General features: G+C 36.5%; 1 long non-coding RNA gene across 3 annotated transcripts; it reads left to right on the top strand.

Moving 5' to 3' along the window:
• Positions 1-20956: 20956 nt before the first annotated feature.
• On the top strand, positions 20957-39563 carry LOC106878534 (uncharacterized). Of its 3 annotated transcripts, none has more exons than XR_016241176.1 (6): positions 20957-21472; positions 24040-24254; positions 24368-24606; positions 24745-24862; positions 33151-33362; positions 39309-39563. It is a non-coding gene; the product is annotated as an uncharacterized LOC106878534 (long non-coding RNA). The 3 variants fall into 3 exon arrangements; XR_016241175.1 differs by having other exon boundaries at positions 20957-23940; XR_008263647.2 differs by lacking the exon at positions 24040-24254 and having other exon boundaries at positions 20957-23940.
• Positions 39564-69336: the final 29773 nt, after the last annotated feature.

The following is a 69336-nucleotide window of genomic DNA, read 5'->3' as shown; positions in this document are numbered from 1 at the left end:
GAGCAAAAGACCAACAACACTCCTTGTAACACCAAAGATGAACTGAAGGAAAGACTTGTGGCAGCATTCACCAACTTTAGCAAAGACACCACCCAGAAGAGTTGCAAGAGATTCCAAAGTCGTGTAGAGGCCGTGGTTGAAGCCAATGGCGATTTAATTGAATAAATTTACTCTTTAGTATTTCAAGTTATTTTTATATAATTTTGGTAAATATATCTGTTAAAATGAAATGTTAGTTTTATTTTCATTTTAGCATAATTTAGACAAAAGTTTATTCACCGCACCCTGTATATACATATGAAGAGAAAACAAATGCCATTTAAAATTTACACTGTTTTAGTCTAGCCTTCTTTGAATTGATGTATCCAAGTTCTAGGCACATGTATGTATATATGTATGATGAGCTCCTTTCAATTCCTGTCTCCAAAATCTACACACACATGCACACATACACAAGGCTTTGGTTGGCCCAAGGACAAAGTAGAAAACAATGGCTTAAAGTACAGCACAGTAGAACTGAACCTGAGACTACATGATTGAAAATAACCTTCTTAACTACACAGTCATATCTGCGATCTCTATGCCTCTGCTTCCATTTTGTATAATACTTCAATACGCTCTGCTTTTACTTCAAATCTTACTAATTTTAATGAAATACGCATCAGAAATTAAAAATTCACAAGTAAATTAACATTCAATAATTGAATAATCACACATTTATTGTGTGTCTCTCTCTATAAAGATCAAACATAATGATAATGGCGTAATTATTACTTATGCATTGAAGGGCCATAGCAGAGAATAAACTTTCAGTAACAAGTCATTTCTTGGTCATAACAGTCTTTCGTACCTTTCAGAAAGACGTGAATGTCATTTAATTTCTATTTCTCTTCCCATATAAATTGTTCAGAATTGAGAGCTCAGTCATAAATGCAGAAAATAAAAGTATCACAGACATGAGAAAAGATCATAAATAAAGCTGTAAACTCAAAGAGCTGTTGATGCAACAAATGCTTAAAATTGGGAAGAACAAGAGACAATTATATTTCCATCAACGAACACTCTGTCAGTTATGACGATGGGTGTTGCAGATGATCCAGTAAACAGAACAGCCAAATTGTGAAATCAAGATGCAAGTGACTGAGTATCCCACAACCAAGGGTACCCTTAACCTTATAGTTAAGGAGATTCAGCATGATACAGAGTGCGACAAGTCTGCTCCTTTCAAATACAACTCACTTTTGCCAGCTGAACTGACTAGAGTTACATAAAATAAAGCGTCTTTCTCAAGGATACAACGCACCCACTAGGAATCGAACTCTCAATCTTATGACCACAAGCCAAATGCTAATAACCACTAAGCCACATGCATTCACTGTCTCTATTAAATCACACGAAAGCTTGCTTACCAACCACATGGTTCCGAGTTTAGTCCCAATGCGTGGCACCTTGGGCAAGTGTCTTCTACTATAGCCTCAGGCCGACCAAAGCCTTGTGAGTGGATTTGGTAGACGGAAACTGAAAGAAGTCCGTCGTATATATATATATATATATATATATATATATATATAAAATATGTATGTGTGTGTATATGTTTGTTCTCCATCCCCGACCACCGCTTGACAACCGATGCTGGTGCATTTACGTCCCCGCAACTTAGCGGTTTGGCAAAAGAGACTGATAGAATAAATACTAGGCTTACAAAGAATAAGTCCTGGAATCGATTTGCTCGACCAAAGGCGGTGCTCCAGCATGGCCACAAGTCAAATGACTGAAACAAGTAAAAGAATAAAAGAATATATATATATATATATATATATATATATATATATATATATATATATATATATATATATATATATGTATGATGGATTCTCTTTTTGTGAATAACAAATGATGGTTCAGAAAAATGAAGCATTGATCATGTTCTACAAACACAAACGTGTCTCTTGAGGTCCGCTGGTGCCTCATGCCACAAAACCACAATGAAAGATAAGGTTCCCATTTAGAGGAGCAGCGTTTGGCCAACGTGCCTTCAGGCTTGCATGAAGTTGGGAGGCCACTCTTGAGCATTCAAAGACAAACTAAAAGGCCATCTGAAGCAATGCAACATTCCCTTTTTCTTTCTGGGAAAACTAAGCATCAGAACGTAGGACATGGCTCCAGTCCTGCCACTCCTCAGTTCAAACATATGTATAAATAAATATATGTATTGTGAGAATTTACAAAAAGACAAAAGATGACGGGTATGTAAATAACAAACAGATGTATTAGTTTAATGCTCAGGAAGTGAGAAAATCTTTTACATTTCGAGCCTACGCTCTTCGACAGAAAGGAACACAGAAATAAACAGCAAGAGAAAATAGAAAAAGGTTTAGTAGCTAACAATCTATCATATATATATGTGTATATATATGTGTGTGGGGGGGGTGTTATATGAATGTATGTATGTATGTATTTATGTACATGTGTGTATGTAGGTGAGTATGTGTTTGCGATCATCTTGCTCGGATAAAGGTGAAGGTTAGGATGGGTGTCCACCTACAGAAAACTTGTCTCAGTAATTTCTGTTTAACCCATGCAAGCATGGAAACGGGAACTTTAAATAGTATGGGTGGTGATGATGATGACAATGACAGCGATTACAAGACTTGCTTTAAGTAAGTGTTTATTAAAACTAATATTTCGTTTCAGAAATTAAATGAATTTTCCGAAAGGAAAAATAAAATTGTATACAAGGAGGATATATGAAACGAAATATCTATATATTCAATATTACATACCATATTTTTCTTTTACTGGAGTTTTATTCGTTAAAGAGGAAAAAATAAAATGATGTTTATCTGCTGAACAATGAGAAGGAAAAACTGTCTTCTTGGAAGAAAGCAGAAAGTGTACATATTTCATATATTTTGAAGAATTAAAAATAAAATTCTATCACAACGTGTAGTGGATAAGTGAAACTGAAAACTAATTGAATTCTAGTTTTAGAAAAAAAAACGGTTGGGAGAAAATAATCTACAATAATATTATTCAAAGTCTTTCTTGAAAAGCAATCAAAAAATATTTGGATGTAAAAATAATGGAACTATAGAATAAAAGCACATGTGTGTGTATGTGTGTATATTATTTCTTCTGGCACGACACCTTTTAACATAGTTTTCAGGGGAAGTTCAGCAGAACAGAGAATGTGACAAGGGCTGGCCCTCTGAAGTACAAGAACAACTCGTTTTTGCCAACTGATTGGACTGGAGTTACATGAAATGAAGTATCTTGCTCAAAGAGGCAACGCACCTCTGAGAATTGAAGTCACGACCTTAATGCTCATGAGCTAAATGCACTATCTGCTAACCACACACTTAGTTTGAAGATAAAGAGGCAAGTCTGAGAGAAATGTTCTTTACTAGGTGATTTGATAATGATTTTAGGGTGGTTGGATTGTTAACGTATATACTGATTGTTTTTTTGCCAATGCTTTTGGGTTGGTTGAATTGTTTATTGAATGGTTTCATTTATAATGTTGAGGTCGTTGGGTTGTGTATCTATATACTAAATTCTTAACTCTGCTTCATCGTACCTTTCCTGATTAAATTAACGTTTTTGGTTTTGTTTTATTTTTGTTATGTTTCTCATATTTATATCATCGTGGCGCTCCGTTGGTGACGACGACGAGGGTTCCAGTTGATCTGATCAACGGAACAAACTGCTCGTGAAATAAACATGCAAGTGGCTGAGCACTCCACAGACACGTGTACCCTAAACGTAGTTCTCGGGGAGATTCAGCGTAACACAGTATGTGACAAGGCTGGCCGTTTGAATTACAGGCACAAAAGAAACAGGAAGAAAGAGTGAGAGGAAGTTGTGAAGGGGTATAGCAGAGTTCGCCACTAGCCCCTGCCGGAGAATCGTGGGGCTTTAGGTGTTTTTGCTCAATAAACACTCACAACGCCCGGTCTGGGAATCGAATCCGCAAATCCGCTTCCCTATCCATTGTGCCATTACGCCTCTACATTTATAGAACACAAAAATTAAATTACGAGAAAACCAGCACTATAACACCCCATTTACGTTGACGTAATTTCTATAAAATATAATTTTATAAACCATCTTTTCACCTCCCACACATGACAAAAACAAATACAAAGAAATACTTTTACTTGGAACAAACCATTGTGAAGAGACAGAGGGAGAATAAGACATATTTTTTGTCGTTTTAAAGTTTTATTAAATTAAGATGTTCTTCTCTATATTTTAGATGAGTGAAATTATTGTTTCGTTGATACTTCGTTCAAAATTCTAAAATTCAAATTTTGTATTTTGCACAAAAACTTGTGGCATTTTATTTCCTAAACGTTAAGATGAGAGGTTAAGAACATTTTTTGCTGTTTTAAATGTGAATCTTGAATCTTTCGGTGTTGAATGCGATAACAGTTTTTGCTTTAAATAAACAAAAGAAAAGACAAAATATTTGTGTTAGTGGTGATTGCATTGTTTTTACTTTTTATGAGGGGTCTAATGCTTAAGATACATGGATTTAATTTTTTTTCTTCTAAACATGTAGATTATATGTAAATCAATATAAACAATAAAGTAACATGTGGTGAAAATTTCTTGTTAATAATGATGGCTTTCGTGAAGGTACGAGAAAGAGGTAACGTTTAAAAATAAATGGATCTTTATTTGTTTCTGTTGCTTTTAGAAAAAGCTTCCTCATCATTTTGAATTGAATGGTTAAAAAAAATTGTAATACGATAACATGTGGGAAAATCCGGAAAAAAGACGGAAAATTTTGATTTATGCATGACAGCATTTCCATAGGTTCACCAAAATTACTACTGATAATTGTTTGTAATATTGGATCCATCGAGAAAAAATACTAGGATAAAGCTGAGTGTATGAATATTTAATGAGTGCTGTTTGTGACGCAATCATAAAAGCTATAAAGAAATTCAATACAAGTTAGTCGTTTTACCATTTCGATGTGTTTAATAATTGTGAGCAAACTCTATGAGTATCGTACAGTTCGTCACCATATCACACGTATTTCGGCCATTTCATTTCTTTGACAGAATTAAAAAAACACAGAGTATTTAAACAGCGTAAGGTACTCGAGTTACGCAATAAAAGTAAATGATGTCAGGTTATATTAAATATGTTATTAATTATTACATCATAAGAGAAATATTAGAAAAGAATAATAGCTTGGCATTATATTCCAGTATCAAAGCGAAAAAGGATTACATTTCCGCATGACAATATTTCCTTGGTTGGCAATTTTAAACGGAAATGTCTAAAATGGCGGAAAAACAATTTAAGAATTTATAATAGTTTGTCTCAAATTTATAGGAGACTAGCAGTGGTATTGCATTGCATAAGACTAACACATGCATTATATATACAAATTATATATGTACACACACACACACACACACACACACACACACACACATATATTTATGTAAATGTGTGTGTGTGTGTGTGTGTGTGTGTGTGTGTGTGTGTGTGTGTGTTAGTGTTATGGCTTTTTCACAATCTAATAATCCTATACTGTAATTCGATGAATAATTTTATAAAGATCAAGAAACTGACATTTATTTTGCTCTATTTGAAAACAACATCACCCCCAACCTAAGACAGTGATCACCACTTTTGACCCAAATTCTAGCAGGGTTCATAACGCCAGCTCAAGTTTCTACCAAACTTGGTGTGCTGACTCAATGCAATGCAGAAATAGTATATCTGAAATTTCATCTTTCTAGTTGAAGTAGTTTCGGAGGTATGGGCTTTTAAAACCATAATCACTAGGTGGCACTAGCTCCACATTTCAGTATTTCCGCTGCCTACATCCTTGTAAATGCAAGAGAGATGTGGAATAAAAGTGTATTTATACATTTTAAAGATTACTGAATTGAAATTGCTCTATGCAAAGGTTCAAAACTAGGCTGTTTTAAGACAGAAGCCACTACAAGCATTCGATAACATACAGAATTAAAAACAATACATATTTTAACTTTATTGGTTTATTTCCAATTTTAACTGTATAAGAGAAAGGGTGCTGAATGTTGGCAAACTATTAAACATAAAGAATTAATGTTTTGTTAGATAAAATAAATTGAAGCATACGTTTCTCCTTTTTACAGACATCATAAAGATCTTGGAGGCACTTCATTGCCCGTTCTGCATTCTGATTTGTTCTGGGAATTTCCAGTTTTGATGGTTCTCGGCTCCATAAGGTTTTTACAGAGTTCAATGCTTTTTTATGAACTTGCAGGCTACCACATAACTTCTGATAATCATGTGCATTGAACATTTGGTCAGTAAACCAAAAATCTGCCCAGCTGTAAGAGATGAATCAACAAACACTGAGAAGCAAAGCTCTATTCTCTGGTAGAAGAATAAATGCCAAAAGAGTTAGTATTGCTTGAGAATTCCATCTTGCCTTATTTAAGTTGGATCTTTTTGAAACTTTACGGTTTCTTTTATATAATATATACATATATACACACACATATATAAATGTATATCTGTCTATGTATGTAGATGGGTTGACAGATGATTCTTGAAATGAACCTAAATATACATCGTAAGTAATTTAGAGACTAATATTGTGTTAATAAATATTGGCTGCATGGCAGTGAGCTGGCAGAAACGTTAGCACGCCAGGTGAATGATTAGCGGTATTTTGTCTGTCTTTACGTTCTGAGTTCAAATTCCGCCGAGGTCGACTTTGCTTTTCATCCGTTCGGGGTCGATTAAATAAGTACCAGTTACGCACTGGGGTCGATGTAATCTACGTAATTCCTTTGTCTGTCCTTGTTTGTCCCCTCTATGATTAGCCCCCTGTGGGCAATAAAAAAATAAATATTGTGTTGAGAAATATCGACTGCAAGCAGTGAGCTGGCAGAAACGTTAGAACACCAGGCGAAATGCTTAGTGATATTTCGTTTGTCTTTATGTTCTGAGTTCAAATTCTGCCAAGGTCATCTTCGCCATTAATCATTTCGGGGTCGATAAACTAAGAACCAGTAAAACACTGCGGTCGATGTTATCGACTAGTCCCCTCCCCCAAAATTTCAAGGCCTTGTCCCTTCAATAGAAAGAATTATTATTTCATGTATTATCATCAAGATTTAGTATCCCGTTATCTCTTTACTTGCAGACTTCCGCCAATGCCGTGCTTTATATTTCATATTTTAAATGATGTACTGACAACCTTTTTGCTTTTACAATTACTGTAACGTCTTCTTTTATTTTTTATTGTCCAGTGTTTCATTTTTCTATTTATTATCTTATGCATTAGGGGTTTTTGTAGTATTTTTATATGTTAAATCAGCGAGCTGGCAGAAACGTTAGCCAACAGGAAAAATGCTTAGCTGTATTTCATGTTTTTACATTCTGAGTTCAAATTCCGCCGAGGTCAACTCTGCCTTTCATCCTTTCGGAGACGATAAATTAAGCAGCAGTTGCATACTGGGGTCGACCTAAGCGACTGTCCCCGCCCTAAAAAATTTCAGGCCTTGTGCCCAGAGTAGAAAAGAATATATATCGGCTGTGGATATAAAAATGTTGTCTTATTCATGACTGTTTGGTTGAAGTGATGGAAGAAAATCTACAATCACATAATACAAAAAAAAATGTTACGATAGTGTCAGGCATCCATTTGATCCAGTTTTCAAACAACAGAAATTATCAGTCATTTTCCCTTCAATATGTTATTCATTCCTCAACTCTTTTAACTTTACTATGCTAGAGAGAAGAAGAAGAAGAAGAAGAAGAAGAGAGAGACAGAAAAAGATGAGAGATAGAAAGATAAAAGAGATTAAAGAGACACAGATAGAAAAACAAAAACATTTTGACGTCACACAAATATACAGTTGTCAACATCATTAATTCGTTATTCCAACTCTTTCTATCTATGTCTAGCTTTGCATATGCATCTCTCATCTATCTGAAGCTATTATTCTATTACTTCAGGGAGAAAGAGGAGGAGAGAGGTAGAGGCATAGAAAGATTAAAGAGAGACAGGGTAAATAAGAAAGCTATTTTGACGTCACACAAATATATTAGTCACCATCCTCAGTGCTTTATTCGTTATTCCACAGCAGTGCTGGATATAACCATTAAGTAAAATAAACATGTGTTTATGGCATCAAGGGAAAGATGGGGCACCACAGAAATGGTAAATGGTTTACAGCACAAAAGAAATCGCTTTAACATGCTAAAATAATATTTGAAATGGTTTATATGATCGGAGATATAATTTCAAAGTGTTTATGGTGTCATGGCCAGGATGTGTTGAAAGACTTGGCAATTATAAAAACAAAAATGAGAAAACTTTACGAATATAAATAATACGGAAGTATACAAAAATAAGCATCATTTTCTATCGTACATTTGGTTTTGTTTCATTTTGAAGAATAAAAAAATATTCTATGGTTAATTATTGTTTATATTTTGAATTACATATATATAAGGGGGTCACAAGATCTTGTGTTTAGGACCTCTGAGGGTCTTAATTGAGCCCTGTTCCTCTGTATTTGCAAGTTACTTGGCAACCTCACTAGAGATGGTGTCACATGAAAAGCACTCAGTACACTCTGTAATATAGTTGGTGTTAGGAAAGACATCTAAGTGTAGAAACCAAGACAAAACCGACTCTAGGACCTGATACAGCCCTGCGTCAAACTATCCAACAAATGCCAGCATAGAAAATGGACGTTACACAATGATGACGATGACGACAATAATCATATGTATACAAGTTTTCTTTGCAAGTCACTTCAATGTGCTTAGCATTATCATTTTTCAGTTCTATATTTAAGAGATGAGGAATTATATACTTTCATCATCATAATCATCCTTTAACGTCCGCTTTCCATGCTAGCATGGGTTGGACGATGTGACTGAGGACTGGTGAACCAGATGGCTACACCAGGCTCCAATCTGATTTGGCAGAGTTTTTACAGCTGGATGCACTTCCTAACGCCAACCACTCCGAGAGTGTAGTGGGTGCTTTTACGTGCCACCGGCACGAGGGCCAGTCAGGCGGTCCTGGCAACGGCCACACTCAAAATGGTGTATTTTACGTGCCACCTGCACAGGAGCCAGTCCAGCGGCACTGGCAACGACCTCGCTCGAATGTCTTTTCACGTGCCACCGGCACAAGTGCCATTATTTACATTATTTACATTTGACAGATGAGGACAAATATCCGTCAAATGTAAATAATGTCAAATATTATCAGTTTTGTTTTTAACAATCAATGAATGTACTAAATTTTGAGCATACTAAATTTTGATGCTGTTCTAAGTTTGAACCATCGTTTGAGCTTACTTTACCCAATAAAACTCACCTTATTTACACATTTAGAGAGAAAGTTTATATTACTTTGTGCATCCACATCTCTTTCCCAAATAAACAATCACTCGCAAATAGATATACACAAACACAGTTACCGTTCGCCTGATCAAAGAGGTTATTCGTTGCGAATTTTCTTCCTGCATATCGCTGATTTATAAGCAAAAAATGGGCGGATGTCAGCATTGGGTGGCACAAACAAGTTGGAATTTCTCTGTCTTGACGAGGATTTTTCAGATTTTTATATCACGGGACCCTTGGAGATGATGGGTAGCATTTTTTGTAGCAAAAATAAATTTTCGAAACACGATTTTTTTAACACCCCAGCCGAGACCGATTTTGGTCGATTTTGCACAATCCACTTAAAAATGATGCGAGAAACATTTTTGCTAAAAATATTTTATTTTTATTTTTTCAACCCCATATTTATGAATTTCTTTCTTAACAATACATATGGCCTTTTTTTTAAATAACCTTTTTCCATTACTACACAATTAAAAGTGTTTTGAGGGCTGAGGAATATTAAGCAAAGAAACAAAAAAGCTATCAAATGGTCGTGAGATGTTCTAAAAACAACTAAATCACTCTTAATTTTTTCTAGGGTTGTTCTGCATCAGTAAGATTTATATAGTAAAAGATTTATATATAAAAGATTTGTAAACCTGGTGAAGTCTTTTAGTCATATATGGGGCACGATGGCCCACTCTAGCAACGAGTTATTATTGTTGGAGACATATCCAGGTGTAGGCGGTTGGTCCGAGATTTTTTGAAGAAATTTGTCCGGTGAACATTTGAATTTTATAGGATCCATTTCCGTTTTGAAGTATTTTGGTATGGTATTAAAGAGAGCTGGACCAGTTGAAATAAAGTAATGTTGCTATGTGTACCAATTTCGATTTTTGTAGTGGGCGGATAGCACGGGGGGGCTAAGTCTTGGATGGATTTTAAAATTTGAAGCCAGCATCATTTGTGCAATATTGATGGAATATTTCCCCAAGAGTGAATTTGGTAGACGGAAGCTCTGTGTGTATGTATGTGTAAGTCTGTACACGCATGTGTACTTATGTGTGTGTATGTATATGTGTAAATCTGTATGTGCATGAGTGTGTACATGTGTAAGTCTGTAGGTGCATGTTTGTCCTCATCATCGCTTAGCAATCAGTATGTATGTAAGTATGTATGTGTGCGTGTATGTCTGTACGTGTATGTATTTATGTACGTGTACGCATGTGTGTGTAACTGTATGTCTCTCTGTGTATGTTATGTATCCCCGTGTAAATGTATGCCTCTATGTGTATGTTATGTATCCCTGTATCTTCATATCAACATATTTTTTAAACCAACGTACGCATTAAATATATTTTCCCCTTAATATTTATTATTAATATGATTAGTTGTTATCCATTATCTTTAATATGATAGAGTACCAAATTATATCGTTAGTTTTTTTTTGATATTTGTAATGTCTACACCTAATATACTATTAATTTAATTAACGTAATTGAATGTAATTTTGTCTTACTTTTGCTTTATTTTATTCTGTTCGGTCTGTAAATTTGTTTGTCTATGTCTATAGATAATGTTTCATTTTTTTTTTGTTGTTATTTATGATTATGGGTGTATGAACTGAAATATGTATGTATACGCAGAGAGAAATATATATACAAACACAAATATATGTATGTACGTATGTATATATATATATATATATATATATATATATATATATATATATATATATATATATATATACACACACATACAGATATATATGTGTATGTGTGTGTGTGTGTGTATTTATATATATATGTGTGTGTGTACATATATATATGTATATATATATATATATATGTATACATATATATATATGTATACATATATATATATATGTATACATATATATATATATGTATACATATATATATATATATATGTATACATATATATATATATGTATACATATATATATATATCTATATATATATATATATATATATATATATATATATATGTATATGTATATATATATATATATATATATATATATATATATATATATATATATATATATATATATATATATATATATATATATATATATATATATATGGATGGATGTATGTTGACCATCTGATGAATCTGTATGTTTTTAATGATTTTTTATTTTAATTTTTACAGTTTAGTTTTATGGCTGATATTTAATTGCATAATTTATAAGATTATCCACATTCATTTCTGTTACCTTCTACACGAGGAAATATTTCATAGAATTTAGACACTGGCGTGGCTGTGTGGTGAGAATCTTGCTTCCCAACCACATGGTTCTGGATTCAGTCCTACTTCGTAGCACTTTGCACAAGTGTCTTCTGCTATAGCCTCAGGACAACCAAACCATATAAGTCAAACCCTCGCCTACAGTCACCAGTCCTCCCCTGCCCCTCCTGACACAGACAATAACACAAACAGACAGGTGTCCTAAACACTCCAACCCACACCCCCAAAAAACTGTTTTGGTTTAATGGAAAACTGCGTGACAGAAACATTGGACATAGGCGTAACAGCAGATGCAAATAAGTTGGTCGTGAATTTTGTATGTGCGTCGTGTGAGAGGTTAGTGAAGGATAGTTGAATTGCGTCTGTTGTTAATTGTTTTGTCTGGAGACATTTGTATTTGCTGCCCTACGGCAGTTTTGTTAACGCTGTTCCCCCTGTTTGAAGGGGGGAAGCGCATTACTAGTGCCTTCATGATGTATAAAGATTTGAATTCTTCAGACATCGTTACATCAGAAGAAGAATTGCTGAGAAGTTTAGATATTGCAGACCAGAAGATGCAAAAAAATGAAGGTGGGAAAAAAAGGAATTTTGCAGCTGTGGTTGGTGAAACAAGAGAAGAGATTTTGTTTTACGAAGGTGGAGGCGAAAAAGTACAGGGAAATCTTGCAAAGGGAGGGGCACGAAGTAAAGTAACCTTTCCTAGTGAAGTTGTAAAGGACACGCAAAAAAACAATAATATATAGAACGTATGGTCTGAATACAAAGGGAATGGAGAAAGTGACAAAGCTACAAATAGAGACGGCTTTGAGACCCCTCTGGCAAAATGTCACCTACCTTGCCAGAAGGAAGAAACACACAACTGGGGAGGTGCGATTTGCATCTAAGAAGGCTAGGCAACATTCGGTAGCCTCCCTGAAAATGGACAAGGTAATACTTCTGCCTACTTACCTTGGAAGGCGTGCTTCAAAGGCAAGGGTAGAAGAGATTACCCTGGAGGTAGATGTCGTCTGGCTGGTGGCTGCAATACTGCTGGATGTAGAAGAGAAGATAAAGGTCCTCCAAGTAATGAGAACACCACCTAAGAATGGGCATGGTCAGACCCTGGAGATAATCATCCAGGCTGCACCTGAGGACCTTGAAAGAATAGTCGACACTATAATGGTGGGCGAGGAGGTGGTATTAAGAGTTATAGTGGAGAGCAGGAATCCCCGGTGCTATAAATGTGGCCAGAAGGGCCACATAAGGAAAGAGTGCTCTCCACCGACCACAAAGACACCAGCAGCACCGCAGGTCTGAAGGGAAATCATCCCTCAACCTCCTGCAATGACAAGTGATACAAGAGGCAGTGTGGAGGAGCCCGGCAAAGAGGCACAAATGGAGGAAGAGAAAACAGAAGAATGGAAGACAGTAAGCCGGAAAAAGAGAAAAATAAGAAGAACTCAGGGTATTAATATTGATCCCCATCCAATTCCCACCCCGCCTCACTCTGCCCAATCCTCCCCCTGCAAACACCAACCCTCACCCCACCTAACCAGACACTGATACTACAGCTAGAAACAGACAGGAGCAGCAAATTCCCCAACGCCACCCTGTGAAAATACTTGCATTGTTTTTTTACAAGGGATCTCTCGATGAGTTTCACGAGGAAATAAACAATCTGGACGAGTCGATAAAAGTCGATATTGAAGGGTGTGAGGGAGTGCCCCTGCAAGTTATTATCTTACAAAAGGAAGTTGATAGTAGGGGAGTGCAGTCAACGGTAGCTATCATGAGCTTTTAAAAGAATTTAACATGGACATATTAAGTGATTATTAAGTGATTAATTGTTTTTAAAATGTTTCATTGAGGTAACTTGGATTGTGGGGTCCGAGTGGCCTCCATTTCATCCATTCGTTTTTTTTATACCATCTTTCCCATCCGTTTTATTTTTTCCCCACTTTTGTGTTTTCGTCCATCTTTGTACTGTCCCTCTATTTTACCCCACTGTGGGCAATAAAGAAATCGTTTTTTCAATCATCTGAAATGTAACTGTCAAAGTGCGATGTTCGAGCAATTTCGTTATTCAACTTCAAAAAAGGGCGTAAAGCAGCTGAAACTGCTCACGATATCAACGAAACATTTGGTGAGGAAATGACCAGTGAGTGGTCAGCTCAAAAATAGTTTAAACGATTTCGCAGTGGAGACCTGAACCTTGAAGATCTTGAGTGTAGTGGACACCATCTGTCATCGATGATGGTCAATTAAAGACTGTCATTGAGAAAGATCCATGTAAAACCACTTGAGAACTGGCAAAAGAACTTCAAGTTAACCAGAAAACTATCTGCAAACATTTGCTTGCGAATGAAAAATCAAGAAAGCTCAACAGATGGGTATCACACGATTTGAATGAAAATCAGAAAATGCACATGTAGAAAATTTACTCGTGGCTTCTTCTCCGTAACCAGACCAATCCCTTTCTTGACTGTACTGTAACGTATGATGAAAAGTGGATTCTGTACAATAATAAAAGACACTGACTCTTCGCAGTGGTTGGGCCAAAATGAAGCACCGGTAACCTTCCCTAGACCTGAGCACTTCAAAAGGAAGGTTATGGTGACTGTTTGGTGGTGTACCGCTGGACTCATCCACTATAACTTCTTAAAACCCGAAAAAAAAATTACTGCAGAAACACATTGCATGAAACTGCCAAAATGAAGAAAAACTGCTACCTACTCCTCTGTCTCATACTGGTCAACAGAACAGGACCAATCATTCTTCATGACAATGCTTGACCACACGTTTCATCGTTTCATTAATGACGGTCCAGAAGTTGAGGGAACTTGAGTGCAAAGTTCTTCCCCACCCAGCTTATTCTCCTGACCTTTCTCCTACCGACTACCACTTTTACAAGCACCTTGATGGTTACCTGCAAGAGAAGCAGTTAAAAACTCAAACCGATGCTGAAAGTGCGTTCAAAGAGTTCATCAGCTCCGGAACTCCAGATCTTTGTTTCCGGAATAAACAAACTTGTAGCTTGTTGGCAAAATTGTGTTGATTGTAATGGTACTTACTTTGATGAATAAAATTACCGCATTACTGAAATATCTTGTGATGCATTTTATGTTTCAAAATGTTGCTTACTTTTGACTTAGTCTGATATTTAGCTGAATTAACAGAGTAACTCAAGTTCTGAGAGTTCCGTGCGTTGGCATTTATCAGAGCTTGAGTCTCTCTGTTACTTCTGTTAAATATTAATAACAATATACGTAAACTCATATTTCGAGCTCTATTTTCTTGTTTGCATCAACATCCTCTGTGTGTGTGTGTGTGTGTGTGTGTGTGTGTGTGTGTGTGTGTGTTTGTGTGTGTGTGTGTCTGTCTGTCTGTCTGTCTGTCTGTCTATCTGTCTGAGTCTTTGTGTCTGTGTTTATTTCCCACCACTGTTTGACTACTGGTGTTGGTGTGTTTACGTCCCCATAACTAAGTTCAACAAAAGAGATTGATAGAATAGGCACCAGGCTTTAAAACAAATAATAAAACGAGAACTAAGCTCGATTCATATGACTAAAAATTCTTCAAGGTGGTGCCCCAGCATGGTCGCAGTCTAATGACTGGAACAAAGAAAAGATTAAAAGATTAAGATAAATCTATTGTCCTCAACGCAGCTGCTGCCCATTTCTTTTGTGTCCTACAATTTTCAGCATGTAATTCTGTATACTAAGTGGAAAGTCCAGTTGTCGTCTGATGTCTGCTGGTTGCTTGTGAGCCAAATGAGAATGGTAAATGTTTGGCAACGGTTCTAAGTGGGGTTTTCTTATTAATAAATCTAGCAGGCCAGCATTTGCAGTCTTCCTGAAATGAATAACTTGCTGAGCTGAATAGCAAAGCCTACGAATGTTCTTTACAGACGTGTGACATCGCCAAAGTTGTTATAAATTGAAACTGCAGCTATGCTTTTTTTTTTTTTTCAATGTAGTTAGGAGTTTTATATAACTAGAAGCAGATATGGAGATAACTGCTGACAAATGAAGGCAAAGTAATGTCATGATACAAATATAGTGTATATGCCTGTATGTATTATGTGATATAACCTCAGGACACCGAGATAAACTGTAGGCAATGTTTTTCAGAGAAGGAAAAGATATTTTCACTGGCGAAAGCACACAAATATTTATGAATGCGTAGCAAAAATATTTGACAACATAGCAAAATATCTGTTAAGAAAATATTGCAATATCCAATAATAGCACTAAGCACTCAATCAGAAATATCGATAGTATTAACAGAGGTTCGCCATTTTTCCTTTTATATATATATATAGCTCTAAGATATTTAGTTAAGAAGAAAGTTAGCAACAGATTATGTTCACGTGATGGATTATTATTGATTTTACAGCGTTCTTATCGTTGTTCAAGCTTTTTTTTAACTAGCCTGGTTTTGGTTTGATATTATTAACTCTGAAATAATGAAATAGTAATCTGCAGTATTCGTCCAGCGATCACACATATACTTAATCATCTTCCTGGTGACCTATTTTCTCTGCTTGTATATTTTAACAGCTGGACATATTTCCATCAGTATGTTTCCCCATCTTGAACATCCGTTCATTCTTCAAAAACAACAGTGCATGCCATTATCAATGTAATACACAAACACATTCCTGTGTATATATATATATATATATATATATATATATATATATATATATATATATATATATATATATACGAGGGGGTGCTGGAAAGTTCTTGGCTTTAAAGGCGTCACGAAATGCCTGGCTGGAAGCCCAACTTTCATAGTTTTCTTACAGGTCTTAGAAAAACTAATGGACTAATACAATAAGTGACTATGAGAGGGGAATATGTTCAATAAAATTATAATTAACTGATCCTCCTGTATTTTCTTTTCCCTAAAACCAGCATGTATATACGCATATGCATACATATACACACACATATATACATACATACATACACATATATGTAGGTGGGTATGTGTACTCTAATGGACTTTCTACACTTCAGCTGCACTTCTCCTACATATGGATTACACTGGACACCTCTGCTGATGAAAAATCGCTCCAGTACACCACGATGTCTGAAGCTTTTGAACCTTTTGAACTTTTCGTAACTTTTTTATACTTTCGTAACTTTTTTGTCCTTTCTGCTTTTTGTCCAGCATTCGCCATGATAAAACGCTAGCCACTACACATTCTTTTTTTCTCTCCTTGTTTCTGTCCGTGTTCTTTTCCGTGGAAGAGCGTAGGCTCGAAACGTTAAAGACTTTTTCACTTCCCGAGCGTTATACTAATATATCTGTTTGTTGTCTACACCACCTGTCTTCGTCTTTTTTTTTTTGTGAATTCTCCCTATATAAGGTTATAGATATATAATAATTTATAAAGCTAGATGGAACGAACAGTCTTCAATTACAAATCACAGCAATTGTTTTTGTGCTTTATTAACAGCTGTTAGTTATTGAGATTTCCAAATCAAACAATTACAGCTGCTGTGTACCGGCACATCATCAGGTGGGTGGCTTTGATAGCACAGCTGGATCATGTTCAGTTTCCCATCGTTTTATATATCGATATACAGACATACATGGTGACTCAGATGTCCCTTTAGCATTGAACAGACAATGATCTTTGATTTTAGGCACATATGCCAACTTCAAATTGAATATCAATGTTCGTTTCAAACTTTGGCACAAGGCCAGCAGTTTCAGGGGAGAGGGGAAAGTCAATTACATCAACCCCAGAATTCAACTGGTACTTATTTTATCGACCCCGAAAAGGATGAGATGCAAAATCGACCTCGACGGAATTTGAACTCAGAATGTAAAGACGGAAGGTGGAGAGCTGGCAGAATCGTTAGCATGCCGGGTAAAATGCTTAACGGCATTTCGTGTGTCTTTACGTTCGCCAGGGTTGACTCTGTCTTTCATGCTTTGAGGTCATTACGATTTTGATATCCTTCTTGAAAATAGGTTGTCTACACTAAAATGTCGTCAGCTGATTATAGACTCTCTGTGTAGTTTATCAGCGGTTAGTCAAACATCTGCAAATTTTATTGAATACAGTAGACATGACACGGCCTATATAATTCCAATGTTGGTGTCTACTGAAGCTTTAATGATATGAAATAAAAAATGAATAATAGTATTTTATTAAGAATTTATGACCATTATTACGTCATAGTGGAAACATTTTCAAACCTTAACAACAATGTATGAATCATAAAGCAGTTTTGAAATGGATGAAAATTTATTTACATCTTTACCGAATACTTTCTTTCTTTGTCTATTTTTTTTTCTTTTGATAATTTGAAACGAAAATATCCAAAAATATTGTGAACCGAATATTTATCTATTGCATATTTCAGTCATTGGACTGCGCCTATGATGGTGCACCACCTTAAAAAGTTTAGTTGAGTCCCTCTCTTCCAGTACTTATCGATTTAAATTTGGAACTGGTTCTATCCATTCTCTTTTGCCTAACTGCTAAGTTACCAGGACGTAAGCAAACCAATATATTTTGTTTTTTTAAACTTTAGACAAAGGCATGAATATTCTAGGAGACGAAGAATGTTTAGGCGCAAGACAATAGTCATATAATTATTTATAGTTTCGTACATTAAATAAAGACTACTAAAATAAGAGTCTAAACGATGAACAACTAACAAAGAGCTTCTCCATATTTGTTTTTATCCTATTTTCCAGATGGCCAGTAGCTTGACTGTTGAGAAGTGAGATAAGATAGCAGCACGCTATGAAGTGTGGAATTCCATTGCTTTGGTTCAGAGAGGGTGGCGTGCATGGATAGGTAAGCATGCAACACTACATCTGGAGACAATAGAAAGTTGTCATGCAAAGCTGATGATCACGAGCTCTGTGAACGATGCAAGAAGTGGCCATCCAACCACATTCCGATCAGTGGCAACAATGCAAGAAATGTCTAATTGCAGCCCGCAAAAAATCAACACGTCAAGCAGCAGCTCGTGAAAGTGGACTAAACAAGACAAACAATATGTACGGTGTTGCCTAAAGAATTGAATTTCCGTCAGTGGAAACCCCATTACGTGCAGGAGCTAAAACATGAAGACACTGAACCCAGAACTCCAAGAAGTCCAAATCTCACTCCATGTGATTTTTACCTGTGGGGCTACACAAAAGAGGAAGTGTACAAGACAAAACCTCGCACAATGGAGGACTTGGAGACATGGATTCACTCTCATGGGTGGGACACTTGACTTGAAAGCCACACTCCTTGTGGACTTTTAAGATAGCTCCTGTGGAGGGCTAATTGAGCTAGTGGCCCTAAACTAAAGACAGCAATAATGATAAAGCATTTATTGGTATCCTACCATTTCAGATTTATATCACAGAGTATCAATCACATTTGGAGAATTTTGTATCACTGAGACAATTGGAGATTACTGTAAAGCAGCAGCGGCATAAACAACATTCTTGGTTTTACCATTTCGTATGAGTATGTAGAGATTCTTGCCATTTCCAACTCTGGAACAACCGACAGAGAACCGGCCATGGGAAAAGCACTGCTGCATGAGGTGAAATCCAACAATTTTCAGTGATTATCTTTGACTCTTGTTAATTGACATTACAAAACTAACTCTTACGGGAAATTGACGGCTTATGGGAATTCAAATGACATGTCTGCTGAAATCAATGGAATTCTTGGAATAAACACGTTTTCCCCCTTTCTTTGGGGATTGTTATTTCCAAGAGATGCGGATGCATTTGCCTGACAATCAGTCTTGTTCCATTGCACGGTTTTGAAAAATCTAGATTTCTCAAAAGTATGACTGGAACTCCTTTCTTCAATGTCAGTCTGTTCGAAGGCATTCCAGAAGGATCCAAAGAGTCTACTAATTCACAGCCTCATTGAGGTCCACAACAGTATCAATCCAGAAATAGTTTTTTCCTCAGTATTGATTGCATAAGTCTCCAACTGACAACCCGGACAGTTTCATTCTTTCGTGCAAGTATGGCCCTTTCACAAAACCAATCATGATCTTGAAAATTACGTTCGATGTTTGGATAAACCTTGGTAATCAACTCTTCTACATTATTTACATTTGTGGCAAAAATTGAAACCATTATATTATACATTATGTACATTTGACGAATATTTGTCCAAATCTTGTTGTCAACACAACGTTATTATTATTATTTACCATAATCGAAAGATCGTAATATTCAACTGTTAGTATATAACAAAACCTCATCCAGACCTGATTCCAATGTTGGACTCCAAGAATCAAATGAAGGGCAGATTTTCAATCCTGGGGTTATACTGATTCCAAAAACGTATAATGTGTCTATGTAGAGCAAATGTAGATTGAGACACAGGGGCCTCGGTCGAACGGACAGACAGGATTTCACGTTTATTATAACGTGTGTGTGTGTGTGTGTGTGTGTGTGTGTGTGTGTGTGTGTGTGTGTGTGTGTCGTATACATACAATATGTTGCTTTGTTTTCAAATTTTCTCTAATAATTTTTTACACATGCTGGTGACAAATGTCTCGTTCATTTTTTGTAGGAAGTAATAAAAAATGATACTAACTTATAAAATTTTAGTTGTAGACATAAATTTCACCTTCGAAATAAACTGGGTGTAATGTGGCTGTGTGGTAAGTAGCTTGCTTACGAACCACATGGTTCCGGGTTCAGTCCCACTGCGGGGCACCTTGCGGGAGTGTCTTCTACTATAGCCTCGGTTGAACCAAAGCTTTGTGAGTGTACTTGGTAGACGGAAACTGAAAGAAGCCCGTCGCATATATGTATATATATATATATATATATACATATATATATATATATATATATATATATATATATATGTATGTATGTGTGTGTGTGTGTGTGTGTGTGTGTGTGTGTGTATGTATGTATGTGTTTGTGTTTGTCCCCCCAACATCGCTTGACAACCGATGCTGGTGTGTTTACGTCCCCGTAACTTAATGGTTCAGCAAAAAGAGACCGATAGCATAAGTCCTGGGGTCGATTTGCTCGACTAAAGGCGGTGCTCCAGCATGGCCACAATCAAATGACTGAAACAAATAAAAGAATAAAATAAACTTGGTCGTCTTATGTCAAGATTTTTGTTTTCTTTCACTAATATTTTTGAATGATAAACTGGAGTGTAAGTTCCAAACAGTTTTGTGAAGGCCTGGTATACGTAATTTAAATGTTTATGCTTGACAAAGATTGAATTTGTGAAATAAACTTAACACCGGCGGGTTTATCTTGTGAAAATTTCTCAAATTATTACGTCATAATAGAAACAAATTATTCATAAATTCTGTTTAAATGATATATTAGTAATGAAAGGAAAACAAACTGTGTTATGTAATTTGAAGAGATTCTAACGAAATCTTCCAATAATAGAAAACATTTTTGTATTCTTATAAAGATGCAAGGCTTTGTGGCTTGAATATTGCACTTACGATCTCTCGATCGTGGTTTCGATTCCAGGGCAGGGTGTTTTCCAGTTTATTGTGCTGTAAATGTGTTCTAGCAATAGTTAAGAAGTTACCTCTGCAACGGACCAGCATCCCGTTCAGGCGGGAGTGTTGTTAATCCCTGTCACTTATACGCCATGGAAAGCGCATTAATCTCCAGACTTATTAACCCTAGGATTTATGACAAACCTAAGTCTGAGAGAAGTCTATAAGGAAAGCCTGAAATTTATAAGCTGGAGAAATGGGCTTGAGATGGTAATTGCAAAAGGGGGGCCAAAACAGGAAAGCAAATCCATGCAAGGCTCGAATTTATGTGAGAGAAATACAATGGAAGGCAACAAGTATTTATATTATTGAGAACAACTTTATTTACATTAAAGGTTTGTTAGAGAGTACCTGGTTACGTGATGTGTTTAATTCACTGTCAGGTGGAAATTTATGAAAATGATAGAGAAAGAGAATTGGCTATTTAAAGATCGTGGGGTGATGGCTGTCAAAGAAGTTTACTTGAGGTTCTGAAAATATAGAATACAATATTCTGTTGGATATCAACATCATCATCATCATTATCATCATCATAATTATCATCGTCGTCGTTTAACGTCCGTTTTCCATGCTAGCATGGGTTGGATGGTTTGACTGGGGTCTGGCAAGCCAGGAGGATGCACCAGGCTCCAGTCTGACCTGGCAACGTTTCTGCAGCAAGGTCCAAAATATTTTACAAAGTTCGTGAAATGTTTGTAAAATTTTAAGCGTGCACTTGCACCCCACTGCACCCTGTTCCCAGGCCCTCGGTGAAGTTGTCTTATGACTCTTAAAAATCCAGCTTATGGTTTTCCTTTCTTTGGCAAAAATGTTTATGGAGATACTTTTTTCTAGAAGAGATCTGTTTCATTGACAGAAATAATCTGTTTATCTTCATAACCCTCTTCGATTATTTTCAAAACATTGGGATATTTTTGCAGCACATCTTTGTCCGCAAGTGTTATACAGTCATTATGGATTCCTGTTAAAGTTTTTAATTCCTCGTTATCTGACAATAAAGATTTCTTCAGTTCCTGCTAGAATCTCATCTTCTTTTGTAATATTTTCTTTAATTGCAGCCAAGATATATAAAGCTTTCATTTTAATAGCCATGGTACTTCAAGGAATTCGATTTTGTTGTTGTGATATTCCATTTAGAAAGACGCTATATAAATCATAATATTGCTTCCATTTCTTGTTGAAATGGATTTTCACCCTATTTACCTAGAGCTTTATCATTTCTCTAACACGAATCTATTTTCCTGATAATCACATCTTTATAACTTCCAATTTATTATTCACAGTTAACATTTTCCTCTTCTTAACACCCACATTTTTCTTCTCATTCTCATATCATTGGATTCAGAGAATAAATTGCATATTATTTTCATAGAGTGGAGTACACGATTACTACACAAAGCAGAGGCCTTACAATTACATCACACTCGAGCAATATTGTCAAAGCCCAATTTGAGCGTTGGAAACAAGGTGATACCACGGACTTAAAAGGTTCATACACACAGTTAGTCATAGAATTAACTTGAGATAGATGTCGCTAGGACTGCAGTATTTATGCTGTAATCCACAAATATTTTCTTCTAATGCTATTAGCAAACAGCAGTCGTAGATGCAGACTACACTGTGCATGTTGATGGTTATGGTTACCACTAAGGGTTACTGAAGTCCATATTATAATATTCTTTTTCTACTATAGGCACAAGGCCTGCAATTCCTGGGGTGGGAGTAAGTCAATTACATTGACTCCAGTACTCAACTAGTACTAATTTTATCGACCCCAAGATAATGAAAGGCAGAGACGACCTTTGCAGAATTTGAACTCAGAATGTAAAGACCGAAGAAATACTGCTAAGCATTTCTCCCAGCATGCTAATGATTCTGCCAGCAGTTCACATTATAATATTAAAATGATAAAATAACTTTTCCTATAATGTTTTCCGTGGAGGCGCAATGGCCCAGTGATTAGGGCAGCAGACTCGCGGTCGGAGGATCATGGTTTCGATTCCCAGACCGGGCGTGGATGTGTGTGTTTATTGAGTGAAAACACCCAAAGCTCCACGAGGCTCCGGGAGCGAGTCATGCAGCACTGGCATCAACCACATTCAAATGGTACTTTTTACATGCCACCAGCACAGGAGCCAGTCAGGTGGCAGTAGCATTGACTACGCTCAAATGGTGTTTTTTATGTGTCACATGCAAAGGTGCCAGTCAGGCGGCACTGGCATCAAGCACGCTCAAATGTTACTTTTTACATGTCACAAGCACAGACCAGCATTTTGGGGAGAGGGTAAGTTGATTACATCGACCCAGTATGCAACTGGTACCTATTTTATCACCTCAAAAGAATGAAAGGTAAAGTCGGCCTCGATGGAATTTGAACTCAGAACGTAAAAAAGGGACAAAACGCCAATTGGCATTTTGCCTGACATGCAAACGGTTCTACCATCTCACCACCCTAACTATTAATTTAATATTGCAATCATATTTAGAAACTATGAAATTTTCTTCATACTTAGCTTTATTAAGAGAACAGGAAGTAATCTTTATAATGCTGAAGAGGATGAAATGAATATCTGCTTATCAAATTGAAATCTATAATAAAACTAACATGTAATATGTGTTTTTAGAGAAATATATCATATTAACAAATCTGAAACTAATATCTATAAAATAACAAAATAAGACTGGAAAATGTCAAAATGTCTCTGTCTTCCTTGGAATTGTCTCCTTTAAAGTTTTTGCTCAGATAATGTGGAACTAATTAGTGAAATACAGAACAAGAAAAGGTGCCAAATGTCTGAAGATTGTAAGATTCATTTATTGGTATTTTTGTAATTTTTTGCTTTGTACTTTGTTTTTGATATTTTCTTTGTATTTAACTTGTATTTTTTTTTTCTTATAACAGATGACAAACCTATCACAAATATGCTGCTGATAAGAATCATCAACATTGTTTCATTTATATATTTATTTTTATAAGTATTTTTCCCTGTTATTGATGATAAAAATGAAGAAATTAATGTAACACTGAAAACAAAATTTACTTGGCATTGCTGCTGACAGGATATCTAACTGGTTAATTAGAATATTGTTGTTTTTCCAGAATTTATTCCCCATTAGGTAAACACAAGCATGTGATATAATATTTATAAAATGATATATATATATCAAATATGTTTTTGACAATAAGCACAATATCAAATGTAACGCACAATATCAATTGTATCTTACAGTAAACCAAATGACATTCAGTATATTACTGCAGCGCTGGATTAACCATTGAGCAAAATAAGCACGTGTTTAGGGCACCAAGGGAAGTGAGGCACCACAGACATGGTAAATGGTTTACAGCACAAAAGAAATTACTTTAATCTTGCTATAATAATATTTGGGATTAATTTTGAGGATCTGTTCAAAGACTTTGCAAAGAAGAAAAGAAGGAGAAAACTTTCCAAATATAAATAAAATGGAGGTATTCAAAAATAACCATCATTTTTTCATCTTATTGTTAGTTTTGTTTCATTTTGAAAAATCCAAATATATTTTATTGTTTATCGTTTGAAGAACATATAGCATTAATAGAAGTAATTATTGTGCTTTTCTATTCTAGGCACCGAAATTTTTAAGGAGGAGGCCAGTCAATTAGATCGACCCCAGTACACAACTAGTACTTAATTTATCGACCCCAAATGGAAAAATTGACCTTGGAGGAATTTGAACTCATAGAAGTAATTATTATTAAACAATTACCAAGTTCACTTAATATATTAATGACATGTTTCCCATGACTTCTGAAAAAGACTATTTCCTACACATGTTGGTACCATGAGAAAAGACCCATGCTGGCACCACATTAAAAGCATGCGAGCTGCTACCATGTAAAAAGCACCCATGCTGGCCCCATCTATAAACAACCAGTATTGGTCCCACATACAAGGCACCCAGTACACTCTGTAAGGTGCTTGATATTACAAGGGACATCCAGCCATAGAAACCATGCCAAAACAGACAATTGGAACCTGGTGCAGCCCTCCGACAGCAGCAAGGAAGACAGACATTAAATGATGATGATGATGATGATGAAAACCAATATGACCATACTTCAAAACTGATTTCTTTCTTAAGCACATGCTTTATCACTGTCAGCAGCATGGTGTCTCAGCACAGATTCCATTTTTTATGCGACACAAGCAAGGGTGTGTTTTATGTGACACCAGTATGGGCATTATGCATGGGGAACCAGAACAAGTACCTTTTATATGGCACCAGCACCAGTGCTTTTTGCATGGCACTGGCACATAAACAGCATCATTCAATCATGAGCAATTCCGGTGCCACCTGACTGGCTCCCATGCTGGTGGCATGTAAAAACACCATTCGAGCTTGGTTGATGCCAGTGCTACCTGACTGTTTCCTGTGCTGGTAGCATGTAAAAGGCACCATACAAGCATGGTTGATGTCAGTGTTGCCTGACTGGTTCTGTTCTGGTGACAGGTAAAAAGCACCATTCAAGTTTGACTGATGCCAGTGCTGCCTGACTGGCGCCCTTTCCGATAGCATGTAAAAAGCACCCACTCTTGGAGTGGTTGGCATTAGGAAGGGCATCCAGCTGTAGAAACCTTGCAAGATCAGATCAGAGCCAGGTGCAGCCTCCGGCTTGCCAGTCTTCAGTCAAACCATCCAACCCATGCCAGCAGGGAAAAGCAGACATTAAATGATGATGATGATGATGATGATGAAAACAAGATGAATATTCTAAAAATTCAGAACCAGGACATAAAACAAAGCAAATGAAATATTAAATGATATTTAATTCCAAGCTTCTATTGTGTCTGTATGTTGTTTCCCCCACCCACCCCCACCCCATTGAATACTGTTTGTTGATAATTGTACTAAAGTGTATCAATCACCAAACCAATAGCTGACATGTTAAACAGCATGTAATTAAAACAGCTTACAACTGGACAAGCTTGTTGCAAGCATTACTATCATTGTTGTTGGTGTTGTTGTCATCAGTTTTGCTATTATTATTATTATTATTATTATTATTAGTTTGAATTTGCACATTTGTTACAATCACTTGCTGGAGACACACCCAGCATCCTCAGGTGAGTGAAGGATAAGAGATGTTACAGTATGACTGAAAGCTTGGGGAGGGGAAGTAGCAGGGGCACTAGTGAGATATCTTCATGTAATACAACACCGACATTGTAATTGATAGTTATCATTATTATTATTATCAATTTGATTATTATTATTATTGTTATTACTAATATTATTGTTATTGTTATTATTATTATTATCGTTACTAATATTGTTATTATTATTATTGTTGTTGTTATTATTGTTATTATCATTGGTTGCTGTTGTTACATTAGTATTGTTATTTTGTTATTGTTGTTGCTGATATTATTATCATTATTATTATTATTATTATCATTATTACTATTGTCTTCGTCGTTGTTATTATCATTATTTTCATCATCATTACTATCATTATTATTGTTATCATTACAATTATTATCATTGTTGTTACTCACCATTATTATTATTATTACTATTATTATTATTATTTTGATTATCATTATTATTATTATTATGATTACTATTATCATTATTATTATTATTGTTGCTATTATTATTATTATTATTATTATTATTATTATTATTATTATTATTATTATTATTATTATTATTATTATTTTTATTTTGATTCTTATTATTATTATGATTATTATTATTATTATTGTTATTATTATTATTATTATTATTCTTATTATTATTATTATTATCATTATTATTATCGTCATCATCACTTAGCATGCTAGGCCTGATATTCACGCTGCACATAATTAAGAGAAGTAAATGTAAAATCTCCTCGTGATAAGAAGCAGCCTCTATTTATAATTAGGATATGATGGTCATATCAATATCTAAGTGGTACACAACAGAAGATGGCCATTGATTTTTATACAAAACATCATCATAAATGTCCCTCGGTCTTTTGTAGTTTTACGTCAATGTTTCTTCGTGGTATTACTCATTAAACAATGTACCAATGGGAAATGAACAGCTGCTTTAGATGTTGTTAATTGTTCTTACTGGATAGCTGAGTTAATTGCATGATGGACACGTGTACGCATATGCATGTATAGATAGACAGACAGACAAACACACATACACACAAATATGACAAATATGTATATGTATGTGTGTATGTATGTTCATGTGTGTATGTGTACATATATATACATACATACATATATATATATATATATATATATATATATATATATATATATATATATATATATATATATATATATATATACATATATATATATATACATATGTATGGATGGATGGATGGATGTCTATATATGTATATATGTTGTTCTTGATACCCTGTATATATTTGTGTTCGAAGCATGTAGAGATTATTGCAGGTGTGTCAAATATAATGCAATCCTGTCACACTATACCTGATACATATATATAGAAAACCCTTTTTTTTTTCTGTCAAGGGCTTAAATGCCCCATTATTAAACTATTTTCCTTAGTCATTGCATGGTGATCGCCATAAGCTTTAAACTTATATAAAAATACCATTATTATTATTTACAGAATTGTAAAATCGGTGCCCTATAAAAACCATTTTCTCCGAAAGCATATAGAAAGTTTGTTTACATATAAAATAAAACAAACACGAACTATTATAGTTCTTATATTTGACAGAAACAAGAAGGCTGATTCACTGGTGTAAATGTAACACACTTGGTCACGATAACAAAGAGATGTGGTTCGCCTCCCATGCGGATAGGAAAGCTTTTTATCTGTTGAAGGCTTATATGCCCCTTTATTAGAATATTTTTCTTAGTCATTGCATGGTGGTCGCCATAAGTTTTAAGTTTATATAAAAATACTATTATTATTATTTACAGGATTGTAAACTCGGTGCCATATAAAAAAAACCATTCGCACCGAAATATATATATATATATATATATATATATATATATATTGATGTATATATACATGTATGTATATCCATATCTATTTATCTGAATCGATACACACATACACACATGCACACACATCCCTACATATTCACACACACACACACATATATGAAGAGTGTTGTAGTTTGCTTGAAGCATTGTAGCACAGAAGTAGAATAATAAAGGAAAAGACAAGTATGGAAAGCTTCTCACAATGCAGAAAATTTTTAAAAAACCCTTTATATTTCGAGTGCAAAGGCCAATCTTCAGAAGAATATAGTCAAAGCAATATCTGTTTACATAAATCCTGCAATTTTGGATAGCCAGATGGACAGTGAACCTGGCTATTCAAAATGGCAGGATCTATATAAACAGATATTTCTTTGACTATAATCTTCTGAAGATTGGCCTTTGCACTCGAAATATAAAGGTTTTTTTTTAACTTTTAAGCCATGTGAGAAGCTTTCCTTGCTTCTCATTTCATTTATTATATATATGTATATATATATATATATATATATATATATATATATATATATATATATATATATATATATATATATATATATATATATATATATATATATAAATTATATGTTTTTATGTATGTATATACATATATGTATATATATGTGTGAATGTGTATATATATCTATATATACATATCGTTGCTATTATGTTAAACTGTTTTATGTGCAAATTTGGCCAAATGCCTGTTTTCCAATATTTAATTTTGCTTGCAAAGACCGGTTCTTTAGGTCAAACTATCGTATCTCCATCTGCTTCAGATGACAAGATATCAAAAATTGTCAGAGTGTAGTACAACAGTTTTGCTATGGAATGGTGAAACTATTTTTCCATTTTCTGAAAAAGCAATGTTTTGGACTTACAACACTTTTACATAATAGAAACGATATAAACACACGCACACACATACATACACACGCACACCCACACACACACACACACACACACACACATGACAGAAGTAAATAGACACACATAAAACATTGTTTTATGCTTATTTTAATTTCAAATTGTTTACATTTTTTTATTAATGGACTTTTTTGTTTAATCATGCCATGTACAAAAGAAGCCTTGGAACTGTCCAAATTTCAAAGAGACTGGGTCAATCTGAAAGTGGACCTAGTCAGTGTAAAATTGCAGAAAATCTTCAGCTCCCATTTTCTATAGTTAATAGGGTGATTGTGCAATTCACCAGAGACCGGAAGAAGTCCACATCACCTTGCCCAGGTTGACCAGGGCCCTCTGACAGGAACCTTTGCTTTGTTAAGAGAAGTGTGGAGGATAATCCTCATTGCAAGGCTTCTGACATAGCAGAACAAGTTGATGTCAGTCCCAGAGCAGCTGTCAGGTAACTCCACAAACTCGGCTTCCATTGCAGAGCAGCAAAAAGGAAGCCACTTCTTCGACCAGTCAACATCGAGCAAAGAAAAGATCCGGCCAGTGAGATGGTGTAGAGGCCGCTAGCATTTTAGGACACTATCATATTTTCTGATGAGTCCAGATTTGTTGTATTTTCTGACAGTGGTCAAGTGTGGGTCTGGAGACTGTGATCAAGAATTTGACATGAAAAGATTGCCGCTAACAATGAAACAAGACAACTATTCTGTGATGGTCTGGGGGGCAATTTGGAGCAATGCTCAATCAGGAGTGTAAGGGAATCATAAACTTAGATAAATATGTGTCCATATTGCAGAAAGGACTTCTTCCAATCTTTTCCAGTAGTGAAATGATTAAAGATGACTCTTTATTTATGGAAGATGGGGCTCCTTCTCACACGGCTACAATGACCCAAAATTTGTTGGATGAGAATGACATAAAAAAAACTTCCATGACCAAGCCAGTCACCAGATATGAACTCTATTGTTAGGAAGGCATCCTGCCATAAAAATGCTGCCGAAACAGATATAGAAGTTTGGTGTAGGCTCCTGCCTGGCCAGCCCCTGTCAAACTGTCCAACCCATGCCAGCATGGAAGGCAGGCATTAAATGATGATGATGTAACATGGACTTCTTTCAGTTTCTGTCTCCCAAATCCACTCACAAGGCTTTGCTCAGCACGAGGTTAAAGCAGAAAGACACTTGCCCAAGGTGCCATGCAGTGGAACTGATCTGGGAACCATGAGGTTGGAAAGCAAGCTTCTTACCACAGAGCTATGCCTTTTTACAATATCTTTATTTTTCAAAAACCGAACCAAGCTAATAAATGACAAAAACAACATTAAAAAACACAGAAATAGCAATGTATGTGACAAGCAAGAACTTACCATGAAAAATACTATTATTATATTTGTTCGAACAGTTGGAACTTTCCAGCATTACATTTAAATTATTTTCAAAATGTATTAATTCTTTCCTGATCTTCAGAATGCCAGTTGGTTGGCTGGTTAATCAGTTGGCCAACCAATTCAAAGCCTATAATATTTTAATCATGAATTATAGACTTTGAATTTTAATATCAATGGACTAGCATCTTTAGAATAATTTCCTTAATATAACATCGTAGATATTTGCAATATATATCTTATTACCATAAGAAATAGACTACAAAGACTTGAAACCAATCAGATTGTTCTCATTAACCACAAATAAATCCATTCCATTTTGTAATATATTCATGTGAATATAGAACCCTGGTTAGCACTGCGAGAGCTCTGGGTTTAACACACTTCTATGTTAAAGTCTTATCTCATTAATAAATATCACAGTATCGAATAAGATTTTCTGAAATAGCCATCAACCATTTCGATAACAGAGTACAATTAATGTTAAGCCAGAATTTGAGTTGATATAATCCTTTACGAAGAGCAGGAACCCAGAAAGGGCCAGGTCATATATTTTCAGCTTGATATATGAAAAAGTTCAAAAGTTGCCTTGCTTAATAAATGCAATATGTTATATATTTGTGGTATTACAAGATAACATTGGAGAATAATAAATGATGGTTTGTTTGTGTTACGAGATGCTGTGCTGTAGGAAGAAGACAAAATGAAATATTTTACAATCAAGGACAATGGATGTGAATATGTTGTGTGTTTAACCTCATGTGGAAAGAGAGGAATGGCTAGAAAGGAAGAGATGTTTAGGAACACTGAAAAAAAAAGAAAATATGGATGGAAGACATACATCATCATCATCATTTCTCTCACCATCACTGTTGTCATGATCGACATCACCAACACCATCATCACCATCACCATCACCATGCTATCATCATCATCACCATCCTTATCACCATCACTATCATCACCACCACCACCACCACCGCCACCACCATGATCATTTTCATCATCATCTCTATCTGCACCACCATCATCATCATCATCATCACCAACACTATTGTCGTCATCATCATCTCTCCCACCATCACCGTTGTCATGATCACCATCACCAACACCATCATCACCATCGCATCATCATCATCATCACCATCACCATCATCATTATCACCATCACCACCACCACCACCACGATCATCTTCATCATCTCCATCTGTACCACCACCAGCATCATCATCATCGTCATCACCATCACCACCACCACCACCATGATCATCTTCATCATCATAAACACCCCAATATCAATTGTCAAGCGATGATGGGGCAACAAACACACACACACACACACACACACACACAAACACACACACACACATATATATATATATATACAATGGGCTTCTTTCAGTTTCTTAATTCCTTATTGCCCACAAGGGGCTAAATATAGAGGAGACAAAAAAGGACAGACAAAGGGGTTAAGTCGATTACATTGACGCCAGCGCATAACTGGTACTTAATTTATCGACCTCGAAAGGATGAAAGGCAAAGTCGACCTTGGCAGAATTTGAACTCAGAACGTAATGGTAGACGAAATACCGCTAAGAATTTTGCTCGGCGTGCTAACGTTTCTGCCAGCTCGCCGCCTTTCAGTTTCTGTCAACCGAATCCACTCAGAACGCTTTGGTCGGCCCGAGGCTATAGTAGAAGACTCTTGCCCAAAGTGCCACACAGTGGGACTGAACCCGTAACCATGTGGTTGGTAAGCAAGCTACTTACCACACAGCCGCTCCTAGTGGCATATATCTGGTTTTGAAAGGAAGTTCTTCAATACAAGGGTGATACTTGACCACAACTTAGACGCCTACTTTGGAAAAGGTTACCAGATGTCACAAATACTGGTTTCAAATTCTGGCACCAGGCCAGCAATTTCAGGAAAGGGACTAAGCCGGTTGCATCAGCCACAGTGCTCAACCCCTCTTTTTTCTATTGACCCCAAAAGGAATTTGAACTTTGGTGGAATTTGAACTTTGGTGGAATTTGAACTCTAAATGCAAAGATGGGCAACCTTCCACTAAGCATTTTGCCAAGGCACGCTTAAGGTTCTTTCAACTTGCTACATTTTAGTTTCCAGTTTTGGCACAAGGCCGGCAGTTTGTGGAGAGGGGACATTTCAGTTCTACCAATCCTGGTGTCTGGCTGGTACTTATTTCATCAACCCCAAAAGCATGAAAAGCAAAGTTGACTTTGACAGAATTTGAACTCAGAACATCAAGATGGACAAAATACCGCAAAGCATTTTGGTTTGTGTGCTAACAGTTCTGCCTTAGATGTTCCATGTATTGAGATTTCACAAACATTGATTAAGTTTATAAAATTCATCAACATTTAGAAGCCCGAAGGCAAACAGTAATATTTTAATAATTACAGTTATTAACTAGCTCTTACGTATCAATGCCAGATTTCAAATTTTGAAATAATCTTTAAAAATAATTTCATTTATGCAGAAAATGCTTTCTTTTTCTCATTTTCACTTATAGTTTTTTTAATCTACAACTGATTTATTTTTAACTTTTTAACTTTTAATTTCAATTTTATTTCATGTCTTTTGTATTTATAAATTTATTTCAAATAATTTTGGTAGAGATGTTTTTTAATAATGTTCTGTTATTTTGCTTTTTACATTTGTTAAATTCAATATATTTTATTCTTTTGATAGAGAAAAACCTGTCTTGGAACAAACTGAAAGACATCCATTAGACCTCGCTCTGATTGCAGAAGATTAAGGGTTAAGATACAAATGCAAATAGTTAAACAAGGATAACATTTATACTTCTGATACTGACAATCCATAAATGCTATTAAAATGTCAACTAGATTATAGAAAAATCTGCAATTTGAAGATTTGAAGAAAAAGATCTTTGAAACAAGGTATTATATTACAAATTTCTTAATTTATATTTTATTTTATTTTAATTAATATTATTAATATTATCATTATTAATCTTCTTCTTCTTCTTCTTCTTCTTCTTCTTCTTCTTCTTCTTCTTCTTCTTCTTCTTCTTCTTCTTCTTCTTCTTCTTCTTCTTCTTCTTCTTCTTCTTCTTCTTCTTCTTATTATTATTATTATTATTATTATTATTATTATTATTATTATTATAAGGTGGTGAGCTGACAGTATCGTTAGCTTGCTGGGCAAAATGCTTAGTGGCATTTTTATGCATTAATACATTCTGAGTTCAAATTCCGTCAAGGTCGACTTTGCCGTTCATCCTCTTGGGGTCCATAATATAAGTACCAGTTGAATATTGGGGTCGATGTAATCAACTTACCCCCACCCCAGCAAAATTTCAGGCCTTGTGCCTTTAGTAGAAACAATTATTATGATTACCTTTGCCTTACTGAAGGCAGAGGTATTGTTTTCAGTTGTGTTCATCATAAGCATCCTCCCCTTCCTCCTCATACTTATCAATCATCATCATAATCCCACTCCACCTCCTCCTCCTCATCACCCTCCTCCTCCTACTCCTGATCATCATCACCACCCTTCTCCATCTTCCTCCTCCTCCTCCTCATCATCATCATCATCAACACCCTCCTCCATCCTCCTCCTTATCATCATCATCATTATCTTCATTAGATAATGCCTCTCCCTCCATGCTTGCATGGTTCAGACAGAGTCTGTTGAGGCAGATTTCATTCTGTGGCTGGATGCCCTTCTTGTCACCAACCCTCACCTGCTCCCAAGCAAGATACTATTTCCCCAAGGCCAGACATGTTCTTCACAGAAGATTGGAAACCAAGGACATCACTTTCATGATGGTGATGCTCACATACAACCATCACATGATGGTCAAGACAAGGGCACACACATACACACAAACACACAACCACACACACACATACACACACAAATACACACACATAAACACACATACACACATAAACACACACACACACATACGCACAACCACACATACATGCATAGTGTTGAAGGATTCCTCCAAGAATTGTTATCCTTCTGATGTCCTCCTACTCTTCCTCTTAGAAAATCATGATGATGATGATGGTGGTGGTGGAGCCGGTGAAGGTGGTTGTGGTACAGTAATGATGATGATGATGTTGGTGGTGGTGGCGAAGCTAGTGAAGGTGGTTGTGGTAATAATGATGGTGGTGGTCAAACCAGTGAAGGTGGTTATGATGATGATGATGGTGGTGGTGGTGGTGGTGGTGGTGGTGGTGGTGGTGTCAAAGCCAGTGAAGGTGGTTGTGGTAATGATGATGATGATGATGGCGGTGGTGGTGTCGAAGCCAGCAAAGGTGGTTGTGGTAATGGTGGTGGTAGCATTCAAGATGGTAAAAATGATTGTGATGGTAGTGGTGGTCAAAATGGAGAAGATGGTTGTGGTAATGACGATGATGGTGGTGATGATGATGATGATGATTACAACAATAACAGCAATGATGATGATGATGATAGCGATGCTGAAGACAGTGAGGACATCCAAAAAAAAAAAAGAAAAAAAGAAAAAGAGACGCCCGGTCTTGACTGAAATCCTCTGCAGTAAACATGTTGTGACATGTAGGAACATTATTAAATTGTCCGACTCTCTCCATCACAGATCTACATCAACCAATCTGGTACTTTGGTACTTTTCCGACAAAGGTCACACAAGTGTAATTCTGTTAACGAAATAAAAACAGATTGGAAAAAAAAACCCCAAAATAAAAAGAAAATAAATATTCAATTAACTAAAAGCATTTTGGGTAAAACCACAACTTTTCTAAAACTTGAAATATCTTTGAATTTTCTCTTTTGGTTTTGATATTGACCTGAAGAATTTCCAGTTCAACATGAAAGCAATAAAAGAGCTTAGGGGACCGATATCTCCTCCTTGAACTAAATAAATGAAAAGAATAAGAAAAAAAAAATCAATGACTGGAAAAATATGACCTATAAAACACAGAAATGTTTGTTCTGAATGAAGTCTGAGGTCGAAACATCTAAAATACCTGGAGGAGAGAAAGCACTAACGAGAAACACACAAGTAAAGCTCTTTCTTCCTACCTGGCTGTCTGGCTGCCTTTCTACCTGTTTCTCTCTCTCTTTGTCTCTGTCTTTCTGTCTTTCTCTCTGTCTGTTTCTCTCTGTCTCTCTCGCTCTTTGTCACTGTCTACCTGTCTGTCTCTGTCTCTCTTTTCGTCACTGTCTGTCTGTCTGTCTGTGTTTCTACCTCTTTCTATTGCTCTCTTTGTCTCTGTCTTTCTACCTCTCTCTCTCTCTCTCTCTCTCTCTCTATCTATCTATCTATCTTTCTATCATTCTACCTGTCTGCTTCTCTCTCTCTCTCTCTGTCTCTGTCTCTGTCTTTCTACCTGTCTGTTTCTTTCTGTCTCTCTCGCACTTTGTCTCTGTCTGTCTGTCTGTCTCTTTTTTCATCACTGTCTGTCTGTCTGTGTTTCTACCTCTTTCTATCTCTCTCTTTGTCTCTGTCTGTCTACCTGTCTCTGTTTCACCTTTTGTTGCTATCTTTCTACCTGTCTGTCTGTCTTTCTCTTTCTCTCTGTCTGTCTCTCTCTATTTCTGTCTGTCTGTCTCACTTTGTTTCTATTTGTCTGTCTCTTTCTCTCTGTCTGTCTGTCTCTCACTTTCTGCCTCTGTCTCTCTCTCTCTCTCAGTTTAATGTGGTATCTTTATTTTCTCATGTACACATGATGTAATGAGATTGTACCATGACATACTGAATGCCATACAATAATATCCCTTCCTACAACAGGCACAAAGCCTGAAATTCTGGGAAGGAGAAAATCAATTACGTTGACTCCAGTGACCCCAAAACGATAGAAAGCAAAGTCGACCTTGCCAGCATTTGAACTCAGAACGTAAGGGACAAAATGTTTAACCGCATTTTGTCTGACATGCTAATGGTTCTACCATATTGCTGCCATCTTAATAATAATCCTATCTACTGGAAGCACAAGGGTTCAAATCTGGGGGAAGGGATTAAGTCGATTACATCGACCCCAGTGCGTAACTGGTACTTATTTAATCGACCCCGAAAGGATAAAAGGTAAAGTCGACCTTGGCAGAATTTGAACTCAGAACATAAAGACAGACAAAATACCACTAAGCATTTCCCCCAGCATGCAAACGATTCTTTTCTACTCTAAACACAAGACCTGAAATTTTGGGGGAGGGGGCCAGTCAATTAGATTTCATTGCTACTATGGGAAATTATATTCTGCTTAATGAGTTTTTGCTTTACAAGCGATCTCCAGGAAAAAATTAACTCAAATATCAAGCATTACTGCACTTATGTATATACAAGTGCATTTTAAGTTCAAATTTAACCAGAGTTGATTTTAAGCTCTCTAACTTTGACGTTAGGATAAGTTAAAAGGGATTGACAAAGTGGTCAGTATTGACTCCTTAGGAAGTCTATGTTGCTATCTAAAGGGTTGATAAATTTTCATATTTTAGTGTGCACACACAACAGCGTGTAAGGTAAGTGCCCTGAGAGAAATGTTGGACATACGAAGCATCAGATGTGGTGTACAAGAGAGATGACTGTGCTAGTATGGTCATGTGCTGCGTATGAATGAGGAAAGCTGTGTGAAGAAGTGTCACACCCTAACAGAGGAAGGAATCTATGGAAGAGGGAGACCCAGGAAGACATGGGATGAAGTGTGAAGCATGACCTTCAAACGTTGGGTCTCACAGAAGCAATGACAAGAGACTGAGACTTTTGGAGATATGCTGTAATTGAGAAGACCCAGCAAGTAAAGTGAGATCACAGCCATAGCCTATACCAGCCCATTTTAAATGTACCCTTGAATCATGGGGCAATACGCTGTGCTTTGAGAAGACCTTTTGAGTCAATTAAAATCAAAAATCAAAATTACAATAAAAAATGGAAATTGTAGTTGTGGCTGATGACAATGCCACCTAACCAGCACCCATGCCAGTGGCATGTAATAAACATCATTCAAGTGTGGATCAATGCCAGTCCCATCTGACTGACTCCCTGTACCAGTGACATGTAAACAGCACTCTCCAAACATGGTCGATACCAGTCCCCACCCCCTGACTGGTTCCTCTGCCAGTGGCATGTAAAAAGCACCATCTGAATGTGGTCAGTACCAGTGCCGCCTGACTGGCTCCTATTCTGGTGGCACATAAAAAGCACCCACTTTGTATCATGCTGAATCTCCCCGAGAACTACATTAAAGGTACATGTGTCTGTAGAATGCTCAGCCACTTGCACGTTAATTTAACAAGCAGGCTGTTCCATTGATCAGATCAACTGGAACCCTCTTTGTTGAAACCAACAGAGTGCTACAATGATAATAGAAGACACTTGCCCAAGGAGCCAAGCAGTGGGACAGACCCTGAACCCATATGATAGGGAAGCAAATTGCTTAACTTCACACAACTAGATACGGTTATTTCATGAAATTATTGATTTTGAATTCAATATTTTCTATTTAAAACAAAAAAAAAATTAGAAAATTACTATTTGTAAATCTCACAATGAGAGATATTCAGCAACAGTACTTTGGAGTAAAGATTGTTTGCCAACATAACATGGCAGTCCTGGTTTAGGATGAATGTTGCTGTAATTTAGCCCCAGGAGACATCGTCTCCAGCTGGCTATATACGACATGATCTGTGTCCTTATATTATCGAACAAGGGAATCTAGCACCCCCACTCAGCTCAAAACAATATCTGTGTATCGTGATTTCTGGGTTATTTCCCTTCATCAGATATTGTTTTAATCTGAGTCGGGGTGCTAGATTCCCTTGTTCGAAAATATAAGGACACAAATTGTGTCGATGTCTCCTGGGGCTAAATTACAGCAACATTCATCCTAAACCAGGACTGCCATGTTATGTTGGCAAATTATCTTTACTCCAAAAGAAAAAAATGTTCTGAACTGAAATATAATTATCTGTATTGATAAGCAGACCCCCTCCCCAAACCAATTACAAATTGGATGGGAATAAGTGACCAGCAGTGAATTGTGAACTTCAAGATGTGTTCCAATATACTAAAATGTTGAACAAATTAATTTTAATGGTCAGGCTTTGAATATAATTGCTAGTTTGATAAGTGCTAACATACAAAACTCTCGGCCCTTGAGTCACTCTATTGCTTCTGCTAAAGTTTATCAAAAATATATATCTATAGGCGCCAGAGTGGCTATGTGGTAAGTAGCTTGCTTACCAACCATATGGTCCCGGGTTCAGTCTCACTGTGTGGCACCTTGGGCAAGTGTCTTCTACTATGACCTTGGGCCAACCAAAGCCTTGTGGGTCGATCTGGTAGATGGAAACTGAAAGAAACCCATCATATATACATGTGTGTGTGTGTGTATGTATATATGTATGTATGTATGTGTGTGTGTGTGTTTGTTCCCCCACCATCACTTGACAACCGATGTTGATGTGTTTATATTCCTGTAACTTAGCAGTTTAGTAAAAAAGACCAAGAGAATAAGTACTAGACTTACAACGAATAAGTCCTGGAGTCGATTTGCTCGACTAAATGTGGTTCTCCAGCATGGCCACAGTCAAATGACAAACAAATAAAAGAATACTCATGTTTTGAGCTCTGCTTTCCCTGTTTGCATCATGAAACCTGCTCCTGGAAATATCTCTCTTAGTGAATTAATTAGAAGTTTATAAAATGGCCTAATGAGGTGTAATCTCGTACAGTATTACAGACAGCATTTGGTAGTGAAGTTGTTAGCGAAGTATGGCATATTTAACTGTGCAGAAGAGAGGGCTATACACATGAGCATACATGCACATGTATGCACACAAATATATACCTATCTATCAATCTATCTATCTATCTTTCCCATTTTTTTTTTCAGATCCCTTTTGATCGGAATTTTACTTTTTTCTTATTTTCCCCCTTTTTTTTTAAATTTTGAAAAAGGAAAGCTCTACATTTGTATTTGTCCCCTCTGTGTTCAGCCCTGTGTGGCCAATAAAGTAAGTTATCTTTCCATCTATCTATCTAGCTATCTATCTATCTTTCTATCTACCTGTTTATCTATCTATCTGTTTATCAATCTATCTTTCTATCCATCTATTTATCTATCTATATATTTATCTATCTATCTATTTATCTATCTGTCTATCTATCTATCAAGCTTTCTATTTATTTATATATCTATATATATTTATCTATCTATCTATTTATCTATCTATATATTTATTTATATATCTATCTATCTATATATATTTATATATCTATCTATATATTTATTTATATATCTATCTATCTATCTATCTATTTATCTATCTACCTATCTATTTATCTATCTATCTCATTTTTCTATCTACCTGACTATATCTGTATATATATATATATATATATATATATATATATATATATATATATATATGTATATACATATATTATCAATTTTGAATTTAATGATTTATATTTGGAACAATCTGAAGTGAATGTCAATTTCTCTATCCAGAAAGAGAGAGCCAATTACTGATTGATTGGCAATAAGCAACATAACAAGAATCATGAATTGCAAATCTTACTCTCTGTCTCCCCACAATGTATACACACACACACACACACACATATATTTAAGTAAATATTTAAGTTTTGGGTATATTCCTAGTCGTAAGCCGATGAAGCACGTTCACTGCCTATGGCTACCTGAAGTCATCCACAGTGTTTATACAATTATCGCTAGATCTACATCAATATATAACAAATGATAGAGATGGAAAATGGAAGATATGAGACTTTATTGCACATAATGATCGTTTTAATGCATCCTGCATCGCTCCCTCACTGTGCGGATAGGATACTGTGCAACTGGTTGTGGTGCATTCCTCAGTGCAGATACATCTTCTCAAGGGATTTCTTGTTAAATACATTTTGTTTTGCTCGGTTTTCATACAGCATGTTGTTAGTGACAGTATGTTTAAGCTGTTACTAAGGACTTTAGTTTTGCTAAATTAACACTAAGGTTCTTAGATTCCAGGCCTTGCTTTCACACCTGAAATTTCTTCACTAGGTCAGGTGGGGATTCAGCTATAGGAACAAGATCATCAGTGTAGAGGAGGTCTCAAGGGAAGCTGATCTTGAATTCGTCTGTTAAGGGCAGAGGACTAAGGTAAAAAAGATGGGGCTGAGAACTGAACCTTGGTGAACTCCTACTTGTACACTAAATCCATTGCTATACTCATTGCCATTTTCCTGGTTTCTCTGGTGTATTTATTCCTCCCTAGACAGGACACCAGTCCATCACAGGGTTACTCATTTCTGCCAGCTGAGTGGAGTAGAGAAGGGTGAAATGAAGTGTCTTGCTCAAAAACGCAGCACATTGCTCAACCCAGGAATGGAAACTGCAATCTTATAATCATGAACCTGATACCCTCACTACTAAGCCATGTGCCTCCTAGATGGGGGATCACACAGCTCATCCTGTCACAGAAGAGTGTGGCTGTCTTGTGTAAAATGATGCAAGTTGCAGGACTCAATGAACATCGATACCTTGAGTGCACATTGTAGACCCCAGCAGATGAGATATACACTTGTCCAGTTAAAGCAAAACTTATTTCACCCTTTTGATACCAATCTACCCAAAACTGTTCCTGGTTCTCTCATATTTCTTGTTTTGATGTGATTCAAAGCAAATATGTAAAACTGCTAGGTCTATCTATCTACCTACCTACGTATGTATGTATGTATGTATCTATCTATCTATACCTACGTATGTATGTATGTATGCATCTATCTATCTATCGATCTACATTATTCACATTATTTGTCCTCATCTTGTTTGTTGTTAACACAATGTTTCGGCTGATGTACACTCCAGCCTTCATCAGGTGTCTTGGGGAAGTTTCAAACCTGGGTTCTCATTCCTAAGGTATTTTTCAATGTTATTATCATTATTATTATTATTATTATTATTATTATTATTATTATTCAGGTCACTGCCCATGGTTATATGGCATAGTGGTTAAGAGCACAGGCTACTAACCCCAAGATTCTGAGTTCGATTCTAAGCAGTGACCTGAATAATAATAATAATAACATTGAAAAGTACCTTAGGAATGAGAACCCAGGTTTGAAATTTCCCCAAGACACCTGATGAAGGCTGGAAGGTATATCAGCTGAAACGTTGTGTTAACAACAAACAAGATGAGGACAAATACAAGTCAAATGTAAATCATCATCATCATCATCATCATCATTTAACGTCCGCTTTCCATGCTAGCATGGGTTGGACGATTTGACTGAGGACTGGTGAAACCAGATGGCTACACCAGGCTCCAATCTGGTTTGGCAGAGTTTCTACAGCTGGATGCCCTTCCTAATGCCAACCACTCAGAGAGTGTAGTGGGTGCTTTTACGTGCCACCCGCACGAAGGCCAGTCAGGCGATACTGGCAACAGCCATGCTCAAAATGGTGCATTTTATGTACCACCCACACAAGAGCCAGTCCAGGGGCACTGGCAACGATCTCGTTCAAAAATCCCACGAAGGCCAGCCAGGCGGCACTGGCAACGATCACGCTCAGAATGGTGTATTTCATGTGTCACCCGCACAAGAGCCAGTCCAGGGGCACTGGCAACGATCTCGCTCGAAAAATTTCATGTGTCACCTGCACAAGAGCCAGCCCAGGGGCACTGGCAACGATAAATAATGTACATAATTCCTCATCTCTTAAATATAGAATTCTATCTATCTATCTATCTATCTATCTATCTGTCTGTCTATCTACCTACTTACATATCTATGTATTTACCTATATATCTACCTACCTACCTACATATCTATCCACACACACACACATACAAATGGAACCTGATGTAGCTTTACGGCTCTCCTGATCCTGTTGAACTGTCCAACACATGCCAGCATAGAAAACAGATGTTAAATGACGATGACAACGATATGTGTGCGTGTGTGTGTGTATATATATGTATATTCTAGTCAGCTACAATCAAACAGCATATGATGCCTGAAAGAATTCCTTGCCATTATGCCAGATATAAAAGATTTATGTAGTTTGAAGTAATATCATAGTCGTGGCCTTTATGAAAAACTAAACTATGCATAGACATTTAAAAGCATATCACCAACCATTTTCCTAATGTAAATTAAGATTTTTAAAAAATTTGCTGTTTAAATTACAAACAATATTTTTTTTTTCTTTGTGCCTTTATCCTTTTTTTTTTTTTTTTTTTTGTGGAATTTAAAACAGTACTGGAAATTAAATACTGTTTTTCATATAAAATCATTTTTAGTATTGGCAGAAGGAAAAAAAAAAATAGAAATTCTGAAAAATTCACTAAAGTGACATTACATAATCATTTTTATCTTGGAAAAGGATAATGCGAAGAAATAGCATGTACAGTAAACTTCAAATAAAAGCTACCCAGCTTTGATTTGAAATCTGTTATTAATATCTTTTTTGTATTATTTTCTGCACCTATGAATTTATTTTATTCAAAGCTGTTTCATGTGATTTTAGTTATTTAATCTCACAGCTTTACCAAGCTATCCACCAACAAATGTACCATTTATTGTCTAACATAAGAAAAACATTCATTCTTTTCAGGCTGTGAAAGGTAGATTAGCTGTTCATTGCTGATGACATGAAACAACGCAGAAATGCCTGCAACCTATGATTCAGTGACGTTCATAGGTGCAGGTATGGCTGTGTGGTAAGATCCATGCTTTCCAACCACATGATACTTGGTTCTGTGTTACTGCATGGAACCTTAGGCATGTATCTTCTGCTATAGCCCCAGCCTGACCAAAGCCACACACACACACACACACACACACACACACACACACACACACATAGATATATGAGGGGGAGCTGTGTTTCTCTCCCTCTCCACTTAACAACTAATGTTAATGTGTTTATATTCCCATGACTAAACAGTTTGGCAAAAGAGACCAACGGAGTAAGTATGAAGCTTAAACAAGTATTGGAGTCAATTCATCAACTAAAATTCCTCCAGCATGGCCACAGTCTAATGACTGAAACAAATAAAAGAAAGTAGAAGAAAGTCTATATTCAAAATAACTAAATTTACAAATTGTATCACTTTTCTGGTCACTGATAAAATTAATCACATCAAAGTGGCTGTTGAATGTTACTACTAGTTTAACCCCAGGCAGATTCCCCACCAGCTGGTTGTCAGTACCCTTTATATACAATATATTGTTATCTTGGATAGTGAACCCTTGCCACTCACTAGCAGGTAACAGAATCACAAAACTGACTTGGTTTTGAGCTATTTGGATCATCCTCAGTTACAAGCACCTGCATGCCAGAGCGATAGCCTGGGTCCACTATTGCTAACAATATATAGTAAACAAAGTGACCATCGGTCACTGATATGCAACAAGCAACTATCAATAACACTAGCACTCATACCATGAGTTCAGCTAAAGACCCTCCCACCACCGTGCATTGGTCATGAATGACCATGGGATTGCACCTAGAATGTTACCCTCTGTGGTACAAGTCTGGGCAAGGTTGTTTGTAGAAGACAAGCATTCACCCATATATATACCAGTCTCCCCTCTCCGCACCACCAATGTTATCCGAGAGAAAGGCAAAGTCCGATAGAGCTTGACATCAGTCAGATCACAACTCATTTTTGCCAGCTGAGTGAACTGGAGCAATATGAAATAAAATGTCTTGCTCAAGAACAATACACACAGCCCAGTCTTGGAATTGAACTTACTATCTCCGGATTGTGCGCCTGATGCTCTAACCACTGAGCCATGCCCTTTCACTGAGTTAACCTACACTAAGTACATTTTCAAATCCTTTCAGAGAACATCCCAATATAAAACTTTCTACCTGTGTTTCTAAACTAACTGATCTTTACCTGTAACAATTATCTCCCACTGTGTCTGTCTTACAATCTAGAAAGATCTGGGAAAGTTCTCTTTCAGAATTGAAGTGCAGGCACAGCTTGAGGTTAAGATTATATTCATGTCTGAATTCATTTTGTTCAAAGCTGTTTCGTGTGACTTTATTTATTGAATTCTAGATTTACCAGCTTTTATTCACATCAGCAAATGTCTCATTTGACGTTCTAATATAAAAAATGGATTCATTCTTTTCAGGCTGTGAAGGGCACACTGGGTGTTCATTGCTGATGATATAAAACAGCGCAGAAATGCATGCATCCTACCATTTAGTGACATCATTCACCGACCAATATATTTTCACAAATGTTATCTGGAAGAAGAATTTTCTCTCAAAACTTTTTTCTGCAGCAGAAACTCTTTCCACATCCATTTATACTTGAACACATTAAGCATGACTTTACATGAACGTGTTTAGTTTTATACTTGTCTTTCCTTTTCTCTATATATTCCCCCCTTTGTTTTTTATTCAAAGATAGGTTAGAGATAAGTTACCCACCACATAAGAAATCATTATACAGAGATTGCAAATCAGCTTCCATAAGGCAATTTATTATTAATTTTATATGTTTCAAATTGAGATACATTTATAAAATATGAAAATATTGCTCATCTAACTACTTTCAATTCATGCTTAGGCTCTCAATTTTAAGTCAAATTTGATCAATTTCCAACAGCAATTTTTTACAAGGCTGTAAAATTACAGACATTATTCAGTACAGAATAACAGTTTCATTTGTTAATAGCTACTAAGAAAGACGTCAAATCATTTTATACAGTTTTATGTCTAATTTTAATATTTTCTCTTCTTTTTTCTTTCAGTTTCTTACTTGTGAATGTTTCTTAACCAGAGATCTCCAATTTTATATCCAAATATTGCATCATTTTAAATATTTTTCACAAAATTTTGATGTAAAGAAATTCCTTTCCTCAACTATTTTTCATGTTTTTCTCTTTTTCAAATTTTTATTTCGGTTCTATTTTTTGTTTTTATATTTAAAATTATTTATCAGCTATTTCTAGTACTTAAAATAATAATTTAAACAAATTTCAACTAAAGAGAATATGAGAGCCTGGAAAAGTAATATTTCACAATGGATCTGGTAATAAGAAGGCGGCAGTGGATGGAGGAAAAGATACAAGTAGAAAGAAATTTATAAAGTCAGCTGGAATCTAAAAATCAATAATTTCTCCAAATAATACATATTCCTATTACTATATTCAAGGAATTGTTGTCCCTATGTTAATAATGTTCATATCCACTAGAGAAATGACAAGTTCATATGAAAATAAAGAAAATAAAAGAGAAAGAATATATATTTTTTGTTGCTTTTTATTTTTTCTTATTTTTTTCCTTCTTTTTAAGAATCTTTCTAATATTGGTTTGACAACTGATCTGGCATGGCAGATAGCAGTAATGAAATTCTACTATTATGCAAATTGAAGAATTTCTCTAACAAAACCAAAATATTGATGATGATGATCATCATCATAATAATAATAATAATTATTATTATAATAATAATAATAATAATAATAATAATAATAATAATAATACTGTTATTAAACAGTAAGAAGAAGAATAAGAAAAAGAACAATTATAATGATAATAAACAATAATGATAGCAAAAACAACAACAATGAAGATGATGATGACAATGATGATTATGATAAATATAATAAAAAAAAAGATATTCAATATGTTCCAGGCTGGAAAATAGATCAGCTGAAATAGATCAGCTTAACCAATGTAGACAACAGATAGAATTTTTTTTCTATAAACCCATGAATATTCGTGAAATAATGAAAAAGAAAAATCACCGTTGCATCTTTTGATTTGAATAAAATAGCAACTCTCGAAGAAAAGGAAGACTTTTAAGTTCCTTTAACATTATAATTTCTTTAAGGAATATTAGAGTTACATAGTATGATGGGCGGGGGTAGTGGTAGCTGAGGCATTTTCCTAGAATAGTTATAATGGATGAATGAATGACAGAAGAGATTTTGTAATTTTGAAAGTTATTAAATCGTTTGTGTTATTATTATGATCGGTTGGTTGTTTTAAATGGTGGGCTTAAGCTTAACTTCAAGACTGCTTATTATAATTCTAGATTCATAATCCTTTCTACAATAGGCACAAGGCCTGAATTTTTTTTTTTTGTGGGGGGGGGGGTCAATCAATTAGATCGAAACTAATATGCAACTGGTACTTACTTTATCAACCTTAAAAGGATGAAAAGCAAAGTCGACCTTGGTGTAATTTGAACTCAGAATGTTGTGGTAGACGAAATACCACTAAGCATTTCACTTGGCATGCTAACATTTCTGCCAGCTTGGGCTTGTAAAATATTCTTTTCTACTCTAAGCACAAGGCCTGAAATTTTGGGGGAGTGGGTGACAGTTGATTAGATTGACCCCAGTACACAACTGGTACTTAATTTATCAACCCTGAAAGGATGAAAGGCAAAGTTGACCTCGGTGGAATTTGAACTCAGAATGTAGCAGCAGATGAAATATCGCCAACCATTTCGCCCGGCAGCTTGCCACTTTGGGCTTGTGAAATATTCTTTTCTATTCTAGGCACAAGGCCCAAAATTTTTGGAGAGTTGGTGGGGGCAGTCGATTAGATCAACCCCACTATGCAACTGGTACTTAATTTATTGACCCTGAAAGGAAGAAAGGCAAAAATCAACCTTAGCGGAATTTGAACTCAGAACGTAGCGGCAGACAAAATACCGCTAAGCATTTCGCCTGACGTACTAATGGTTCAGCCAGCTTGCTGCCTTTATAATTCTAGATTCATAACTATACATTATGTCAACAATATACATTATGTTCAGTTCTTAACCCATTAAGCCCCACTGTCCTATAAATAGGACACTGAGTATATTTATAGAAGATATTGTTTTGAGACTCCAATAAAACACCTTTTCCACAACTGCAAATACATAAAATGGCCACCTTTTATAGTCCATATATTGAACACACTACACACTACATAGCAGAATGTCAATTTTTGTAGTTATATCGTCATTGTCGTCATCATCTTAACATCCAATTTTCAATGCTTACATGGGTCACATGGTATTTTCTTGTGGTACATCTTGCACAGCTGGATGCTTTTCCTGTCACCAACACTTACCTGTTTTCAAATAATGTCATATCTCTCCATGACCAGACATGCTTTCATGGAAAATCAAAAATGAACGAAGAACTACACCACTTTCATGACAGTGACACTTGTTTACGACTCACATCATTTCAAGGCAAGGAGACATTCACACACACACACACACACACACACACACACACACACACACACACACACATGTACTACATACAAAAGGCCTCTTTCAGTTTCCATCTGCCAAATCCACTCCCAAGGCTTTGGTCGGCCTGTAGCTATAGTAGAAGACACTTGCCCAAGGTGCCACGCTGTGGGACTGAACCTGGTGCCATGTGGCTGGTAGCAAGCTACTTAGCACACAGCCACTCCTGCACCTATATATGTATATATATATATATATATATATATATATATATATATATATATATATATATATACACACACACACACACACACACACATGACAGGCTTCTTTCAGTTTCCATCTACCAAATCCACTCACAAGGCTTTGGTTGGCCCGAAGTTATAGTAAAAGACACCTACCCAAGGTGTCACACAGTGAGACTGAACCCAAAACCATGTGGCTGGTACGCAAGCCACTTACCACACACCCACTCCTGCATCTACCCAGATATTTTGTTTACATTCTTTGTAATATATAGTATTGACTAAAAACTCTCTCTACACATATTCTTTAATTCTCTGTATTCTTAGTATTCTGTTTATTTTATCGTTCTATATATTCTTTAGTTCTATGTATTCTTTCATTCAGCATGGTTGTGTCAGTTTATATACCATCTATGATTTAGCAAACAAGATACCAATTCAACAGAAAAAGCAACATTGTTAATGTATACTAGTTCCACACATCAAATGTGTGTGTGTATATACATATATATATATATATATATATATATATATATATATATATATATATATATATGTATGTATGTATGTATGTATATGTATGTATATACATATCTTCTTAGAATCGTGACCTATGACAGTCCAAGAAAGTAGAATTTAACAAATATCGTTTAGCATCCTTTTATACTCGTTAATTAGATTCTTCACAAGCAAACCAGACATCAACATCCTTGTACTATTTCTTATTCTTTGAGTCATGATTTGTAGAATGACACACAATGACAGAAAAAAAATATAACATTGTACAGTTTGTAAATATAATCATCTTCAAATTCATCATTATCGTTGTCGTCATTTTCCGTCATCATCAGCCTCATCATGTTCCATGTTGGTATGGGCGGGTGGGTTTGACAGAGGATGTAAACACACCAACACTGGTTGTTAAGCGGCGGTGGGGGACGAATATAGACACCAAAATGCACATACACACAAGCACAAACACACACACACACACACACACATATATATATATAAATAGATAGATAGATATACATATATATACACATATATAGATATAGATATATATGTATATATATCTATTTATATATGTATATGTATATATATATATAGGTATATATATATGTAATACATATATGTATGTATATATATATATATATATGTTTATATATGTATATATATATATATGTATTTATATATATGTATATATATTTATGTATATATATGAGAATATAAGGATAAAAATCACATTAATGATTTTTATCAAGTAGTCAGCATGCTATAAAAATGTATAGGCAATTAATACATTAGATAATGATAACGTACATATGTATATAATTACATCAATATAGATCGGGCAAAAACAACCTTTCTCCAGGGTGCCTGAAGTACTAATACCTTCAAAATACTACCAAAAACTCCAACTAAAATATACACACGGCTGAAAGTGGGCTACCGAGAGAAAATTAAAAAAATACCTCACATTCATTGTGAATAGGTTCAAATTTCTGGATTTAAGCAAAAAAATAGCATTTTTCCTTCATCAACACAATACACGGATTGGGAAAATATAAGTCCAAATAACAGCACATACAGTCCAAAGCAAGTTCACATGTCTGCATACGAATATCTGCATGTACAGATCCAAGGAAAGACAATTCATGAATCCCCTCATGACAGCCAATGTGTATATTTTGGGAATAGTCAAGCAGTAAATGCTCTTCCAGTCAGGAGTAAAAATAATTAAATTATTTTATATGAAATATTTATTCATTCATAAAAGACTATAAGGATAAAAATCATGTTAATGATTCTTATCAAGTAGTCAGCATGCTATAAAAATTTATACGCAATTAATACATTAAATTAATGATAATGTACATATGTCTATAATTATATATATATATATATATATATATATATATATATATTGAACAAAATTCAATGACTGGAAACTGTGCCAGTGGAGCGCTAACAGCACCAACTGAGCAGGATCACTGCCAGAGCAGTGGTCTCACTTCTGTGCTGGTGGCACGTAAAAAGCACCATTTGAGCGTGATCATTTCCAGCTTCGCCTTACTGGCACTTGTGCCGGTGGCATTTGAATAAGACATTGGACTGACTCCTGTGCAGGTGGCATGTAAAAATGCCATTTGAGCGTGGCCATTGCCATTACCACCGGACTGGCTCTCGTGCTGGTGTCTTATAAAAAGCACCCACTACACTCCCAGAGTGGTTAGCGTTAGGAAGAGCATCCAGCTGTAGAAACTCTGCCAGATGGGATTGGAGTCTGGTGTAGCCATCTGGTTTGCCAGTCCCCAGTCAAATCGTCCAACCCATAGAATAGCTTAATCACTAAAAATCATGATGAAGTATATATACAACTTAGTAACATCAATAGAGAAGATTTATAGAAAATGTATAGTAATTCAAGTATTTAAAATTTTAAAAAATGTTTATTTACTTATTTAGCTTGTATCTATGATGACTGATACCCTATATTAACTAAAAGAATAGTGAGCCGTAGGACATGCTAACTGTGCACTGGTTTTAAACTAAGAGATACATTATAGGTTCTAAACCACAAGATCAATAAAGTGCTACTTTCTAAAATATTTAAAAGTACGGGTGACGCTATGTACACATGATACCCTAAGATCTAATTGATTATTAATCAGGTTGCCTTCATCTTTATACTTACAGATTTCATATGTTTCCATAGATCACTGCTCAGACCCATATCTGCTATTCCTATAAGGCTGTGCTTTTCTTATTATTTCCCATTTGAGGCCAAACCTAATTCCACTTTCCTTCACTTCCCAAATCTTACTGGATAATGACGTACAAATCGCCTTATGTTTAAGTTTAAAGGATTACATGTGGTTGTATAGATGCTGTTTCAACTTAATCGAACAACCAATGTATATATAATTATTAGTTGTAGTTATTATTGTACATTTATATATTACATACTGGGTAAGTCGTGAACATAACATACTTGATAATAGAAATATTAATAGCAAAAATATTAATAACTAGCTGTTTTTCCCGGTTTCACTCGGGCAGTGTGGTGGATTTGGTTAAAGGCTATTTCCTATGTATATTTTGAATAATAAAACGAACTAGAAATAAAAAAAAATAAAAAATTCCCAAAACAAAAAAAAGTAAGAACAACCCCAAAACAATACGATGCTAAGGATTTTGCGGGTCGATATTGTAAAACTAACTTCATGTGTGTACCCATAGCCCCATGTAGTCACGGAACCTTATTTGTGGTATAACCTCGCCTTAAAAGAAAAATATATGGTAGTGCTGTTGTTGTATTGGCGACACAAGAATGTTAATCGAAACTGTTCAAGGTCAATCATAGGTTGGACGTTCATGTACACTGATTAAAATTGTGAATTTCAATTATTGAAAACGGGTTCCCAGATGGATACAATTGTGCAGAGTCCGTTTGTCTCAATATGGAAAAGCTGTTTGAATGTTGACGTTTGAAGACATTTGTAACTGAAGTTTAAAAAAACATAGTAATTAGGAAGAGCGTAAGCTATAGCTTTTTTTTTTTAATGCACAAAAAATTGAAATTATTTTTTTTCTGTGCCTCTGATTAAAATTTTCTAAAAACAAATCCAGCCACATTACTTGGAAAAAAATAATCCTTATTGTGCTGGTTTTTCGTAAAATTTCGCGCATGGGAAAGGCAACAAAATCGCTCCTCCACTCTTTGAATGGGATATTCCTATCTTAAAAAGTATTAATCGATTATCTCGGTAACCATGGGAGTTGGAGGGCAATAAAAATCTCCTGAACATGAGCGAACCATGCTGCCGCTCTGTGCTGAATTTCACGCAATTCCACTGCACCGTTCTTGAGTGAATCTGCCGACACTCAATCAATCAATCAATCGATAAATCAAGCAATCAAGAACACTGCAATTTATAGTATAGATAAATAATACTAATATTAATAATAATAATTCTCGTAGTTGCAATTGTAGAGTTAAATCCCACTGTCCGTTATTAGGCCGATGTCTTTGATTATATATATATATATATATATATATATAAATGGCCCACTACACTCTCGGAGTGATTGGCGTTAGGAAGGACATCCAGTTGAAGAAACTCTGCCAGATCAGATTGGAACCTGGTGAAGCCATCTGGTTCACCAGTCCTCAGTCAGATTATCCAACCCATGCTAGCATGGAAAGCGGACGTTAAACAATGATGATGATGATGATGATGATAATGATATATAAAATACAAAATGGGACAGGAACGCAAGACATCCAGACAGTTAGATGATACAAAAAAGGGACAACAAAACTCCCAGATACATAATATCAAATAGGCACAAAAGTGTCATGTAGCCCTTGGGCTCATCAGATCCTATCAAACCATCAAGCCCTGACTAGTACAGAACACAGTCATTAAGTGATGGTGATGATGATGAAGATGATGCTAAAAGGTTAAATGAAAATGCTCAAAAACTAGGAAAAAATTTCTTCCCAAAAAAGGTTAGTAACATTCTGATAAAAGATTTCATGAAACATTTTTAAAAAATATATTTTCATAAAAAAAATCAACTTTGCACTTCAAATCTGCATTAAAAAATTCTCATAAACTTTCATATATATATATATATATATATATATATATATATATATACCTATATGAAACAAAGTTATTTTATTTCACATGGGTAGAAATATAGGAAAAATAGAAGTTGAAAAATGCACTGAGAATAGTTAAAATATTTTTTAAATATTTTCAAAACTGGTTAAAGCTTGAAATATATTAATAACGAAAAAATATTTTAACTATTCTCACTGCATTTTTCAACTTCTATTTTTCCTATACATGCATATATATATATATATATATATATATATATATATATATACTAGCACATAAAAGCACCTATTACACTCTCTGAGTGGTTGGTGTTAGGAAGGGCATCCAGCTGTAGAAACTCTGCCAGATCAGATTGGAGCCTAGTGTAGCCATCTGGTTCACCAGTCCTCAGTCAAATCGTCCAACCCATGCTAGCATGGAAATCGGACGTTAAACGATGACGATGATATATATATTTACAAGTGTTTATATACGTCTTTAATGCTTCAGTCATTTAGACTCCAGCCATGACACCACCTTAAAGAATTTTCATTGAAGAAATGGACCCCAGTAAATAATTTTTTTCCCTTTTACATCCAGGCCCTTATTCTACCAGGCACTTTTGCTGAACTGCTAGCCTAGAGGAACATAAATACAGCAACACCTGTTATCAACTGGTGGTGGGGGGGGGGGAGACAAACACAGACACAAAGACACACGCACACACACACACACACGTACACACACACGCATACACACACACACACACACACACACACACACACACACAAATACGATGGGCTTCTTTCAGTTTCCATCTACCAAATCTATTCTCATAGTGTTCATTGACCTGAGGCTGAAGTAGAAGACACTTGCCCAAGGTGCCGTGCAGTGTAACTGAACCCAGAACCATGTGGGTGAAATGCAAATTTCTTACCACACAGTCACACTGTCACTTATACATTTATATATATTTATACATTCACATATACATATAGTCACATAAAAACATAAATATGTACACACAGAAATTCACACACACTTATATATACATCATCATCATCATCATCGTTTAATGTCCACTTTCCAAGCTGGCATGGGTTATATATATATACATATATATTTATACACATATAAACATATATATACTCATATATACATATATATATACACATATATATATACGCACACATATATATATAAATATATATATATATATATATATATATATATATATATATATATATATATATATATATATATATATATATACGCACACATATATATAAATATATATATATATTTATACACACACACACACACACACACACACACACACACACACATGCTCACATATATATAAATAGATAGGAAGACAAGTTGGTAAGTAGGTAGATATGTTGACACATATGTACATATACATAAAAATCTATAACTTGTTAATTATATTTACTCCATTATATCTCGAACTGATGTCACAAGTCTAATTAGGTTACTTTAGACAGGTGTTTTCAATTTCAGAATCCACATTGAATGACCACTTTCTAATACATTTTCGATATTAATTTCACTAGCAAAACCACTAATACATCATCTTTAATCAGTCCGTTAGTGGCACTTACTTACTTACCGAGTTTACTGTGTTACTTTATGTGCCGAATTCGCAGTTCTTCAAACCTGATATTGCCATTTACAAGAGAATGGCATAATTAGGCATGCCTTATTTCTTTTTACTGTTCTTTGGCTAGGAAACATCGCAGAGTTGCCTTAATTGGATTTATACAATGTCTTTCTATTGATTTGTATTGTATTATCTGCCTTCTCAATCGTATTATGGCTCTCGTTTCAGCACTTATCCCTGCCATAAAAGCTCCAAAACGCACTCATACACCCACAAATACACACATGCATGCACATTTTCTCTCCCTCGATCTCACGCAGCTGTATGTGTAAAATAAAATGCAAATACATGGAATCACACAAATGCGCCATTCTAGTGATATATGCTTAATTCTACAAAGATATGCATAGCTGCAACCTTACAGGTGCAGGTGTGGCTGTGTGGTAAGAAGTTTGATTCTCAGCCACATGGTTCCAGGTTCAGTCCTATTGCATGGCACCTTGGGCAAATGTCTTCTACTATAGCTTTGGACCAATCAATATCTTGTGATTATATTTGGTAGATGGAAACAGACAGAAGCCCATCATGTGTGTGTGTCTTTCTTTGTATCTATGCTTGTCCCTCATCACCACTTGACAACCAGTGCTGGTATGTTTACATCCTTGTAACTTAGCATTTCAGCAAAAGAAGCTGGTAAAATAAGTACCAGGCTTTAAAAAATAAATCCTGGGATCGATTCATTTGACTAAAAGTTTTAATGGTGGTACCCCAGCATGGCCACTGTCTAATGACTGAAACAACTAAAGGATAAAAGATTACACTGCCTTAAAAGTAACGGTTGAATTTGTTTCTGGTCCTCAAGGAAGTTTTGCTATTTATAAGTAGTTGGTGACCCTGGCAGGTGCCACGTAAAAAGGCACCCCATGCACACTATAAAGTGGTTGGAATTCGAAAGGGCATCCAGCTGTAATAACCTTGCCAAAACTGACCTTGTCTGTACTTGTTTCACATAAAAATCCTTAAGTCCATTCTGCTGAGTGGTTGGTGTTTGGAAAGGCATTCAGTTGTAAAAATCTTACCAAAACAGTCACGAAAGTTTGGTGCAGGCTTTTGCCTGACCAGCTCTTGTGAAACCGTCCCACCCATGCTAGCATGGAAGGCGGACGTTAAATGATGATAAACAACGATGGTAAGTCATCGTTATTGCCATTCGTGAGTGCAAGTGGCGCAGTGGTTTGGGTGTTGCACTTACGACTGTGAAAACAATTCTTTGTTTTACAACATTGAAGAGTTACATTATCACTTTTCGAAATGCAATTCATGGTGTCTGATTACATTGTGAGTTTTCTCTTGTCAATCAATTTTTGTGAACCCATGGATAGATAAAAAATTCATGTTGTTTATGAATGAGTTCCATCATGGAACCAATGCATCCCAGATAGATTGAAACATCAATGAGGGATTTGGTGAAGATGTGGTGAATGAGCACACTGTACACCAATGATTTGAGAAGTTCTGGTCTGGTGACTTTACTCTTGAAAATCAGTCTCATGAGACCAAGGTGGATAATGATGAGTTGGAAACTGTAGTGGAAGTGGATACATCTCAAACTACACGTGAGTTAGCAGCAAGGGTTGATGTTTCGATTCTAATTGTATTAGACCGTCTGAAACAAATTGGCAGGGTAAAGAAACTGGACAAATGGGTACCACATGAACTGAACAAGCATCAAATGACATACCGTCTTGAAATTTGCTGTTCATTCTTTGCTGTCATGGCATAAAAGTGAACCATTTTTGCATCATATTGTTACATGTGATGAAAAATGGATTCTTTTCAACAATAGCAAGCATTCTGCACGGTGGCTGGATACAGACGAAGTGCCAAAACACAATCCAAAGGAGAACATTTACTAAAGAAAGCAAATGGTATCTGTTTGGTGGACCAGCACTGGTGTCATCCACTACAGCTTCATGAGACCTGGTAAGTCAATTACAGCAGATGTATACATCACCTAACTGGAGGAAATGATGAGTGAACTTGCAATTAAACAACTGAGATTGGTCAATTGAGACAGGCCAATTCTCTTGCAAGACAATGCTCGACCACATGTTGTAGAAAGAACGTTACTCAACTTACAGGAACTGAAACTTGGAAGTATTCTCTCATCCACTAAATTCACCAGACCTTGCACCAACTGACTATCATGTTTGCCAGGAATTAGACAATATTTTGCAAGGAAAAATACTTCAAATCTGATGAAGAGGCAAAAACAGCCTTTCGTGATTTCATCACGTCTTGCCCTCCAGAATTCTTCGCTGCCAGCATAAATAAGCTACTAATAAGAGGACAAAACTGTGTTGATAATTTAGGTGCATACTTTGATTTACGGCATTACTTTTTGTTCAGATGAGTAAAATAAACTTTCAGTTCAAAATTGGACATTTCATTCTTAATGACCGGATATATATATACATGTGGGAGCTCGGTGGCATCATTCCAATACTAGAACAATACAAAGCCCAATGTGACCAGCAATGCATAGCAACATCTGATAGTCTGTTTGATCACATGATCAAGATATATATATATATATATATATATATATATATATATACAGCAGCGTTCTGGCTTCCGTGCCCTTGGCACCTAAATGGCACCATTTGAGCGTGATCGTTACCAGCGTCGCCTTACTGGCACTTCTGCCGGTAGCATGTGAACAAAACATTCGAGCAGGTGGCATGTAAAAACACAATTTGAGCGTGGCCGTTGTCAGTACCACCAGACTGGCCCTCGTGCTGGTGGCACATAAAAGCACCCACTACATTCTCGGAGTGGTTGGCATTAGGAAGGGCATCCAACTGTAGAAACTCTGCCAGATTAGATTGGAGCCTGGTGCAGCCATCTGGTTTGCCAGTCCTCAGTCAAATCGTCCAACCCATGCTAGCATGGAAAGCAGCCATTAAACGATGATGATGAAAAATAAATAATATTTGTCTCCTTTTACAGAATCAAAAGGGTTTATATAGGACTGCAAAAGAATGCTTCTTGATGTGTATATATATATATATATATATATATATATATATATATATATATATATATATATACTTTTGTTATTTACACCACCTGTCCTCGTCTGTTGTTATTTTTTGTATATTCTCCCATATATATATATATATACACACACACACACACACATACACATACACACACATATTTAACATAATTATACACACAAACATACACATGTATATATATACGCAATGCACACACATATGTTGGGTTTCCACACAGTTTCCATCTACCAAATTGGATCTCAACACATTGATTAGTCTGATGCTATTGTAGAAGACACTTTACCAAGACACTTATAAGCACATTGAAAGCACACTGAATATATTTCATGTCTCCGACCATTTCTCTGTTAACACATTCTAAGAGTTTTCACATGCAGTACCAAAATTATGTCTAGATTGATGCCAAATTTATGGTCATAAGTTGTTTTGGCCAGTCTAGGTATAAAGTTGACATCCGACACGTCTGAATTAGATGACAGACTCAAAGTCTGAAAAGTTCGATTTGTGCATGTGAACTTAATATAAAGGTGGTCAGTTTTAGAATTAGTAACTGATTGTTTTGTAGATAGTTAAAGAGATACAAATTATTTTGTCTAGCAAACTGTGATATTTGTCACAAATGTCTGGAGAATATCATCAGCTTTATTAAATGCGATAGCCGAAGGAAATATTGTGCTAGTCAAGCATAGATTTCCTCATCTCATTATGCAAAAAAATAATTTTACAGATAACTGTTATATATGTTTGGTATAACTATTGGTATATATATATATATATATATATATATATATATATATATATATATATATATATATATATATATAGAGGCATCAAGCTGTTAGATCAGGTTATGAAAGTTACAGAGAGGGTCATAGCCCAACTAATTAGGGAGCGAATCAATTTAGATGAGATGCAGTTTGGGTTCGTGCCAGGTAAAAGCACTACTGATGCCTTATTTCTAGTGAGACAGTTGCAGGAGAAATACCTAGCTAAGGATAAACCTCTGTACCTGGCTTTCGTTGACATGGAGAAAGCCTTTGACAGGGTCCCCCGATCCCTTATCTGGTGGTCAATGAGGAAACTTGGGATAGAAGAATGGTTAGTGAGAGCTGTGCGAGCCATGTACAGAGATGCTGCCAGTAAGGTGAGGGTTGGAAATGAGTACAGCAATGAATTCCGGGTAGAGGTAGGGGTCCACCAAGGTTCCGTCCTCAGCCCCCTATTATTTACCATAGTCCTCCAGGCAATCACAGAGGAGTTCAAGACAGGCTGCCCCTGGGAGCTCCTCTATGCTGATGACCTTGCCCTAATTGCGGAGTCACTATCAGAACTAGAGGAGAAGTTTCAGGTGTGGAAGCAAGGTCTAGAATTGAAGGGCCTTAGAGTCAACCTAGCTAAAACCAAAATCCTAATAAGTAGGAAGGTAGATAAAACACAAACCCCTTCAGGTAGATGGCCCTGCTCAGTATGTAGAAAAGGAGTAGGTAGTAACTCTATAAGATGTACCCGGTGCAAGCTATGGACACATAAGAGGTGCAGCAACATCAAAGGCAGGTTAACTAGCAAGTTAGTTTTTGTTTGTGGCAGATGTTCAGGTGCAATAAAGACTGCAAACAAACAGGAAACAACTTCTATCTCATTCCAGGGTGAAAAACTAGAGGTAGTCGATAGCTTCCGCTATCTGGGCGACCAAGTTAGTAGTGGGGGTGGGTGCGCTGAAAGTGTAGCTGCTAGAATAAGAATAGCCTGGGCAAAGTTTAGAGAGCTCTTACCCCTGCTGGCGACAAAGGGACTCTCACTCAGAGTAAAAGGCAGACTGTATGACGCATGCGTACGAACAACCATGCTACATGGCAGTGAAACATGGGCTGTAACTGCTGAGGACATACGTAAGCTCGCAAGGAATGAAGCCAGTATGCTCCGTTGGATGTGTAATGTCAATGTGAATACCCGTCAGAGTGTAAGTATCTTGAGAGAAAAGCTGAACATTAGAAGCATCAGTTGTGGCGTGCAAGAGAGACGATTGCGCTGGTATGGACATGTGGTGAGAATGGAGGAGGATAGCTGCGTGAAAAAGTGCCACACCCTAACAGTTGAGGGAACCCGTGGAAGAGGTAGGCCCAGGAAGACCTGGGCTGAGGTGGTGAGGCAAGACCTTCGTACATTGGGCCTCACCGAGGCGATGACTACGGACCGAAACCTTTGGAAATGGGCTGTGCGTGAGAAGACCCGGCAAGCCAAGTAAGATCGTTGCCAGTGCCCCTGGACTGGTTCTTGTGCGGGTGGCACATGAGATGCACCATTTTGAGCGTGGCCGTTGCCAGTACCGCCTGACTGGCTCCTGTAGGATTTTCGAGCGAGATCGTTGCCACTGCCCCTGGACTGGCTTGTGCGGGTGGCACATAAAAGACACCATTTCGAGCGTGGCCGTTTTCGTGCGGGTGACACGTAAAAGCACCCACTACACTCTCTGAGTGGTTGGCGTTAGGAAGGGCATCCAGCTGTAGAAACTCTGCCAAATCAGACTGGAGCCTGGTGTTGCCATCCGGTTTCACCAGTCCTCAGTCAAATCGTCCAACCCATGCTAGCATGGAAAGCGGACGTTAAACGATGATGATGATGATGATGATATATATATCATCATCATCATCATTTTACGTCCGCTTTCTATGCTAGCATGGGTTGGATGATTCGGCTGAGGACTGGTGAACCAGATGGCTAAACCAGACTCCAATCTGATTTGGCAGAGTTTCTACAGCTGGATGCCCTTCCTAACGCCAACCACTCCGAGAGTGTAGCAGGTGCTTTTACGTGCCACCGGCACGAAGGCCAGTCAGGCGGTACTGGCAACGGCCATGCTCAAAATGGTGTATTTTATGTGCCACGCACACAAGAGCCAGTTCAGGTGCACTGGCAACGATCTCGCTCCACTCTCTTTATACACACATATATGTTTATTTCATATGATAATGCTACGACAGAACCATTTAACCTCAACTGGCCTTGCTCTCTTCAACATCGTGCCAGCTCACTTAAAGGAGGAAAGTGATTTCACGGCATTCAACAGGTTCCTAGATGATTACCTCCAACAAATACCAGACAAACCACCCACACCTGGATATGTCTTTAGAAACAATAACTTTCTGTTCGAATGCCAAGCGTTGTTTTAAGCTAAACAAAAGAGCCTTGTACTTCTTTAATGAGAATCTTTAATACTGGAAAGGGAAAAAACATTTTAATATCCTGAAGAAACATAAACCCTTTGAGCACCAAGATGCAACAGCAGATGTTGATAACATCAAATATCTGTGGAAGACATCACATTACCAGTAGTTGCCCAACTATGACATCACCGTATAACCTCAAGATGCATTGTACTACTGTTGCTAAAACAATATAGATTTTTATTTATTTATTTATTACCCACAGGGGGCTAAACATAGATGGGACAAACAAAGACAGACAAGGGGATTAAGTCGATTACATCGATCCCAGTGATTAACTGGTACTTATTTAATCGACCACGAAAGGATGAAAGGCAAAGTCGACCTCAGCGGAATTTGAACTCAGAACGTTATGGCAGATGAAATACCCCTAAGCATTTCACCCGAAATTGCAATCCTCAGAGTTCAGTCATGCAACTTACATGGCTACCTCATCTGTGCTGGTACCATAAAAAAAAATCACTCATGGAAAAGTTGTTGGTGTTAGGAAGGGCATCCGGCTGCAGAAATCATGCCAAAGTAGACACTAGAATACGATGCTGTCCTTGGATGCAGTGGGTGCTGTCAAACTGTCCAACCCATGCCAGCTTGGAAAATGGACATTAAATGATGGTGGTTGTGTGGTAAGAAGCTTGCTTCCCAACCATATTGTTCTGGGCTCAGTTCTGCTGTGTGGCACCTTGGGCAAATGTCTTTTACAATAGCCTTAGGTAGACAAAAGCCTTATAAGTGGGTTTGATAGACAGAAACTGAAAGAAACCCATCATATGTGTGTGTGTGTGTGTTTATCTTTGTGTCTGTGTTTGTCATTCACACAGCTTGACAACTGGTGTTGGTTTGTCTGCATCCCATAATTTAGTGGTCAGACAAAAGAGACCAATAGAATAAGAACCAGGCTTAAAACAAAAATAATGTACTGGGGAGGATTCACTTGATTAAAATTCTTCAGAGTGGTGCTCCAGCATGGCAACTGTCTAATGACTGAAACAAGTAAAAGATAGAAGATATAAGTCTTTCTCCTTACCTTAGTAGTAATATATATATATATTTACTCAAATTAAATTCTTATTGTTATTTATCATCATCAAATTGAGTTTCTTGAGAAATGTCTTCATTCTAAGACAGCAAGAACATTTGTCAAGACTGGAAAAAAGTAAAGATATATATGTATGTATGTATGTATGTATGTATGTATGTATGTATGTATGTGTGTGTGTGTGTGTGTGTGTGTGTGTGTGTGTGTGGTTAGGTATGTGTCCGTGTATGTGTGTCTTGATGTCTGTGTTTGTGACAAAAGAATATAAAAATCTGTTTGCTTCCTTTTTTCAGGTGAATTTCGCAGTCTTCATTTGTTTTAAAAATTCAATTATTTAACAATGAAATTAACAGACTTTACCATTTTCCTTGATACAAAAGCTAACAAAAAAAAAACGAACAAACGAAAAGCAAAAATGAAGCAAATAAAATTGCAGACATTTTTTCTTTCCTAATATCTCTATCATTTTTTGTTTTTTTTTATTCCCTTATTTAATTAATTAATTCATTTGTGTCTATCTTTTCTAGTTTTTTTTCAATGTTCTGTAGTACGACTCAATTTTCCTTAATATATAAATGTGTGTATATATATATATATATATATATATATATATATATATATATATATATATATATACATATATAAATGTGTGTGTATATATATATATATATATATATATATATATACATATATAAATGTGTGTGTATATATATATATATATATATATATATATATATATATATATATATATATATATATATAAGCAATGTTAATTCTCTAAATGAAGTATTAACAGTAACTGCACGATAAAGTGTAGTATATTGCCACTTAAGTGTGGCTGACCCCTAGGGGTGGATGTTACTGTTGCTTTTAGCCCCAGGAGGACATCTCCTCCAGCTGGCTTATCGACACACGACTGTGTCCTGTTTGCCAAGGGAGTTATCCCTCTCACCTCGACCAGCAGCACGAACGTATCCGGATTTCAGGGTTATTTCCCTTCGTCGGCGTTCGACAGCTGATGACCTTGGTGAGAGAGACAAATCTGGCAAACCTTATATCTTCTTTTCCAGTGACATTCTCCACTGATATTGAAAAGGTGAAAACAAGCAATGTTAATTCTCTAAATGAAGTATTAACAGTAACTGCACGATAAAGTGTAGTATATTGCCACTTAAGTGTGGCTGACCCCTAGGGGTGGATGTTACTGTTGCTTTTAGCCCCAGGAGGACATCTCCTCCAGCTGGCTTATCGACACACGACTGTGTCCTGTTTGCCAAGGGAGTCATCCCTCTCACCTCGACCAGCAGCACGAACGTATCCGGATTTCAGGGTTATTTCCCTTCGTCGGCGTTCGACAGCTGATGACCTTGGTGAGAGAGACAAATCTGGCAAACCTTATATCTTCTTTTCCAGTGACATTCTTCACTGATATTGAAAAGGTGAAAACAAGCAATGTTAATTCTCTAAATGAAGTATTAACAGTAACTGCACGATAAAGTGTAGTATATTGCCACTTAAGTGTGGCTGACCCCTAGGGGTGGATGTTACTGTTGCTTTTAGCCCCAGGAGGACATCTCCTCCAGCTGGCTTATCGACACACGACTGTGTCCTGTTTGCCAAGGGAGTTATCCCTCTCACCTCGACCAGCAGCACGAACGTATCCGGATTTCAGGGTTATTTCCCTTCGTCGGCGTTCGACAGCTGATGACCTTGGTGAGAGAGACAAATCTGGCAAACCTTATATCTTCTTTTCCAGTGACATTCTTCACTGATATTGAAAAGGTGAAAACAAGCAATGTTAATTCTCTAAATGAAGTATTAACAGTAACTGCACGATAAAGTGTAGTATATTGCCACTTAAGTGTGGCTCACCCCTAGGGGTGGATGTTACTGTTGCTTTTAGCCCCAGGAGGACATCTCCTCCAGCTGGCTTATCGACACACGACTGTGTCCTGTTTGCCAAGGGAGTTATCCCTCTCACCTCGACCAGCAGCACGAACGTATCCGGATTTCAGGGTTATTTCCCTTCGTCGGCGTTCGACAGCTGATGACCTTGGTGAGAGAGACAAATCTGGCAAAACTTATATCTTCTTTTCCAGTGACATTCTTCACTGATATTGAAAAGGTGAAAACAAGCAATATTAATTCTCTAAATGAAGTATTAACAGTAACTGCACGATAAAGTGTAGTATATTGCCACTTAAGTGTGGCTGACCCCTAGGGGTGGATGTTACTGTTGCTTTTAGCCCCAGGAGGACATCTCCTCCAGCTGGCTTATCGACACACGACTGTGTCCTGTTTGCCAAGGGAGTTATCCCTCTCACCTCGACCAGCAGCACGAACGTATCCGGATTTCAGGGTTATTTCCCTTCGTCGGCGTTCGACAGCTGATGACCTTGGTGAGAGAGACAAATCTGGCAAACCTTATATCTTCTTTTCCAGTGACATTCTTCACTGATATTGAAAAGGTGAAAACAAGCAATGTTAATTCTCTAAATGAAGTATTAACAGTAACTGCACGATAAAGTGTAGTATATTGCCACTTAAGTGTGGCTCACCCCTAGGGGTGGATGTTACTGTTGCTTTTAGCCCCAGGAGGACATCTCCTCCAGCTGGCTTATCGACACACGACTGTGTCCTGTTTGCCAAGGGAGTTATCCCTCTCACCTCGACCAGCAGCACGAACGTATCCGGATTTCAGGGTTATTTCCCTTCGTCGGCGTTCGACAGCTGATGACCTTGGTGAGAGAGACAAATCTGGCAAACCTTATATCTTCTTTTCCAGTGACATTCTTCACTGATATTGAAAAGGTGAAAACAAGCAATGTTAATTCTCTAAATGAAGTATTAACAGTAACTGCACGATAAAGTGTAGTATATTGCCACTTAAGTGTGGCTGACCCCTAGGGGTGGATGTTACTGTTGCTTTTAGCCCCAGGAGGACATCTCCTCCAGCTGGCTTATCGACACACGACTGTGTCCTGTTTGCCAAGGGAGTTATCCCTCTCACCTCGACCAGCAGCACGAACGTATCCGGATTTCAGGGTTATTTCCCTTCGTCGGCGTTCGACAGCTGATGACCTTGGTGAGAGAGACAAATCTGGCAAACCTTATATCTTCTTTTCCAGTGACATTCTTCACTGATATTGAAAAGGTGAAAACAAGCAATGTTAATTCTCTAAATGAAGTATTAACAGTAACTGCACGATAAAGTGTAGTATATTGCCACTTAAGTGTGGCTGACCCCTAGGGGTGGATGTTACTGTTGCTTTTAGCCCCAGGAGGACATCTCCTCCAGCTGGCTTATCGACACACGACTGTGTCCTGTTTGCCAAGGGAGTTATCCCTCTCACCTCGACCAGCAGCACGAACGTATCCGGATTTCAGGGTTATTTCCCTTCGTCGGCGTTCGACAGCTGATGACCTTGGTGAGAGAGACAAATCTGGCAAACCTTATATCTTCTTTTCCAGTGACATTCTTCACTGATATTGAAAAGGTGAAAACAAGCAATGTTAATTCTCTAAATGAAGTATTAACAGTAACTGCACGATAAAGTGTAGTATATTGCCACTTAAGTGTGGCTGACCCCTAGGGGTGGATGTTACTGTTGCTTTTAGCCCCAGGAGGACATCTCCTCCAGCTGGCTTATCGACACACGACTGTGTCCTGTTTGCCAAGGGAGTTATCCCTCTCACCTCGACCAGCAGCACGAACGTATCCGGATTTCAGGGTTATTTCCCTTCGTCGGCGTTCGACAGCTGATGACCTTGGTGAGAGAGACAAATCTGGCAAACCTTATATCTTCTTTTCCAGTGACATTCTTCACTGATATTGAAAAGGTGAAAACAAGCAATGTTAATTCTCTAAATGAAGTATTAACAGTAACTGCACGATAAAGTGTAGTATATTGCCACTTAAGTGTGGCTGACCCCTAGGGGTGGATGTTACTGTTGCTTTTAGCCCCAGGAGGACATCTCCTCCAGCTGGCTTATCGACACACGACTGTGTCCTGTTTGCCAAGGGAGTTATCCCTCTCACCTCGACCAGCAGCACGAACGTATCCGGATTTCAGGGTTATTTCCCTTCGTCGGCTTCAATACAAGATGTTCGAAGGGAAATAACCCTGAAATCCGGATACGTTCGTGCTGCTGGTCGAGGTGAGAGGGATAACTCCCTTGGCAAACAGGACACAGTCGTTTGTCGATAAGCCAGCTGGAGGAGATGTCCTCCTGGGGCTAAAAGCAACAGTAACATCCACCCCTAGGGGTCAGCCACACTGAAGTGGCAATATACTACACTTTATCGTGCAGTTACTGTTAATACTTCATTTAGAGAATTAACATTGCTTGTTTTCACCTTTTCAATATCAGTGAAGAATGTCACTGGAAAAGAAGATATAAGGTTTGCCAGATTTGTCTCTCTCACCAAGGTCATCAGCTGTCGAACGCCGACGAAGGGAAATAACCCTGAAATCCGGATACGTTCGTGCTGCTGGTCGAGGTGAGAGGGATAACTCCCTTGGCAAACAGGACACAGTCGTGTGTCGATAAGCCAGCTGGAGGAGATGTCCTCCTGGGGCTAAAAGCAACAGTAACATCCACCCCTAGGGGTCAGCCACACTTAAGTGGCAATATATTACACTTTATCGTGCAGTTACTGTTAATACTTCATTTAGAGAATTAACATTGCTTGTTTTCACCTTTTCAATATCAGTGAAGAATGTCACTGGAAAAGAAGATATAAGGTTTGCCAGATTTGTCTCTCTCACCAAGGTCATCAGCTGTCGAACGCCGACGAAGGGAAATAACCCTGAAATCCGGATACGTTCGTGCTGCTGGTCGAGGTGAGAGGGATAACTCCCTTGGCAAACAGGACACAGTCGTGTGTCGATAAGCCAGCTGGAGGAGATGTCCTCCTGGGCCTAAAAGCAACAGTAACATCCACCCCTAGGGGTCAGCCACACTTAAGTGGCAATATACTACACTTTATATATATATATATATATATATATATATATATATATATATATATATATATATATATATATACATATATATATATATATATATACATATATATATATATATATATATATATATATATATATATATATATATATATATATATATATATATATATATATATATATATATATATATATATATATGTATATATATATATATATGTATTTATATATGTAACACTATGTATGTATATACATATATATATACATACATATATATATACACATATATATACACACATACACACACATATAGGTACATAAATACATACATACATATATATATACATATATATACAAAGCACCAACCGATTATGGCCGTTGCCAGCGTCCTCTGGCCCCTGTGCCATTGGCATGTAAAAAGCACCCACTACACCCTCAGAGTGGTTGGCATTAGGAAGAGCATTCAGCTGTAGAAACACTGCCAGATCAGGCTGGAGCTTGGTGCAGCCTCTGGTTTCCCAGACCCCAGTCAAACCGTCCAACCCATACTAGGGTAGAAAAAGGACGTTAAACAATGATGATGATGATATATATATATATATGTGTGTGTGTGTGTGTGTGTGAGTGTGTGTGTATGTATGGGTGTGTGTGTGTGTGTGTGTGTGTGTGTGTGTGTGTGTGTGTGTATATATTTGTCCCCCCATCCAACCAACATCGCTTGACGACTGATGGTGGTGTGTTTATGTTCCCGTAACTTAGCAATTCAGGAAAAGAGACCGATAGAATAAATACTGGACTCGGGGTCGATTTGCTCTTCTAAAGGTGGTGCTCCAGCATGGCGACATTCAAATGACTGAAACAAATAAATGTATAAAAAAATAGAAGAATACATATACACATATATTCTATTCTTTTATTCTTTTATTTGTTTCAGTAATTTTGACTGCAGCCATGCTGGAGCACCACCTTTTGTCGAGCAAATAGACACCAGGATTTATTATTTGTAAGCCTAGTACTTATTCTATCAGTCTCTTTTGCCGAACTGCTAAGTTACGGGGAGTTACTGAGTCTAATTGCATGCAGAGACTGAATGTGTGCTTTTCTTTACTGTTACGTATCATGAACAAACCGTCTTTGGATCAAATAGTGACTGGTGACGAGAAATGGGTTCTCTGTCCCTACTCACTCCAAAGACAGTGAGTAGGGACGAAAGAAACACTGGCACCCCAGGTTAAAGGTCTTCACCCATGTAAGGTGTTGTTATTTGTTTGGTGGAATATGAAAGATTTAGTCCACTTTGAACTTTTAAACTCAAACCAAATGATAAGAAAGGAGATCTACTGTGAGCAATTTGAGTGACTTAATCAGTGCTAGAAGAAAAACTACCATCTTTGGTTTCAAGATGAAAGATGTTCTTCCATCAAGATAATGCTCAGCCACATACAGCGAGGATGACATTCCAAAGGCTGAAGCAGTTTGAATGGGAAACAATGCCCCACCCACCATATTTGCTGGACATTGCCCCAACTGATTATCATTTATTCCACAGTCTTCAAAATCATTTACATTGAAGAATTATGAATTCTTTATAACTTAGAGTGTGCTTTCTTTTTCAGATTTATGTATTTACAGATGATATTTACAGTATATATACATACATACATATATATATATATATATATATATATATATATATATATATATATATATATATATATATATATATATATATATATATATATATTTATAAAGTTTTAATGTACAGAAAACAAAGGACAAAGACAGGTGAAGGAACAACAAGCAGGTGTATTAGTTTAACACTCAAGAAAATGCTCTTCAACAAATACATATATATGAGGTCTGATCAATAAGTATCAGGACTGTTGCCATAGTAACGAAGCTAAAATACACACAGTGAAGCTGCTTGGCACAGATTGACCGTAAACTCTGCTGTGCATGGGCACTAACTTTTAACATTCTAGCTCACATCTGCTGTCTCCAGCAGTGTTTGGAAGGAACATGTGTAGCATGTATTCGTTGCATTGAACGTGGCACAGAAAGTTGAGCAAACAATCTGCATCAGATTTTGCCAAAAGCTTAGCGATACCTTCTCAAAGGTCTACGCAAAGTTTTCAAAAAGTTTTCATCATTCTCGACACAATCAAGCAGATCTTGTATAACTGAAACCCTGGGTGTCTTTTCGGTCAGTTGAAATTATCATAAAAACAATTGTTATCTTAATTAACTTAGTTTAATATTTGCGCAAGGTTGACTGCTTCCATGACATTTCAAATACATTATCGTGTTTATCAAGAATAAAATTATCAAATATAACCATCATTCAGTTTTTGTTTTCTCCATTCTAGTAGAATGATTTGCATGAGTTTGTCTTATAAATCATGTTTGCATTTATCTTATTTCAGCATAATCTTATCTGTATAAGCTTGTTTCATTCAAATCTATCTTCTATATCTGTTATTTACCATCTCATGTCATTGACTCTCCTAGATTATCCTTTATAGATCTATTAACTCTAACAACACCAATGCATCTATCTTTCACACTTACAACAGGCTCTAATATCTGTAGTCAGACAATGGAAAACGCAAGACAATGAATTAAACATTTTTTTCAGTATTTTGAGAAATTTCTCAATATTTTGTGTTCTGATCGTTGTAAGTTTTAATTTGTCCATAATCATACAAAGAATCGATAAAATATCATCATCGTCATTTAACATTCATATTCAATGCAGACTTGGCTTGGAGGGTTTGACAGGATCCAATCGGTCTAAGCACTGCATTGTTCTCTTCTGTCTGCTTTATCGGGGTTCCAATGGCTGGATGCTCTTTTTAATGCGAACTATTTTAGAGCTTGTACTGGGGTCTCTTTTCATGCCACTGGCACTAT

The sequence above is a fragment of the Octopus bimaculoides genome, chromosome 3 (assembly GCF_046866305.1).
Source record: "Octopus bimaculoides isolate indiv1 chromosome 3, ASM4686630v1, whole genome shotgun sequence".
NCBI classification, from domain to species: domain Eukaryota; kingdom Metazoa; phylum Mollusca; class Cephalopoda; order Octopoda; family Octopodidae; genus Octopus; species Octopus bimaculoides.
The sequence above is the reverse complement of the archived record's forward strand: the minus strand, read 5'-3'. Positions and strand labels throughout refer to the sequence as shown.